The sequence below is a fragment of the Candoia aspera genome, chromosome 3 (assembly GCF_035149785.1).
Source record: "Candoia aspera isolate rCanAsp1 chromosome 3, rCanAsp1.hap2, whole genome shotgun sequence".
In the NCBI taxonomy this organism is placed as follows: domain Eukaryota; kingdom Metazoa; phylum Chordata; class Lepidosauria; order Squamata; family Boidae; genus Candoia; species Candoia aspera.
Window position 1 is genome coordinate 23,737,752 of NC_086155.1, and position 72,089 is coordinate 23,809,840.

A 72,089-nucleotide genomic window follows, 5' to 3' on the forward strand; every position below is an offset into this window, starting at 1 on the left:
TTGTTTTTTTTTAATGTGACAGAAAGGAGGGGGGATTAAATAAATGACAAACAACCCTATTAACAATATTTAATTTTACTTAAAGTCTATATAAAAGAAAATACAATTTAGGTTTTGCCTTGGTTCCAACCATTTCTTTTTGTAGCATGGCCTGGTGTGCTCCTCAAAGACTGTGGTTCTCATACCAGGAGAGTTTTATATTCCTGCTACAGAGGATGGACTGCACAATTATTTTATTATTTGGTTCATAAATACCGTTGAAACGTAGAGTCTATTGGATGATGGCGGAAGCCACATTCATCTTTTGGTTCTTTTGCCCTATTGAAATAGTAAGATCAGGAGAATATGGAAAATTCCACATAATCTCTGTTCTGCCTCCCACTTCAAAAGTCCTTGTTTCCAATCTGGCTACCGTGAATCCTCTCAGCTTGGTTAGTGCTCCCTCTATCTTGGGGGAGACAGACTGGCCAATGGTGGAACATAAAACCGGAGATTCAGCCAGCATTCTGCCCCCCCATCACCACCCTGTGTTGTTTTGTGGTAAGGAAAGAAACCCATAAATGGGCACTTCCAGGGCAATAGCAGAACCATGTCTCAGCTCAGTCATGGAAGAAGGCACCAAGGCATGATAACATGTTGCTTTCTGCAGGGATGCAGAAATCTCAGGAAGCACAATTGGAATTTACAGCTTCAGAGGAAATGCTGTAAAGTGTCTCCTAGAAGTCCGTCTAGAACAGCAGCTGCCTCTCAAAGACCTGTGGAAGCCATGGCCATAGTGCTGGGCAGGAGGCCCACCTTGGAATGGCAGAGCCCTTACAGTGGAAGAGACCCAGTATCTAAATTCTGAGGAGGATGAATAATCAGCTTTTGGAAAAGCAAGGGTGTTGAAAATCAGGAATGTGCATGTCAAGCCAGAAATCTCTGAAGAGAAGTTGTCTTGAATAATTGGTTTATTGTTGGTTCTCTCTAATTTTCCATTGCTGTTTCATCCTGGTTGTACAGCTTACTTCCACCTACTTAAGCACTTCCTTGGGCTCCATTTCTCATCAAAATGGCTCTTCCTTGCAGTGGCTTTAGCTGACCTGTACAATAGATTGGATTGTTAATCCTTATCAAAGGTCAAGCCAATTTTTTGGGGGGGTGGGAACCACTTTAAAATGAGACTCTTCAAATTGTAATTGTGTACCCAGTTTAGGTAAAGTGGGTAGGCAGAAATAACTCTTATCTTTGGTATGACAAGATTAATAAAAGAAAAGAAATGCCTTGAGGGATGAGGGACACTACTAAAAACAGCTTGTGGGGAGAGGGGAAGAAAAGTGCCTATTTGTTCCTTGCCCTGGATCCTGTTGCCCTGGAAATGGCATCTCCCACCAGCTGTTTTTTGGCAATGCCCCACCCCCCTCCACATTCACACAGTCATCAACCCATTGATTGGCAAGGTTGGGGGAGAGAGGAGGATGCAAAATACACTGTACACTCTGTGTGCGTGTTTGGACCCCTATCCTTAGGGCTTTGAAGATATAAAAACAACCAGGATGCAGCATTCCACAACAAATCAAAAGGAAAATGTTCACGGAATAGTGCTAAGTTAAGGGAAAACTAACCAAATCTCAAGGAACATTTTGTAGATTTAGTGGGACAGTATTCATTCTGCAGGTACAATTAGTTCTGCCTGATAAAAGGATATTCTTCTATTTTAAGAAATGATGCTTTTACAATGTTCTTTTGCTCTCTCTCCTGCGTATATTTTCCTCTTATCATGCAGCAAAAAAGGTCAGCCTCCCAGTTGAGATTCAGAGCTGCTTCTTAAAAGGGCTGTTCCTCTCTGGTAGAAGCAGGTTGATTCAAGAATAATCCCAGCCAGGTTGGTCAGCCTGGCAGTTTTTTGCCACCATGTTTCCTGGCTCTAATAGGGAAGCAGGCCCATCCATCAACACAAGTGCTATTTCTTGCCACTGAGCTGGATAATTCTGCCTCCTGGGTGGGTGTGAGAGGTTTCTCTTTCCAAATCTCAGTGCTTCAATGGCTCACAATTTGCTTGTTACTAAGTAATAGTGGGAAGAGAGACAGAAGCTGCCAAGGTCCTTTCTTAGGCTTTGGCTTTATTTTAGGACAAAGCATAGACTCTCTCCTGCTAATGAGATTTTTTTTTTCAGCACCAAAGGCAAGTGCTAGCTGGCTTTCAAACATACTCCCCCTCCTTTTCCAAACTGGTTTTGGTGCCATTCACATTCACATATGCCATTCAGGAAGTCCAACCAAATGTAGCCCTGAAATGGTACTGCCACTTTAATAATGAAGCCATTATTAAGCAAGGCTAGCCAAGCTGATTCGCAGAATTTATACAACGGATTGCATACATTCTGCTAGGGCAGCAGAATTTCTAGTGTTCCAAAGTACTAGGACTTGGGAAGATTCCTGGGCAAGGGGACACATCTCAAAGATGGTCAAGACCTATTCTTTCTTGTTCCAGAGTTCAGGAGACAGGATATGGAATTAAATTACAAAAAGGCAGATTCTGGTTAAATATTAGAAAGAATTTTCTAACATCAATTTAACAGTGAAACTAATCAGAGAGGTGGTGAGTTCCCTTCTTTGGATTGTTCAAATCCATTTTTGTCCTAATAAAAGATAAGGATTAATTTTTACTTAATAGTTACTGTTTGCATGATGAGCATCTAGTAAGGGGGTCTCTTACAGATGGGCTTCATGTAATATGAGTGTCCCCCTCCCTCTCTGAGTATATAGAGCTCTTTAAAGGTTTGGTTATCTTACGAGATTCTGACTATTATTATTGTTTTCCCTAATTTTGCAGTAGCCATCACGTAGGTTCACAGATCCTGTATCCCCAATCCCTGGTTTTGTATTCCTCCCTTAATATGTAACATACTAATAGGGGAAGGCCCTTATAAATGAGAACTCAAACTGATGAGTTTATTATTTTTGTGGCTCCAGCTTATGGGAAGTTGGCACTACTTCTTTGCCTCTGTTTAGATCTCTTTATATCAGAGTGCCATCAGATTTTTTTATTATGTGCCATCAAGTTGTTTTCTACTCCTAGAAGCCACATACATAGATTTTCTCCATGACGATCTCTCCCTAATCTGTTCTTTTAAGTCTCCCAACAGTGCACTCATCACCACTGTAACTGAGTCCATCCACCTTGCTGCTGGTCATCCTCTTCTTCTCTTTCATCAAGTAGCGATCCTGAATTGTTTGGTCTTGGGAATATTTCCAAATGGATGGGTTCATATATTGTATCAAGCCGTTTAATAATGGTGTGCTGAACAAACTGTAGTTAACCGGATCACAAATAATACAAAAGTATAAACTGGTTTACAGATTACAATGGTTGGGCTTTGTTTTCAAAAAAACAAACACCTTCTTTGAACTGTGATGGAACTGTGAATTAGAAATCTATTTTACCCAGGACCCCAGTTTAAAAACAAAGGGTGTAAAAGTTGTGAATGTGTAGGCTCTTCTACCCAAGCCTTGTCCATTCACATGAATGAGGCAGCCCTTGGAAATGAAGCTGCATCTTTGCAATGCAGCCCCCCACAAGTCATTTTCAGAAGTTAGAAGTGATGGTGTTACTTACATTCTATGTCATTTTCAGGGTGGGTCAGGAAACAAGAATTTTCAGAAATTATTTTTTAAAATTCTCTTATTTCTGTCCAGGTGCACTGAGGTCATAGAGGCAAAGAATACTTGAGTTTAGAAGGCTAATATATACAAACTGAGAATGCAGGGAAGGTCTTCAAAGGAGTCGCAGATGTAATAACCATTCCCAGGTGGTGAGAAAAAGCTCCCTTAAAACTATTTTTTAAAAGAAACAGTTATGCTAAATACTGTGCTTGACTTTCTTCCCAACATCAAGCTTTTTAGATCTCAAGAAAATTATGCTTAGCAGAAACCCTTTTTACTTGTTCCCCAGTAGAAAATACTGTATCAGAGATGAAGGCATCAGTTCATGAGTCACAGACTTGCCAGGAGGATGACAAAGAGAAAAATGTCCTTTCATTTTAGTAGTTTACATAGAAGTGTACAGTACAGAGTTTTAAAATTGTAAAAGATGAGTCTTTTAGTAGCCTGAGAGATCAGAGAAGCAGAAAAGCCAAACGGGCTGATGTAAGGTAAGCGGTGAGTACAGATGGAGCAAAGAATGGCCGAATGCTTTTCAAAAATGAGAGCTTGTACAGAAAAATATGTATGAAGGATGAGAGAAATCTTATGACTTCAGTGCACAGGATGAGTAGCTTAATTGCTGTGTATATATCTAATGGAAGGAGGCTGCTCAAGATCCAAACTATTCAATAAATGGATGAAGTTGACTTGAAACCATGAACAAGTTTTGATCCAGTCAATTTCAGGGAACATTGAAACAAAAATATTCTGAATGGCAGGGTCTTAACTAAGATATACAAGACTTCTGAAACAGTAAATTACACATCATGTTGCTTGTGCACCAGTCATCCCACATATCTCATTATAAACGGTTCTAAAATAGCTTTCCCTAATCCAATAGATCATTGGGATTCCAGGGCCAGTTGCCTTGCTGGCAGATTTCTGGGATTAACAGTCATTAACATCTCTGTAGCATCCAATTGAGCTAAGCTGCGATAAATATGCAGCATGTACAGCTCAATGTTGGGACCTTGACTGGATTCTCTAGGCTTCAAAACTAGCCTGAAGCAGGCAATGGTCATTTTCAGAGCTCAGACTAGCTCTTACCTACGTGTAGTAGAACAGGACTCACTGATCTAGACAAGAGTCTGTACTGAATTTCAGTGGCTTGTTGGTTAAGAATGCATTTAGATAAGGCTTTAATAGTATATTTGCCTGTGTATCACATACAGATTTTTTTTCTAGAGGTCTAGATGTTGTTGACTGTCAAGTTACACCATTCTCTTGAGTGCATTTAAGGTTAGGTTTCCAAAAAAGAAAAAGAAATATTCCTGACTTGATGACTTAAATGACCCCTTCCAATTCTACGATTCTATCATTTTACTCATTTTTGGAAGTGTTCATTGTGTTTATTTTCATAACGTAAGAATTGGCACTCACTGAGTCCCCACATCACACTAAGGCAGGAATGTACAACTTTCCTAAATCAGGTGCTGCATTTATTTTAAAAAGTTAGCTGCTGAGGATCCCAGGGATGTGGTTAATGATGCCATGATGGCCCCTGAATGGGTGGAGTCAATTTGTTTTACCTGTATTGGGGAGGATTGGGGTACAGTGAGCGCCTTCAAACTCAGCAAAGCTTAAGGCACCTAGTTTTGTCCTTAACACACACACCCCGCCTTTTACCAAAATGTTTGGCCTTGCTTGCTTTGGAAATCCTCTAAGGCCTGTGGAAGGGATAAAGACAAGCCATATGCAGCCCACCGTTATACACTGCTGATTTGTTGAACCATTACATGGTATTTCCTAAGCCTTGTATTGGTTCGGTTCCTGCAAAAAGCTAAGCCTAAGCCATGGTTTATAAATGCCAGATATTGGGCTCACACCATATTAAGCCACTATAATGCTACACGCTGAGATAGCGAATTGATCCAAACATAGCGGCTGTCTAATTAAAACATGCCTGAGACATCCCTTCCTCCCACAGGGATATGGGATTTCCATACTGTAACAAATCCCATGTGGTCTTTCTGCATATGTAAGCAGTGCCATCTACTTTTATTCAATAAGACTGTGGTTTTATGCCTGTGAAAAAGAAACAGAAGTACACCGCTAAATTAAAAGAGGACTTTCAGCTTCCTACATTTAGGAGTTTTAATATTTCAAAACATTTTATTTTTAAAAAGGAGTTAGATTTCAGACACTAAAAAGGCAAGGGCAGGAGAGAGATCATCACAGTCTCTGCATAGTAACTGAGATTTTACAAAATGTGTGTGTTTTCATAAAAAAATATAATAGCAGAAGAAATCCATATTCGGACTTGTTTAAACTTCATTCACGCAACACCAGAGCCCATTCCAAGATTCCTCCCTGATGGGCATTTTCACAAGCAAAATGAATAAGGAATGACAAAGCCAACACAGGAAGTTTGTTTAATGCTTTCTTCAGTTCATGAATTAATTGCAGAGGTCAGCCAGGCTCTGATCCTTAGATGGGGTCTGGTTTCCTGCCTCTGTGTCAAAGACTACATCATGCATGAGTAAAGGAAAGGATGATTTTACAAAAGGGAACCACCAACTATTTTTTTTCTTCTAAAAATTTGCCCTTAATAAAGAAGAAAAGCAAGATTTAAGCATCGTGTTCATTTAAATTAGTATTCATTATCATTATTGCTACACCAAAATCAGAAAAGAAATCTGCAATTTTAAACTGACCTAAACCTTGATTTTTTAAAATGTACATATTTGGAAAAAATTTTTACACATTAGTATCTATACATGTACACAGTTATACATGCACGTTGGTCTTAGCTCCCACGGTAAAAGTTTTCAGTTGATATATGTTCCATTTTGCATTTGTTAAGAAGCTGTTTTCTCCTTGGTGGCAGACTTTAATCATGTATGGTATATAAAAGGTATTGGCATGAAAGAGCAGTACCCTTGTTCCTTATTGGCAAAACAGGCTCATCTCCAAATTTAATTATACAGCAATAGTAACACAAGTGGGATTTCCTTGGAAAGAAGGATTGTCCCCTTTATAACAATTGCTCCCTCTTTTACCAAATATGCCCCCCGCCCTAGATCCTGAACATACAACATGAAGACACAAATGCAAGTCCTGCTCACAAATGAAATGTTCTACTTTTTTTTTCTAACTGCAGTATTATACATGAAGAAATGGGACAAAGATTATATGAAATTAATTTTGGGGCCAAATCATCTGGCCTCCACTTTCTCAGGCTGTAGGTAGGAGATGAAAGGAGTAACTGTCTTCACAACCAACCCTGAATATAGAGAACTAGATGTCAGAAAATGTTTTAACCTCACCTCTTAATACATATCTAGGGTTCTAGATTGAACAATGTTGTTTTAACAAAGGAAAATGCTAACTGGGATGCATGTCAGCGCACTGGAATTCTGAAAAAAATGGCAAAAGAGAGGTCATTCTGGTCCCAGCTGTGAAAAGAAATACAAAGCAATATGTGTTCTGTTTGGAGGGGGAAGGAAAGAAAGTAGAAAGTTTAGAAACATGGAAAGGCACAGACTCCGTTCCTGATTAAGCCCCTTTCTCATTGGATGAGAGATTGCACAAGAATGCCCCATAGATCAATTGGAGGTTTCAAAAAGGAGCAGGGAAAAGGAATTTAAAAATTGAATTTCACAAGTACAAATAGAAAAAACATGCAAGGCGTATTACAAACAAAGGCAAGAAAGAGTTTTGATCGTTTGACACTGCATCATACCCTGGTCGTATTAAAGAAAGGAAGTTGTACCCTGTTCTCAACACAACGCAAATAGGAGTTTCATTCTGCGGGGGATAGGCATTTTGGCATATAACTAAGCAAGAGAACAGTCACAGGCCCCTCCCATTGTTCTACCCATGTGAAGCCATTGCTAAAGTTTAAAACCTATTGCTGCAATCATTGACTATTTTGAGGTCCTGAAGTACACAGACACACACTTGGCATAAGAAACAAATTTGGCTCAATTATTGAGGAAGGATATTGAAATCCTGTGTCAGAAAAATTTGAATTTGAACTATTTGGGGAAAGAGCTTGTGCAAACCATGGGAACTATACCTTGTCTCGGATCCCTTTTCCTAAAAAGCAGTTTTGAAACTGAGTTAAGAGGAAGCTCTTGAAACCTGGTCACCAAACCATTTTTGGTGCTTTCTCAGCTATGCTCCATAGTTCTTAGCTGAAAATAATCTCCTGTTAAACCAAAGAAGCTTTGGGAATATTAACTGAAGCACTGATGGAGGTTCTATGTTCTAAATACATAATTGCGAGAATGACACACTTCTGTCTCTGCATAAGGCAGAGGTATGAGATCTCAACTTTGGACCTTTCTAAGCAAACACTACCATCAACAAACCCCCCTGCAACACACCATCCCATTCTAACATACAAGATGACACCAACAAGTATGGAAGAAGGAACAAGCCAGGTATCTACTTGACTAGAGCAAACAACATACAAACATTTGGAAGTAATTTCTTTGTTCTGATTTAAATTGGTCATGAAGGATAGTTCATCAACTACATGGAATAAACAGTTTCTGCTATTGGAGGGTTGTTGCTGTTTGTTTTTTTTTGGCACATCAGAGAACATCAAAAACTAAGACATGGAAAAATAAGATCAAGTGATGGCAAGCCAACAATAATTTCCAGCTAAATACAATTGCAACAAACATTCTTCTTACTTTGGAAAACACATGCACTTAAGTTGATATCCAAAGTCACCAAGTAGCACTCACTTGGCTGACTCAAGGATTATATACAAAAGAGGGTTATCTTACAGTTGGTAAGAAATTTTCCCAGTAAGACAAAACTGGTGCACTGCAAAAGAGTTTTTTGTGCCACACTGGCAACAAAATTGTTGCAACTAAAGGCAGATAAGTTTACATATGGCTTGAATTGCTGTTACTCCTTGGATTTTCAGACAGATCTTCACTGGAGTTAGCAAGACCTATCAGTGAAGATGGCTGGACTGGCTTTCTTTGCATTTTTCTCACTCACAATTGTAAGGGTTGCCAGTTATGTTTCCAAAGGCTGCCCCAAAGCCACTTCCAATTTCTATTCTCCATAGGGAAGGACCTGTTTCTTGGACTGTAGGCTTGGGATCTCAGCTGTTAAAACACTCAATATAGAGAATGAGATCAGTAATACAAAGTATATGACTCACAAGTTTCATGAAGGAAAAAACTCTAGCAGTCCAGTCCAGTCTAGTGACATCCAATTTAAATGTTGCTTACACAAAGTTGCTACCCATCTGGTTCTGTCAGTGTGGACAACTAAGTGTGAGTCTTGCTGTGTCTGTTCCAAAAGAGACTAGAGGGACTTTAGGTCTCTTCCAACAATATTTTTCTAGAAATCTAGGATTGTAGCTACAAGATTATTTTTGAGGAAAAAGATGGTCAGGTCCCCATCCCACTGATGAAAATTTACCTGTTTAAGATGCTGTAATCAACTTGTTGTATTTTAAAACACTTCTTTGGCCTCAACTTAAGGCCATAGCCTAACCTCCAGAAAAGCCATAGAATATGACTCTAGAATGCACAGTTCAGTTTGTAGCGTTGCCCTAAAGCTAATGCTCTGGGTCTGAACATTCCTGCCAGCTTCCAGACAGTGTCTCAGGCTAGTCCTACCAGCTATTTTTCTTTCATCTGTCCCAGGATGCAGATTTCTTGGCTAATGTAACAGGCATGGTCTAGCAAGCCAAGTGGAGTTTTGTTCATTTTTCTCCTCTTGGTCAGTGTCATTGAGCAAAATCTCTGACACTTGGAGTTGGTTTCCAAGTAGTGACCCTGTTCAGTTTGCTGCCCATCCTTTTTTGAGAAGGCTGGAATGGGCCTGTAACAAAGATATAAGTCACTTCCTGCTGTGTATGCACAGGTCTGAATGCAAGCTGCATCTTGCTACTCAGATGCAAGCTGCTGTGAAAACATGAGGAAACTTGTTTGAACATGAAAAGTCTTTACGGGATCACAGAAAGCAATGAATTAGCAAAGCAGAGACTAGCAAAGCGTGAGCATCCATACGTAGAGTCTGATGGCCACACTACAAGCACATGCAGTTGTATGTAATCTCTTTTCTAACAAGTAGGGGAACATCCCATTGAGTGTGTGTGCATAGGGATGTGTGTTAATGTTTAACACCTTCCTGGCAATTTTCACAGTCAAAACAAGATCCTTATTTTTCCCAGTGGTTAAAGAATAGCTTGGGATGGTGTGCTGGTCCAGACAACTGGCTTGATGAGTATGATGGACAGGGCCTTCTCTATAGTTTTCCTACATTATCAAATTGTGGAGCTGCCTGCCAAATAACTTCTACCAGGCCCCATCATTATATCTTCAGGCAGAGCCCAAAGATTTGCTGAATCATTTGGTCTTTAATGGCACAATTTAATTGGAATAGGATTTTCTTTACTGTTCTGTCCTATTTTTATGCTTTTTATTGTAGAATGTTGTAGGGTTTATCCTAAAAGACTGGTTAAAAGTGAAATTATTACTTTATTCTTCAGAAGTAAAAGATTAAGCAATTGTTTCTTCACATAGTAAAGTTTTTAATGTTATTAATTTTTATTGAAAATAAAATAAGAGAACAGGGTTTTAGGTTTCTTATAGTAGCCTTCCTCAATGGCAATACTCTGCAAATGTTTTGACCACAGCTATCACCATCCACCTCCTGGCAGATGGGATTTTTAATCCAAGGTAGTTGAAATACATTGGGTTGGGGAAGGCAAACATAAGGATCATTCAGAAAGGAGCCTGCATGAAGTTTGCGGTGTGTATGTGTTTTCTAGATCAGGGGACTGGGTTTAAATCCCTGACATTATATTCCCTAAACTGGGAAGGCAGTTATAATGGCTGAATGGGGAGAGTGGGTAAAGGGTATCAGGTTTTGCAGAATTATATAGACTTTCCTAAATTTTGTTTGAATATTTCTACTTCTGTCCTTCCAGTGTATGTTGCTCTATCATACATCATGGCAAAGAAATTGGATGACCTTCCAACATTGAAGCAGTGATTAGACCATTCATGTAATGTTAGATAGTAAACACAACAGGCCACTTACTGCTGCAGTATTATGCTTCCAAGGCACTGAGGAACCCCAGACTGGGTTAAAATTAAAAGGCAGTGATGTGAGCAGAGTGTGTGCTTAAAGAATTTATAGAATGCTATGTGGAAGACTAATATTTCCTAGGCAGGAGAGTGGTATTAACAACTTAGCAGTTTGGTATGGTTAGAGAAAAGAAGGATTTTTGATCCTACTACTTTACCCCTTTTTGCAGGCTGAAGAAACTGATAATCTTCAGCTCTCTTTATTGAATTAAAGGGCTAGATGGGAAGACGAGCATCCAGCCCAAGATCTAGCTCACCGTCCTGAACAATTCAGGGATTATTATTTGCATTATGACATTACACGTCCTATCTTACACAAATGCAGGGTACACATTCCCTTCACTTCATTTATAGCCAGAGGGCCAAGAACAACAGATTTTCTAAGCAAGCCCAATACATCCGGTTCAACCTATCATATGGCTAAGATCTGCAAGTGCACCTCCACAAACAGGACAAGACTGGATAGACAGTGGCACAGAAGAAAATGGTGTCCATTAAAAATAAAAAGAAGAGGATTACAAACACATGGAAATGTGAAGTGTCCACAATATAAGCGAGCTACATTTTTTTTTCCTGGATTCAGTCAGCCTAGATCCAGGCATTTGAATATGAGTAGGGAAATTTTGCTGGTTTTGTCCATAAAGAACAAAAGCCATGAGAGTCTGAAAGGCAAACTTCTTTAGCATCACCATTCAATCAGAAATTACTCAAGTGCTTTGATGCAGGATTGTCCTGCATCAAATGCAGGATTGTCCTGATTGCAATTCCTTCTAACCATAGTCAAGAGTGGTTTTGATGGAGGACACAGTCCTGAAAGTAGGCGACCCTCAGGAATAGGATTCTTGCTCTTAATTGGCCTCTTCTTTTGTAGAAAGTTGTGGTGTTCCTGAAACTCCTCTGCTGTACTACAACCAACTTCATATTAAAAATGCGAACTATGAGACTTTGTTCACTCATAATCCTCAAGGCTTTTGTTAACCACATTTGTTTGACAGAGTAACTGGTACAATCCTTGAAAAGAAGGCAAATTGCCAGAATGAGGAAAACACCCTGGCTAGTGCTCCAGCAGGGTTCCTAATATGACTCAAAAGTTTCTCTCTAGAGCACACTTGCCATTGGAGCAGCATAAAGTGTTCTGGCAACTGATCCAGTCCTCAGACCTATAGGTTCTCGCCTGGCTGATACTGGGGCTCTGTTGACGTGAAGTAATCCTCCAGGAAAGCTTGAAGGTATTCAAAAGTTGGCCTTTCCTCGGGATCCTTTCTCCAGCACTGGCACATCAGATCATGTAGAGATTCTGGGCATTCTGGTGGACAGGGCATCCGATAGCCTCGTTCCACTTGATCTAGGACTTCCCGATTCACCATGCCTATGACACAAAAACGGGGAGAGAAAGAAAGAGAGAGAGGTAGAAAGAGAGATCCTTAATGTAACTAGTATATAAATGAAAATACATGCAAATTGTTCCTGGTTCACAATTTTATTTCATCTTTGTTCGAATCAAATAGTATACTGTTCAATCAAAATATACAGAGGCACTGCTAAGCACTTAAGCTCTTCCTAACAGTATAAATACTTCAGTAATGATTACAGAGAAGTAGTAGACTCCCCTTTATTGGGTGTGTCCCAGCTGAAACTAGACAGTTGCCAGGGATGCTTTAATTTGTATTAAAGCCCTACACTAAACAGGGCTTTGGTCTTGATTGCCTAAATGCCCCCTTCCAACTCTACATTTCTATGATTCCTCTTAACTCAGTATATAATCACAGAGTTGGAAGGGACAATGAGGCCACTGTGTCTCACTCTCTGCTCTGCACCAATGCACAGATCCAGAACAGATGGCTATCCAGCTCTGCTTGAGCACATCCAATAAAAAGGAGAATACTACCTGTCAGGGTATTTTGTTCCATGTCCCACTGCTGCTCTGCCAGAAAGCTTGTTTTCCTAATAAACAACAGGAATATGTCCCTGTAATTTAAGACCATGATTCTGTTCCTGCACTCTGGGATGGTAGAGAACATGCCTTAACCTTCTTCAGTTTTAGTACTTCTTTAAGTGCTTAAAAAAGTGAGATTATATTTCCCCACAAATTTAAATATTCCTAGTTCTTTCAGTCTCTCTTAGTTCCATTTGACTTACAATTGATAAATTTAAATAGTCCCTCCATCCTCATCCTTGCTGCTACCCTTATTTTTCAGATAATTTTTATAGTGCAAGCAAATACAGAACTGGAAACTTGCTGAAGTTGAAGACTTTAAGAAGAAATTCTCTCTTAGCCCAGTGCCATACTGCATTTGTAACACATGAACACAAGGATAGCCTGAATCCTAACGTTGCTTTCTTTGCATTGTTTTCCTCTTTCAGTTATACTAATGTCAGCATGAGAAACAGTTCTATGATTTCAGCCATCCATATGATCAGGATAGCCACAGAATTATTTACATGTTATAGAAATGATCCATAAGGCAGGAAGAAGAGCTTTCCGCAGAGGTTACCATGACACAATAGTAACTTCTGAAATAGGCTTTGAAGCAAGGCAAAGTTCTTCTCTGTATTCAAAGTCTAGAAAAAAAGTATCTTCTGTGAGTCACTAACTAATGATGCCTTCTAGTTTAACAAACCACACTGGGTATCAAACAGCAGCTGCCGCCATTGTTGTCATCATCATCCCCTTTCGTAAGCTATCCACAGACTATGCTGAATTCCGCTTCTATCTTTCTCAAGTATTTTTCATTGCTAAAAGAACTCTGCAAGGACCCAGACTCTACAGTTTCTTTCATTTGAAAGGCTGAATAATATGTGCAGGGGAATTGCAAAGTCTGTAGGTGGATGACATGGCAAACTTTGAATTGTGAGTTTTATGTTTCTGTAAAAATGAAGGGGAATTTGTCAAATGCCAATAACAACAACACACTGGAAAGTTACCCAAGACAAAATCAAAATCTAATTAAAAAAAGAAGGGAGATATTAAGTGGGACTACATAATATCCTGGCAAATGCTTTAAAAATATATAAAGTCAGCAACATCTTAACATTTTGGTCAATACAGAATAATGTATTATATTTAACCTTTCTAACTGACTCTGCTATATTTCTTTTAGAACAAACCCAGATATTGCACAGTATTTTTTCCCTCAAGCCCTGGATGCATCTTATAAAACAGAGCTGTGGTAAAAGCTTCCAGAAGGATTTTAAAGGTTCCAGAACAATGCCATGATACAGCTTCTGGCTCACGTGGACACCTAAGCCTTAGTATCAAGGAAACTGTGCCGTATCTTAACAAGCTCAGGAAATTGTCCAACCAAACTGAATTAAAGCTTAACCAACCAGAACCCTTTTTTAGATTACATGTCTGTAAGGCAATGGTGGTATCAATATCATAGTCTGGAGGTGCCAAGGGACGGCTTGCAGACAGTGTGTTGTGGAACTTCATCTAAGCTTAAGCTTAGTAAGACTGGAAGCCAAGCTCAGAATTTTCCTGTACTGACTTGCAAGAATGGCTGAGGGGAGGGCATGACCTCATGCCAGAATGAAAGCCCTGAAGGACAACACTGCCCCAAAGCCCATTTGGATTCAGAGACTTCCAGCTTGGTTAGGTATGCCATAGGGAAGGCAGAGTACCTGATGGGTTCACTGACAAGGCTGTTCAGGGCCCTAGCTAGGTCAGACTGGCCTAGTGCTTTGTCCTGATCATAAGTTGAAGCTGAAGACCTGGAGAGATGATGTTTTAGTTGCCGCTGCCTGTTTTCACATGGACTGGAATTCATCACTTATGGTTAGTAGGGCAAGGCCAAGAGGAAACAAAGGTAGTGTGAGCCAATAGCTAAGTATGGCCAACCACACTCTAGTCTCCTCTTTCATGAATTATTTGGTTTTCTTCAGATTGTATTTCTTCATGAGATTTTTATTCCACTTTTTGTACAGGAACTCATGGCAGAATAAAAGAGTTTCCCACAGCTGCTTTTGAAGCTCTTGGCACCTGTATCAAAAGTGAACACACACTTACCAGGATATGGCACTCGACCTTTGGTGGCAAGTTCAGTCAACAGTATTCCAAAGGACCAAACATCTGACTTGATAGTGAACCGACCATACAGAGCAGCTTCTGGGGCAGTCCACTTGATGGGAAATTTAGCACCTGAGCAAGGAAACAGGAATGTAAATAAAATGGCTGAAAACTCTCATTTAGGTTTTCTTTTCTAGAGACCACAAACGACAGGGCAAATGGAGGTGAATTACATTTACATTTGCTGCCATGTCTACCAACTAGTTTTTTTTTAATCATTCATCAGCTATAAGCAATACCACAGTAATTTGAAACACACCTAACTATGTATCTTGTTGGCAAATGAACCTCAGTACCTGCTGAGCAAGAGGATGCCTACTTCTTATGGATACTGTTTTCTCCCTCTCTGAAGCAACAACTCTTTTGCAGGTGGTATTTTTCACTTAAGCAAGTTAAAAGGCAATCCTACCTTGTCTTGCTGTGTATTCATTGTCCTCAATCAGTCGCGCCAGTCCGAAGTCAGCTACTTTGCACACCAGGTTTTCCCCCACAAGGATGTTGGCAGCTCGGAGATCTCTGTGAACGTAGTTCATCCTTTCCACATAGGCCATGCCAGAGGCAATCTAACAACATTTCAAATTCAAATTAAAGTCTGAGGTAGCTTGAACAGTAATTCTGATCTGTCATATTTTACTCATTAAAGCTTCCGTCAAATCAGCAAGCCTTATTAAGGGAGATTCTAAACAATCATTTGTGTAGTGAAGGCTTGCATGATGGTGGTCTTAAAATATCAGCACAGGATACAAACTACATGATTGTTAATGATGAGGCAGGCCACCAAGTGGCTAAGGCCTCTACTGCAAAGCAAATAGCTTACTTGCAATCACTCAGAATCTCATGAGTGTTGGCCCAGGATACTTAACTAGGTCAGTGAAAAATCAGGTAACTCCATTTGCACAACAAACAAAGCTTGAAGAGTGTTAATGCTTCTTTTGATTAGGTCTGATGTGCAAGCCCAGCCTATTTGGTTAGTCTGTAATTCAATGCATTGTGCAAAATTAGAAAATGGATTAATTCAATAAACAGGTTAAGAGTGTTATTTAAATGCAGCCAATATGTATTTTTCCCTGGCCTGACTCACTTCAAATTACAAGTAGAAAAAAGTTCAGATGTGAATGTATTTATTTAAATGGTTATATATCACTTGATATAAATAAATCTCAGATAAGATGCAATTAATTAAAACTAGACAAAACAACAATAACAACAAAACCCCAATATATCCAATGTATTAAAACTCCTATCACTGAGATCCAAAAGCTTGGGTAAATAATAATGTTCCCCTTGATAGACAAGCACATGTTGGTGCCAGACTGACTGGGGGTAGTGGTGGAGGTGTTTGGTCAGAAAAGTCTCTCTCTGCATCTCCACATAATGTATTGTTTGGTGGAAGTCAAAGAAAAACCCTTGCTCCCAGTAGATCTTAATATGCAGGCAGGTGTCCACAGGAAGAAGGAGTGTCTCAGATATGGTGATTCTAAACAGTGTGCTGTATATTTTCATTCACATATTTCTGGATGAGCTCCTCCTTCCCATATCCAGATAGAAAGAACAGGTAAATGTCCAGGATAACATAATAGGAATCTTTCCCAAAACAGTAGAATAATCTGTGTGTAGGCAGGTGCTTTCTATAACTGCTCAGAAGCTACCTCTCAAATGCTGAGTAGTGATATAGATGTAAAAAAAGAGGCACTAGGTCACCTGCAGCATATGCAAAGCCTTTTGCGCTCACCTGTGCAGCCATGTCCACCAGCTGGGGCAGCCTCAGATACCTGCCCATCTCTCCCTTCAAAAAATCCAGGAGGCTCCCTACAGTAGAACAGACAGTTGTCAGGAATTCAAGTAGGGGAAAACCTTAACTATTGCAAATCTTATTCTACAGATGTCATAGAATGAAAAAAGCCTTTTAACTCAATCTCACAGTTGTTTTGAACATCATACAAAGCCATTAAGCCTCCTAAAACCCTTCACTATTATCACCCACCCGCAAATGTAAATTGGGGTATAATTTTCCACTCTTCAAGATTTATTGTGACATGGTAAGCAAGTATTGAGTTGTGAACTGCCTATGTGCCAAGCAATCAGTCTCTTCAGTGTTTGCTGAACATTGTATGAATTCATTCGGCCCAGAGTTACAACACTCCCTGTTTAGTTGTGTAAATGCATACTTAGCAGTCAAGCTCATGTTTCACATGCTATTGTATCCAGTAACACAGAAATTATAAATATAGCCAGGAGAAGGCATCTTTTCCTTCCAGTTTCAGATTTCTCCCTCTTTAATTTTGCCTATGACAGTTTGAAAGAGGAGAAAGCATACACAGAAATATCAAACACAGATAGCAGCACATGTAAGCACCTTTGCACATGTACTCTGTTACGATGTAAATAGGCTCTTCTGAAACCACAGCATACAGCTGCACCAGCTTTTCATGGCGCAGTTTCTTCATGACCTGGGCTTCCTGTAGAAATGCTTCTGGAGACATTGTCCCAGGCTTTAGAGTCTTGATTGCCACCCTGGTGGTGCCATTCCATGTCCCTGGAGAAGAAACAGAATTAGCTTTCTCAACAAGAAGCATGACTTGTATCAAGTCTACTTTATCAGGCACCAATATCTTCAGATATTAAAACATGTAAGCTACCAGATTTGGGGTATGCTGATACTACATTCACCATTATATACAGTTTGTATATTCAAGTACAGATAAAGAATCGGTGCAGAGTACAATTACTGTCAAAAGTAACAACCTTGTGAATTTGATGCACAAATGTTTCCCTTCCAAAACTTCCATACTGTCCTCTTATAAATTCATCATTTCAGAAGGAACTAGAGTCAAAATTTAAGAGTCAGAAATGAATGTCAGGCTAATTTTAAATTTCGTGTCCCTCTCCTAAGGAGTTGGAACTCCACATAGAGTTCTAATTCCATGTGAAGTTCCACGATATACATGGAAATGCAAAAGCAATCTTCCATCCAAGTGTCAAATAGGCTCAACCATCTCTAATTCCGAAATAAAATTATTAAGAGGTCGTCTTGGACCAGATACCTTATACTATGGCTCTCAAAATTCCGAGAATGCCCAACTCATCCACAGTAAACCATCCTGTAACTAGATTTTATATATTCTGTCTGAGAACATTCATAATATTAATACCCTATGCAAATTGAAAGGAATTTAGTATTTAGGAGAAGGCTAATATCTATTTGAGATGTGCAGTTTAGCCCACTATCATTGTTATTATTGTCATTTCCATTGATATCAGTGAGTCTGCTCAAAGGACTAATTTTGGATTCCCACAATCTTTTATACTTGGTAATTATGTTTTTGAATAGTTTTGTTTGTTGATTGATCGATTGATTGTTATATCTGCAAGCCACCTCAATTACTTCAGTAACTCTAAGCACCTTACATGTTAGGATTAAAACAACCATTGAATACTGAAACAGAAGACAATAGTAATGCACAGTTAGTACAATATCCCACATTCTTTTGGTGCAAGTCCACAGGCTGATATCATGCTACTAAAAGAGCTGTTATAACTGATCCTACTCAAGTCATAAAGCAATGCAGCTGATTACTTAGCAAATCAAAGATCACCTCCATAATAATAGGACAGCCAAAAGGGAGAAGCTTGCTGTAGTGCTTTTCCATGCCTTAAAAAAACATTTTCAGAAATGCACTGTTCATTAGCTAAAATGTCCGTGTGTCTTGTTAGAAATTCTTACCCATCCATACTTCTCCAAAGCAGCCTTGTCCAAGTTTGACCTCTAGCCGCAATGATTCCCGGGGGATTTCCCAAGCATCTTTTGCCAAGCCCTGTGTCTGAGGCTTGCTGGTTGGGCAAACATTGGTGAGACGGTGGCACAAACCATCTGCATGTTCTATGAAAGAATAAAATCAGTTGCGGAATGCAAGAACATCCATTTATTTTAGACCAGCCTGAATCTCCATTTCTATTTTAATATAAATTGCTTGTCTGCAACCTATACTATATTTACTCTATTATCATTTATAAGGTGCTCTGAAAACAAATGAGCCCCAGTTCAGAACAGCTTAGGTACCTCCAACTGAATATATCCTACAGGTTTTCCTCGTTCAGCAACCACAATTGGGACTGGCAACTTACCTTAGAAATTAAAAAATAGTAGTTTCTGTAGTGGAATCTCTACCCCAATCTTCTTGAAACTCGCCCCCTGATGTCCATATATGACGGCTAATTCATATACATCCAGTGAAAGGCACAATGACATCAAAATGATGTGGTCATCCTAACATCATCATGAAAATTATGTGAATTACTCACTTGCATCATTTTTGAAAGATGCAAGTACTTAATTCACATCATTTATGCAGTATCATCATTCATGTGTTGTCATTTGTCTTTTCTTGCCCCTACCCTGCACACTCATGGACTGATTGTAGTTATTCATTAAGGAGGAGAAACAACACAAGCTAAGAGATTGAAAACCACTCATTGCAAGTTAGAAATGCATCAAATATCTTACCACACATAGGAATGAAATCAAAACATACATTTAGAAAAAGTGGAAGTCAGGGCCTAGTTTATAACTTTACAACACCTGGAAGTCTGCCTGCCAGCATTTCAACTTTGCTTTTTTAAAAAAAAAAAAAATTTTTTATCCTGCCTTTATTATTTTTATAAATAACTCAAGGCAGCGAACATACCTAATACTCCTTCCTCCTCCTATTTGCCCCACAACAACAACCTTGTGAGGTGGGTTGGGCTGAGAGAGAGTGACTGGCCCAGGGTCACCCAGCCGGCTTTCATGCCTCAGGTGGGACTAGAACTCTCAGTCTCCTGGTTTCTAGCCCAGCACCTTAACCACTAGACCAAACTGGCTTTTGCCCTTCTTACTACATCATCAAGTAGGGGAAGCCACATAGCTGAGAATTTGTAATACACTAATCTCTTGCAGTTTTGAGCATTTGTTTGTTTGTTTGTTTTTATCCCACCTTTATTTTATAAATAACTCAAGGTGGAGAACATACCTAATATTCCTTCCTCCTCCTACTTTCCCCACAACAACAACCCTGTGAGGTGAGTTGGGCTGAGAGAGAGGGACTGGCCCAAGGTCACCCAGCTGGCTTTCATACCTAAGGTGGGACTAGAACTCACAGACTACTGGTTTCTAGCCTAGCATCTTACTTCAAAAATCACCCATGGCTACTTGAGTGAAAGCTAGATCATGAAGCTTAAGGAAAAACTACTATATATTTACTTGAAGCTAATTAAAGTCTTACTGACATGGATGAAAAATCACTAAGAATATGCTTACCTGCACTATGTAGTAACAAGGTACAGCCCCTGCACATCTACCACAATTATGCAATTAAGTTAAAAAAAAAATAACCAACCCTCATGATTTCGGCCTTAACCATCTCAAAACTGTGCTAGAAAGATTATAGAAAACGAACATTTTTTATTTTAACTTTCATCTCCTGTTGCATATGTTACCATCTGGCATCTTTCACTGGCAATCATTTGAATATATCCTACAGCTGAATATATCTTACAGGTTGTCCTCATTTAGCAACCACAATTGGGACCGGCAACTTGGTTGTTAAGTGAAGTGGCTGTGAAACATCACAATTTTATGATCTTATTTCAGCTTTCCTTTGCTTTACAGACCTGCAAAGGTCGTAAAAGCGAGGACTTGTCACAAAGTTACTTTTTCCTCACAGTTATAACTGTAACTTTAACTGTAACTGTAAACAAGGACTAACCGTATATTGACTTTGTGCCTTTTGTGCTCCAAGGTAAATAGTAGAAATACCTTCAATGTATCACTGTATTAATCACAAAATGTGTCTCTTATTATTTTCTTTTGAAGAATGATGAATGGAGATCTCACACTGCTTGCAGTACAGTACAAAGGTAGCTAAGCCATACATTGTCAGACATCAGAACAATTAAATTTGGATCCAACAATGCAACCTTTCATTGTTCATTTCATACTTAAGGCTTGATTACTTGATAGAATGTCCTTCAAATACAGTCCAAACTTGTTCACTCTTATTCTGAGGTAACTTGGACAGAGACCCCTGCAGAGAACCCAGCCATGATCATAAGCTACAATGATGCTTACTGGAGTAATAAGCCACTAGCTGCTGAAGGCTGCTGAACTGTGTACGGGACGTGATATAAAAGCCACCATTGTCCAGTTTGCGAATCTTGTAGTGCTTCACATTGAGGCCCTTGGCATTGTCGAAATCTGAGACAGAGAGGCAGTAGGCACCTGTAAAGGAAAATTGCAGTCAATATTTACCAGGACTGGTTAACCCAAGATGACAGAGCTGTAATTTGTGTCTGGGTATGTATGCAAATCCCTGCCTGCCTGCCTGCCTGCCTGCCTGCCTGCCTTCCAACATTACCAATCCTGGAAAAAAAATCAATCCCCAAATAACTGAATGTTTCACATCAAAGCATACGTGCAATTAGGCACACACACAAAACATACATTACATGACACTATACAGTGCAAGCTGCTCATTCCATTTCACCATTGCATTTTAGAATAAGGAAAGTACTCAACACAAGCATGTTGTTAAGCAAATCTCTCAAAGCAGAATCTCTTGATGCCAGTTACACAAAAGCAAATAGTGATGCTGTGGTCACCAGGATATTAGCTTCACGGCAGGATTAAGATGCGGGGAGGGGGGATGCAGAGGGGACATCTATGAAGAAATCAGCCAAGAAGAACAGGCTGATCTAATTATGGCCTGCAGATAAATCAGCCTTCATTCTGATCCTGTCAAACCTCACCAGCTAATTTCTATGGGGTTAACCCAGAGGGCCTTGATGGAAGGTCTTTGCTACAACTCTTAAGTGGAAGAAATCTATAGGGAAAACCTCTTTCCTCCTTTGCTGTTAGTACAGTGCTCCAATTAAATGGGGAAAGTGCTGCTGTATTAATCTGCCTGAGATGTCTGTTTTAGGGTATTACACAGAATTCAAGATTCCAAAATGTTTTCAAAACGTATACAATTCCATTTCCTAAGTTAGTTCAGTTCCTTGTTTCCTTATGACTTGTATCTTCATCTGAAAATCTGGCCATAGGCATCACACTGACCACAATTAATAATATGATCTAAATGATTAACACCAAATGAATGCTTAGAAACTCTTGTAAAGGACTCAGAGACAATTAGGAAAACAGGTTTACTAATGTTGCTACTTAGCATGTATGAAGAATTTTTTAAAATGGGCACAATGTTTTGAGTCATACCACACTCATCCTCATGGCCTGTGACCTCTTTTGCAATTGGATGTTTAATCTTCTTCATCATTTTGAACAATTTCCATTGGAAATTTGGCTAACAAAATTGGATTAAACCCAGACCATGTTAGACATGTTTTATTTTTATCTATGAGACAAATCACTCATGGATAACTTTAAGTCCTATAGCTTTCACTGAGACTGAAACATGACTAACTTGTCTGGATCCAACTCACTGCAAAGGAGTAACTAGCCATGACATGCAAAAGAATGGTCTGCAGATGCTATGTTGAATGATCTCTTGTGCCAAGTCAGCATCAGTTACAAGCAATACTTGATTTTAAAATATACCCACACCAAAAGCTGAGATTCCCAGCAGTCTGAACTTTGTGCCACTTTATTCTTTTTCTCTGAATATGCATATGTGAGACCATGAAATACATGCAAACTTCACAGTTCCAGGTGTTTCACCATTAGAAAAATGCAACATGTGGATAATGCTCAATCAACTCTGTGCCTGTGCAGATTTTGTGGCTGGTACATGCACATTGTTTGTAGTTCTCACAAACACAAGCTCTATAACCTGTTCCATAAATGTAACAAACAACAGCTCCTTGGCAGGAGAGAGAGAAAAACTTGAGAGTTTCCTGTTGCTATTGGTTACCCAGCTATTTCCCTATCCAGTGACCCAGTTTCCACACCATTTTTTTTTTTACAAAAAGGAGAAGCACAGGACTGGAGTCTCTGTTTACATTTAAATCCCATCCAGTTCTCCACCCTTCACATCAGTATACAAGAGGGAGATAGAGAGAGTGCAGTCCTGTTGACAGAATCGACTGTATGTAGATAGTATGGAGAAGTAGAGAGAATAAGGATGTTATCAGCATAAGAGAAGCATATCTCTTGTGTTAAAATGCCTGCTATTATATATCAAGCAAGAGAAAAGGAGCCTTGGAGAGACCATACATGTTCCAAGACCCTGGGTCTCAAATCTTCCTCTACCCTTTTTTTCCCCCCCATTCAATCATGTCTGATTCTCAGAGACTCCCTGGACAAGTCCCTGCTGTTTTCTTGGCAAGGTTTTTCAGAAGTGGTTTGCCATTGCCTCCTTCCTAGGGCTGAGTGAAAGTGATTGGCCCAAGGTCACCCTGCTGGCTTTGTGCCTAAGGCAGGACTAGAACTCCCAGTCTCCCGATTTCTAGCCTGGGGCCTTAACCACTACACCAGATGGGCTCTCTCTACCCTACTACTGCCTACAATTAAAAGCAAGTTGAACCATTATTTACATGATTGCAATAGTCTATCATTCGTAAACTAAGATAATCCATATTAACTGCTGAAGATAATTGCTTTTAATTGCCTTCAGACAAATGGCATAGAGAGAAACCTAACAGAACACCCATCCATGGGGCTCCTTTGCATCATTCTTCAAGACTAAGAATTCTAGTTATTGCAATTTGAAAATATCTAAAACACCCATTTTGCATGTTCTGCTTTCAAGTGACAGGAAGCTCTGGGGGCTGCAAAATGGGTAATGTAAACATAGCCATTAACACAGCTCTAAAAAAAAGAGATAGAGAATCCAAGTTCTCCCTCATCTCTAGAAAAGCGACAGGAAACTGTGAGCCCACCAATGTGCATGATGTGGACACCTCCACGCTGAGTTCTTACATAGTTAAATGTTTTAAAAATGTTAATTGCAGCCCCTGACCACTGAGAAATTGCCAATATTTAGGGTGAAAGAGAGATTACCTCCTGTATGAAAGCAGTGCAGGGCAGGGGAAGAGTGTGCTTTAGCCATTAGAAGTTTGGGAAACACTCTTTTACAAGCAGAGAAAGAATCATATTGTCTCTGTTGAAGTGGAAGATTGCCTTTCTAAAACATTCTCCCACAATTGTCACTTTCTTTTCCAATGATTATTACCTTTTGTGGTCTCACTCTCTCTTGCCAGGAAAGTCCCTCGCGGATTCTCTGGATTGAGCAGTAACCGTTCAGATTCTCGGCGTGTTATCTTGCCAAAATACCATCTGCAACAGTAGAATACAGATAAATTGGTGCGATCCCATGTTCATTTAAATTATTGCAAACATTTCTACAGACAGAAGAATCAAATATTTTCTCCTATAAATACACAGTCTCCAAATGTTAAAGGTCAGGCCTAAACAATTTTGGTCAATAGGAAAGAACACTAATAATTTTCAGCTGCATTCTAGATAGCAAAAATCTAGATTGGCAATGACTAAAAGCCTCATTAGAGTTCAGCACTTTTGAAATATTGCATCAGTTTGAAAACAAGATTAATAACATACCTGAGACTTTGAGAATTTACACATTTTAAATTACTTTAATTTAATGTAGAAGGATACTAAATGCTATTTTGGAATGGTCTAAGCATCAATGCATTTCTAGGGCCCATATTGCTGCAGTTTGGGCTTCGTTAAGATTCTAGGATCTCAAAATTCACGCAGGAGATAGCATGTAAACACTGAACTGGTCCCTCTCATCAAATGTTCTTATACTTGAAAAGCTGATGTATTAGGAATCCTTTTCTCTGATATGCTGATGTCCCAGGTTCACAGTGAGTTTTTCAAATATGTTTTAATCTGATCTAGCCAATTTATAGTCTGTACTGTATGTTTAAAGTTTACATTAAGTTCTAAACCCTTCTAGTTGGTGCCAGAAGCATTAAATGAGAAAGCAGTAAACACTAAGGCCCTATAAAATATAACAGTTGTAAACTCCAGAGAAATAATTATCCTGCTGCTCTGAAATTAACTGTTCATAAATTCAACCACATGAAAGACAATAATAATGCAAAATCAAGACAGACTACATCACTGATATAAGATGCTGTGATGTGGCCACTGATTTAGATGGCTTTAAAAAGAAACCAGACCAATTTATTATGTCTATTGGCAGGTAGTTTTCTCTTTAGACAGCATGTCACTAAAGGCTGAGGCTACACAATTCCTTTGAAAGAAGTGCTTCACAATGCACCGGAGCACATATGACGACTCTCTTCACATCATTAAAGCAGCTGCATCTTCTTCCAGACTCACATATCTGCTTTGGAAGCTACCCCCAGTTGCCAAGCGTTGTTGGAAAGTCCGGGGTTCCTCCAGCACAGCATTCTAGATTCTCCCTGTCTAAAATACTGCTCTGTAATAAACAACTATTACAAGCCAAGACACAATTTTCCAGAATCTCTCTCATCTTAGACTTGAAGAGAGGCCAGCAAGGTAGATCAGTTCCTTCTACCACCCACAAACTTGTAAAAATTCCCTAAATTAATATGTCCACTAATTTGCAATGATTTCAAACCTGACCTAACTCTCCTCCCACAGATTGCTTTGCTAATCTTATTTCTGGTGGGAAAGTGCTCCATAGGAGGAGAGTTCCAACCGCATTCTTGACATTAAGAAAGTTGTTGAAAACATGGTTTCATAAATTTGTATCAGGTTGGCTTCCAGAACAGTAGATATTTATGCTAAACTCTTGCCTCTGTGCAAAATACCTATCAGCACCTAGTAAAAGCCAACAAAATTCTAAGCTTCTTGATAATTGCTATACTCTTTTATCCTTGAGGTGAATTTGAATGTGGGAACTCATTCTCTTGAAACACAATGTGTTTTCTGTGACTAAAAATTCTACCTACCATCTACCTACCTACCATCTACCTACCTACCATCTACCTACCAACTCTACCATTACAGTATATATGACACATCACCATTTGACATTGAAAGTAATCTAGAGAATATATATATATTTGTGAACTAGCCCAAAGTCACATACTCAGGAACCCTGTTTAAGAGAATTATATAATGATTTGAGGAGTGCCCTCAAAAGGTTATAATAGAAGATCTCAGAAGATCATAACATAATTCTTTTCAAGCTATCTATAATATTTCAATTACTCTTCAGCTTGGATGGAGTCTGAAGGTGCGACATAGTTACTGGGGATGTAGCCTTTCTGGCCAGTTGTGAGGGAGTGAGCGAGCCACCAATCTCCTTCCCTGGAAAACATAAAGCAAAACAATATATCAGTGAGAGTATACTGGTCAAATTACGTTCTCTATCTATCATTATTTTGGTTCAGTTCCTCCTGCCCATTGGCTCAAGCCAAATCTGTATTTGGGGGCTCATTCTGTATTAGTTGCTGGCCAGAAATCCTCATGAAAGATACAACTCTCCAGCAGTGTTTCCAATCCTGGTGTCCCCTAGGTCTGGGGAAATTAATTTCTAGAATTTTCAACCAGTATGGCCTTTGGCTGGGATTCTGGGAATTGCAATCCCAATATATCCCAAAAGCAACATATTTGGAGGAAGGCTGCTCTAATGAAGAGTCTTGTATGACTGGGGAAGGGAATGAGAGATGAAAAGAAAAGCTCCCTAACAATCTTAGTTCTTTTCCTCCAATAGATCAGCAGTGCTCCTTTGAATTTCCAGAAAGTACAAGAAAAAGGGGTATGATAAAATATGGAAGAACTATCTATGGAGGTGACTGAAGCAAAATGATTTTCTAAGTACACCATTATTCAGACTTGCTGGGAGGCAATTCAGGCTTGCAACACGGATACTTGTGGCCAAGCAGATTCCTATACATGAAATAGGAATTTAATTTTTTCAGCTCTTTTTTGGAATAAGGCACAGATTGGGGTTTAGCTATCCACTCAATTTCATACATCTTGACTTCTGGTGGGGTCATGGTGGGCTGAACAGCTTTGCCCGCAAGCTCTGCAGGCAAAACTGGTATCCTGGCAGTTTTTTCAGGCTCAGGCTGGTTTCTCCTGAAGCCCAGGAGTGTTTTTCCAGATAAAGGAAAATGCTTGGAATTGACCCATTTGTCCTCCAGACAGCGAGTTGCAGCCAGGAGATTGTAAACAATGTTCATGATTGACGGGTAAGACTTCGCCGGGAGGCTGGGACGTCACCATTTCCAAGCCACCCTGCAGCCTTAAAGGGACATTAAGTCCAGCCACCCCATTTCTAAAGCTCTCAATTTATATATATATTCAAAGTATTTGTACCCCAAGGGAGGCTTTCTACATTAAAGAGAAACTATCTCTCTTGGTGCTTATCATTATTTCTGTGATTAATTTTTTAAAAAAACTTTTTAAATTTTGGATTTTGCTTTCTATCCAATACTAAGGAGGGTTGAGTGTATGTTATCATCTCCCTGTTACTATTTTTGTGTTAATTTTGAAGATTTTAACTTTTCTTCTACATGTTGAATCTGCCATTCTGAACTTTTACTTTCCTGCCACCACTTTTCCTGGGGTACTGTCTGTTACCTTATCTTTAACTCAGTTCAGAAATTTTCCATTACCTTTCACTTCTTCACTTCTTCCAGTTAAATATCTAGGGGGCGCCATAATCTACTGCCTCAGACATGGAGGATCTTAAGCAGGCTCTTGCTGATTTTCATAGAGACACTAAGGCAGATATTAAGCAGATTCTTTCTGATTCCTGTCAAGCTTTTATGCAAGACATTTGGAGCATTGTGGAATATATGTGGTTTAAAATGTACCATCTGGTTGGGGATGTTGTGGATGAAATGGAAGAATTTAACAGCAATGGAATTCTCTCTCCTTACAATGAGATTGGGGCTTCTGTTGAAATCTTGGATGAAACTGACAATGCTGAATTGAAGAACTTAAACTGAGAAATGGAGCTGCAAGACATGAGTGAATTTGACTTTCTGATGGAATGTTATGGAAAAGAAGGGGTTATTATGTATGGGAGGTTTTTTTGAAGAGAAGTCTGTGTTTGTGAGGGGAGCAGTTGGGCTATTTGATTTCTTTAAGAAAATAGTTCTGTGTTTATTATGGGGATATGTAAATGTTTTGGTCTATTTTGAAGTGGGCTAAGGGACCAAAAATATTTATCTGGATGGTCTTTTGACTTTGGATGATTTTACTTATTGTTAATGATTGGGATTATGCTTATTAAGGTTTTTTTAAAAAAAAATATTAATTCATGTTTCTTGTATTATTAATTATAATGGCAGATAATTTACATGATTTTTTTATTTTTATCATAGTAGACAGGAATGTATAGAATAGTAGTAGGAAGGGAATAATTAAGTAATTGTTATTGTGGGGGGGAAGTTGACTAGGTGATTTATAGTTTTTCTTTTTTTTTTTTAATATAAGGGGAGGGAGCAATGGTATTTAGTGATTTTTATAATGTGCTAAGGGGTTGGCTTGTAGAAATAATGTGATTATATAATGTAGAATAAGGGATTGATTATGGGAAATTGCTGTATATCCTTCATGTTTAAAGTCGGAAGTCACTTCTCTTTGTAACCTACTTAAAATTTTTCTCTTGTATTTTCACTTTTTAGTTCTTTTTTTTGAAGTTTTTTGTTTTTCTGTATCTTTTATCTTTTTCTGAAATTTCATAAAATTCTTTTAAAATTTTTTTCATACATCTTCAAACAATACCATACAGTTCTCCATGCCATAAATGGATTATAGTAACCTTTTTAGTTTATGCTTTGAGATAATATTCATATTTAGATATGCATTGAATACACATGAAAATTAATTTGGATGGAATGATGGGTAAGAATATGCAAAACTGACATGGAATAGAAACAGAAATAAGCACCCACTGCCTATGTTGCAGGATACCCCCATCCAGGTTTAGGAAACAATAGAAAATGAAAATGAAATATAAATCTGCCCACCCAAACACTGTTTTTCAGATAGGGTAAATGGATTGATGCCTGCTCTAAGTAATAAAGCTCATGAAAGAAATGCATTATTATTATTATTATTATTATTATTATTATTATTATTATTATTATTATTAATTTCTTTAGCCCATGACTACAGGTAATGCTAGTAATGCAGAGAATTCAAACATCTGAAGTGGCTCCCACAGCTTTTAAACCATATTATTATCAGAGTTTCCACAGTTGGTACTTGATTAGTCTGGTTAAGTGACAAACCAACACAAGGTCCTTTTAAATAAGGTATTTCCTTACTTAAAAGGGAAGGGTCGATGCCCTGTTGAAAATACCTTTGCAGCCCTTTGAATTTGAACCAGATCTGGTTGCTGAAGGAAGCATTGGAAGTCCGTGAAAGCAGAGGTAGGATCGGGAAGGAAACAGGTACACAAACATAAGAAGAAACATTGTGATAATAAAGAAGGGCAGGCACAGCCAAAGCAAAGTTTAAATGCTCAACAACTTAAAACAGCCTCCGGTGATCTGGCCATGTGCATGGCTTGGGAATTATGAGAACTGTAATCCCACTCGTCTGGAGAGCACCAGGTGGAGAGGGAGGCTGCAATGGAATAGCATTAAGAATTTAATATTAAAACACATACATGCTGTTCAAAAAAGATGAGGGAAGGGTTGGGGAGAAACTGTATGGTGGAGAAAAGGAAGCAAGCATGCTTACTCAGAAATCCCTAAAACAAATGCCTCTAAAACAGTGTTTCTCAACCCTGGCAACTTTAAGATGGGTGGACTTCAACTCCCAGAACTCCCCAGCCAGCCTTGCTGGCTGGGGAGTTCTGGGAGTTGAAGTCCACCCATCTTAAAGTTGCCAAGGTTGAGAAACACTGCAGTAAGGTACAAGAGAGGCTGTGCAAATCTCTTGGCCTTAAGATGAGCACAGCAAGATCCCAATAGAAGAATTCAGTATCTGATGAGTATTCCATGAGAATAAAATTTCAAATATCAGGACAAGCTCCAGCTACAACCCGTGGAAGATGTGATGCTGTGGGTCTAAGCCAGCTACACTTCCAAGAGAAAACTAGGTCAGAGGTGAGGAATGCAGCCAGGACTCCCACCAGGACTGCATTCTGCTCTTTGCTCTGCCTGACCCAGCCAAGAGGCATTTGCAGAATGTCCAGGTGGCTTGGAATGGCCTTATCATGCAGAATCACTCAGAGACTGCCACCAGCAAAAAGACAGCGGGTGGCAAATATCTGGTTTAACTCTCCACAAATGCCTGGGAACCACAAAATTGGCTTCTCAATCCAAATTTATCTGATGTTTCCAAAGGCTTTGGAGGTTTACTGACTATATTAGTGTGAATCCACCCAGTTATTTAAGTATGCCCCAGGAAGAATTGCAAAACTTTTCAGAGGCAGTTTTTTGCATGTTTTCCCCTTAGTTGTTTTTACAGTACAGGCTAAATAACAGCTGGAAAGTGTGTAACATGTAACTTACTCTGAACACACAATTATATGAGGCTGCTGTATAGTTATTGCTGTATTTTAAACCAAGCTTAGCATTAATCATGGTTATTTATGGGTCCTTTTCCTCCACAGCTGGCTATCACTTCTTTTTTTGTTTCATGTTTTATTAATTCTTCCTGGAAGAGGAGGAGGTGGCTGATCGGGGCAAATCCCATTATTTTTTAATATATATATAATAACTTTATTAAGTTTTAAAACAAAGAGATAAAATCTAACAGAAACCAATAAATAATGGGCAAAGCCCATGATTAAGACAGCAAAAATTTTGCTACAATGCATTACATATTAACATACTGGGACTGAAAGCTGGGGGATTAAAAAGGTAACAGACAAATTTGGGGGAAATGTCAGCTACCTCTCGGACTTATTGCTATCTGAGGTGTCAGAACTGAGAAGGATCTCCCTGCAAAAATTAAAAGGGGTTCTGGATGCCAACTAGGATGACTCCTTGATTGATGTAGGAAATGCAAGGTGCAAGCATCCCCAACCAAGAATTACTCAACTCTGCTTAGCCCCATCCTCTATACAATAATCCTTTATTTAAGAGATATTTTATCTGGGAATGCCAGAAACTGACAAGGAAACTCCTGTTATGCACAGTGGAGCTCTATTCCTCCCCCCTCCCCCCTCCATACATTTTAGAGCACTGATTAACTGAACACACATGGGAGAACACCACAGTCATTCAATATGACAACACTGAAAAATATCCCAAGTGGAGAGAAGAGGGGGATAGGGCGCTATTCGTTTTAGGGTCAATTCTGGATAAAACAACAGCTTTGTCTTGGCTAATATAGCTATCATGAGGTGATGGCCACAATAGGAGCAAAGGCTTTCATCATAATCAGTACAGTTACATTGCTTAAAAGACTTTAATTTTCATACTGGGAGAAATAAGTGAGCCTGTCCCTTTCCCCTACAAACAAATGGAAACAACACCCCCCCAGCAATGCCCCATTATCAGAGGTCTAACCATTGTGATGCCGAGATGACAAAATGTGGACTGTGATTCAAATGCAAGTTCTGCCCTTTTGTACTTGCATTGTGATGATGGATGCAAAGATACAAGGGGTAGAATTTGTGTTGCAATGTCACAGCAGATCTGGTCACTTGGTCTCTTGCTCAGACACCTATGCCCATTATGGATAATTAACCATAAGAACTATTTCTCCCTGTAGGGCCAGAGGAAGAAGGATGGTCTTATGTACAATTAAAGAGCAGCACCATACAGAATTATTGATTATGACATATATTCCATTTTGAATTTTCCACTTGAGGCAGCAAAATATTTTAGGCTACTTTTGGGACACAAAATACCCTCCCTTAATCAACTGAAAACACAGTGGTAAAAGCAGGTGTTCAGTCTTCAAAGAATGCTGGGCTTCAATGCAACAGCTGCCAACAGAGACTATCTTGAATGATTCCTGCAGAATAACTGGCCAGCACTTAAATAATGTCCAACTGATGGCAGCACCTAATGGATCTTTAGGTAACATTGACCACCAGGAGGCACCATATTACCAGTTTCATCCTTATTGGGAATCGTCAGACACAGCCAGATGTTTTTCTATGGGGTTCAAACTACTGGAAACTGAACTCACAGGCCTTTGCACTTTGGATGACGATATACAGTGCATTAGCTTTAGGAGGTATCCAGGTCCTGGCATGCAATTGTTGCACGAGGGATATCCAGAAGTCCTCAGAACAGTATATACAGTCCACCTTCCCTTAAACTCCCAGAGGAGCTTAGGATCTTGAAAAAACTAAGCAGTTTTGGTGTCCTGTTCAGACTATGCAGCCAGACAAGGTCTTATTAAAAACACACTTTATTAAATAACTATTTACAGTAATTAAGTCCTTGGATACGAAGACTCAAATCAAAAAGCCCAACTGGGCACAACAGGCAGCAAAGCAGGACTCTCTCACTGGATGGGAAGACTGGATAAGGCTGGAACGCAGTGGTCTGGAAACAAAAGGTCTCGAATTGGAACACAATGTTGAAGCAATTCTGGCTCTGAATCACTGGCAATCTGGAGCTGAATTAGGACTAGACACAGCAACTGGAGCTTGGAAGCAGGACTCGAACTCAGAACAAGGCTAAAGTTGGCTTGGACTAGGTGAAGTTCTCAGGACTGGAAACTTGGAGCAGGATTCAGAACCTGGAGCAAGATTGGAAACTGGACACAAGACTGGACTTGACTGGAAACCCCAGAATAAGCTGAATTCTTTGGACTGGAAACTTGGAGTGAAACCAGGAACTGGGAGCAGGGCTGGACTTGGCTGGAAACCCTGGACTAGGCTAAGTTCTCTGGGCTGGAAGCTTGGAGCAAGGTTGGGAACTGGAAGCAAGGCTGGTCTCAGCTGGAAGCCCCGGACTCTGCTGGATTCTTTGGACTGGAAACTTGGAGCAAGACTGGAGAATGGAAGCAAAACTGGACTCGGCTGGAAGCCCCAGGCTAGGCTGGATTCTCGGAAGTGAAGACTTGGAGCAAGGCTTGGACCCCGGATCAAGGCTAGAATCGGCTGAAAGCCCGGAGTAACCAGGGACCCAGATCCTGAACAAGATAGTTGTGGAAATCCGAAACACGGGTGAGTCTGTGAAGTGCAGTTGCACAGGACTGAGGACAAGTGGCGGCGCAGAACCTTCTCAAATCGACTACGCTGCTGAGGAGATCGTGGAGTTTCAAGGCTGGATGCAGGGTGGAGGCGGCTGGGCACGGTTGACGCTGGTTCCTCGGTCGTAGCAGATGCAAGATTCAATTCCTCTTCGGAGAGGAGCTCAGGCGCTGATTCCTCCTCGGCAACAGACACTGTCTCCGACACCGGTAAGGACTCTTCTTCCAAAGCTGCAGGCTTAGAGGATCGGTTGTCTCCGGCAGCTCGCTTTCTGCGCAGCTGCCTTTTATACCATTCTTTGGCATGCTTGGAGTCTCCTGTAGCCAATCGGGCTGCTTTCTCCTGCTCGTGCTTTTCAGCCCGTCTTTGCCGCGTGCTGATTGGCGTATTCAATTCCTCCTCCAAATCTTGCTCAATCAGTGCTGTGGATTCTTCCCACACTGTTGAATCAGCCGGGAGTTTTGTTTTCCCAATTTCGGGCTGATAAGTTTCCAATTCCTCCTCTGACTCTGAAGAAATTTCATTTTCCGAGTCAGAGGCAGGCTTGGTTCTGACATTTGGGCTGATTTGTTTTGGATTCAGAGACTACTAGGGATTCAGACCACCAGGTCTGTAGTCTAGATTGGGAGGTTGAGCAGCCATCCTGAAAGAAGGCAAAGGCAAACTACCTCTGTACTGTTGCCAAGAAAATAACACATATATGTTCACATAGTCCCTTTTGAGACGTTCCAACTCCTGGTCACAATCTTTTACACAGAGGCATGGTGAACATTCAGCTAGTCATTGAAAGATGCAGTTTCAGATTACAGAAGAGGATGGAAGGTGGGAGTTGCATACGTACAATATCCTCCAGGTGCAAAGTCATGGGGCCATGATGACAAAGTGGGTGAGCTTTTGGTGATAAAGCAGAGAGCTTCAGAGTCTGCAAAATGACACTTAAGCTGCATGTTCAGAATACCAATAGCTAAGGGAATTTACTAGTTGGGCTTTCATCCTCAGTGACATGGTGACTAGACAGTAAATGTTAGCTACATCCTCCCAACCATATGCTGATCAGTTTCCTCCAGCCTAGTGTCCTCCAGATATGCTGGTTGAACATCTATGGGAATTGAAGTCCAACATAGCTAGGAGGCATCAGGTTCAGGAAGGCTGTGCTATGTGAACAATTAAAGAAGGATCTTTGTTTTTAATAATCATATATTGCTGCTTCCTACATTTTCCTACAACAGAAATGTTACCTTAAGGAAAGAGCTACTCAGCTATTATGAAGATTTCAAATATAATTGACTTTCTCCGTCTCTCTAAAAGCAGCTTCTCTAAAGACCTCTAAATTGATGTTGTTTACATCTCTACTTAAAACATTTAATTTACAGTTAAACAGATTGGCTTATTAATCATTGCCAATATTCAATTAATGCCTTCAGCTCCATTGTATAGCACAATGAAATTAGACCTGTTCCTATGGGAAGAAAGACTTTGGTGGGTAGGTATAGTAAAACAGCCTGGTATGTCTAGAGAAACTAATCTATTAAAAGGAGTTGTCCATTTTTTTCTTCTTTCATACACAGGCTCTCAAAGCTCATGCCCAAGAAAATTCTTGAAATTGGGGCAGAAGTGGGAGGAACTGTAACAATAGACTCAGAATGGTATTCACTCCAGGGAAAAAAAACCTGAAGGTTCCCTGCCTATTAGAAAAGAAGGCAGCGTCCTCCCTCTGGTCATGACATATCAATGTCTGTCTGATTTTCCCACAGGGGGAAATAAGTTTTTATGTTTTTTTAATTAAAAAAATAATTTTATTCTAACATAGTCTTTAGGGAGTATATCAAAAGATTAGAAACTTCTAAGAACAAGTGTGCAAGACAACAAATCACTTAGGAGAAGGAGACATGGGAAGGATAAATTTACCTAAATGGACTGGCAAGGCCTAGATTCAAAGCCCTTGTAATAGAGGTTGGATGCCTCTCAGTCAGTTACATCCTTTCTCAGCTTAACCTACTTTGTAGGATTTCCCTGAGGATAAGATGGGTAGAATAAAAACAGAAATATTCACCTTGTCTTAAACTCCTCAAAGGAAGAATGGGGACACAAATGGAGTAAATAAAGTAAGGTTTAGCAGAAGGTATAACCAAATCCATGAACCCTCCCATCTCAGGAAACAGTATAGGAAGCAAAGATTCAGTAATATCCTCAAATACCCAGGAGAAAATCAGGTGATGCCTTCAAAACACAGGGAAAACTAAAGCAAAAATTATAACCTTTGCAAATACTTCAAGTATTCTCACATCAAAGAGGGCAAATGTTTACTTTCTGGTTCTTCACTGAGCCACATTAGGGTTATTGGGTTTCAGGTACAGGAACATAGTTTCAGGAGAAGAATAAGAGAAGCCTCTTGATATTTAGAACAATTTGATCCTGGAAACACTTACCTCTTCAAGATGCTGCCCCTTTGGACTTCTTCAGCCCAGTTTTTCAAACTGATACCCACTAGATATGCTGGAACTGCAATTCCCAGAATTTTCCACCAACATTGGAGTTTGGAGTTGTTGTCCCAACATATACAGAAGGTGTAATATTGGGGAAGCTAGACTAGATACCAATTCTATAATCTTATGGAACTATGGAACTTAATAAAATGTAGGGTTGAACTCAGGCACATATGCAGCTATCATTACACTTACATTTCAGCTTAGAAAGATATTTGTAACAGACAAAGCATAATCACTCAGGCATAGAATGGTATCTATTAAATAGAGCACAGAAAGACTTCCTAGCTACAAAACATTCGCCAGTAACATGGCAATATTTTTACATCAAAGTCTAAATCTTGAGATAGCACTGACAAAAACATCTGAGATGCTGCTGTGTCATGATGTATCAGCTACCACTTATACACTATCAGGTGCTTTTGTAAGTTCCTCTTCTAGTCCCCTTTATTTAAGTAACATGGAAGTAGAAGAAGAAAGGGCTGAGAAATAAATGAGGAAATGGTTGTCATGTTCACTGTTTCAATGTACAGTATACATCGTAACGTTTCACATGCCATGGCACTGACGTGCGTTTGTTTGAGAGGGAGCTGCTGTGAAACCTTGTGCCAAGCTCTGTATCTGTGTTCATTATAATGGAATGTGTTTGGGTTATGTGCTCTGTTCAAGGACTTTTCCCGCAGACCATCAGAAACCGTTAGGAGCACCTGGGATTGTGAGCCTGGGAAGATTCTACGGGGGGAGGGATTTCATTTGCACCGAGGGTTTTTAGTTTGTATTTGGTGTGCTTTTATCATTCTCAGCTTTCTTTGTGATCCTGCATACTATTCTTTAATAAATCAGATATCTTTGAATTCCTGCTCATGAGTCTGATCGTGTTTTAGAATAGGCAACCATTACAATGGTAAGCAAAGGAAAATTCTAAGCAGTAGGAAAGCCCCCAATTCTCAGCCTTGCTCACATGCCAGGAAAGTATTTCTTGGAGGACATTGTGTCAGCAAATAATTGTAAGGTAAATGAGGAAGAGGAGAGGGTGATGGAACTATCATCACCTCATTTTGTGTTCTAGAACCCATAATCCGCTTCTCGTCTGGTAACTGCTTAGAATGCAGAAATTCTCCTGCCAACAACTACTTCCCACCTGTTTTAGTGGAATGACTCAATGAGGTCACATATGAATCTCTATTTTGAAACTAACTGGGAGAATTCATATGGACAACTGGTTACAGTTTGGAACAACCTTTATTCTACTTTTCCAGAATGAGGGAGCTAGGTCAAACCACAGCAAGAGTGCCAATTCTTTTGAAATATGAATGTTCCAATAGAATATATGTAGCTCAGGACTGAACTGTGGAGTCCTTGGTGCTCTCTGAGCTTGGTTGTTTGCTTGCAGACATTTCATTACCTGAGTAGGTAACATCATCAGTGCTAGCGATTGTGGGGTTTGCTCCCTCTTTATATACAGTGGCTTACCCTGCCAGTGTTGGTGGAGATATGGTTTTCTCCTTGGTAGTTCTTTGATTAGGATATTGTTTTCTGCTTGATTGTTTGTCTAGTGTTAATCCCTGCTTATCTGGATGTTGGCTGCTGGGGAGGATGTGTTCTGTTTTTTGTTGTTGATGTTTCCTTCTTAGCTTTTTTATTGTCTCTTTTGAATGGTGTGTAAATATGGTTTATCTCTATGTGTCTGTTGATGGCTGATTTGTCTGAATACCAAGCTTCCAGGAACTCACTAGTGTTTTTGCATGTAGCTTGGTCTAGGATGCTCAGTTTCCCAGCTGAAAGTATGGTTGAGTCTATGGGTCTAAATACGAATGTTTCAAGCTGAAACGCCTTCTAAGTAAAATCAATATGCCAATAAGAATACAAACCGGCTTTCAAATTGAGAAAGATCACCCAAATCAGCCTTCCCAAATTTCTAGAGGTGTCAAATGTCAACTTCTTTAAAATCCAGGATGAATAGTGGAGAATTGCTTTTTTGTTATTGTTGCAACAACTGTATGACAACCATTATTATTTTTTTAAAAGGGAGCAATTGTCCATTATTATCTACTTATCAAATCAGATAGCCACCACTATTCAAGATAGTTAAAAATGCTTTCCACCCCTTTGCCTGTCCCTGATTAAGTCCTAGGGTTAACTATAACACAGTGATGAAATCTTGCCACTGGTTCAGCACAACTTGCCAATGGAATGTGCTTTTTCTTTTGGAAACTTCCTCCCCTGCAATACGTTGCTAGGCAGAAGGCCAAGCACCTTGGCCATCCAAGAAATTGCAGTTCATTACTGCCACAATATCCCTGTGAGAACCCAGCATTTATCCGCAGTTCCAACAGTGAAGTGATATTGGATATTGTAGAATATATAGCTTGAAATTCATTTCCCTCCTACAGGCTTCACAACAATGCAATTTAAAAGAAAACTCATCTTCTTGTGATGACTGTTTTGTTCTCAGCATTATTTATATTAGGGATAGCTGTGAAACCACAGATCTTCACCATATTTTATTACATTTAATCCAAGTGAAAAACCACACAATTGCTTTGCAATTAAAAAGCGTGCAACATTTTTTCAGTGGAATATAAATTTCTGATCTTTTTAAATAAAACAATATGAAGGTTTAGAAATGTAATAGTAATGCTTACATTTGGGGACTGAGAGGATTGCAAAAAGCAAAATTTGCATAATAGCTTGGCAAGGTTGGCTCCATCACTGGCTGGGAAAGTCCAAATGGCTCCCATAGTTCACTTTTCATCAATAGGACAGGCAGCTAAACAGTGAGACTGGCCAGACATTTATTGCAAGAGATCTCATGTAGGAGAACTTCCTCATGGAATCAGTACAGTCTGCAACTCTTATGCCAGCTTTAATGGTGCTTAAACTTAGCTACAGGATTTTGATTCTGATTGCGGGAATGGCATTCATAGTGAAGACTATTGATGACCCACATACCAAAGATTTAATATTACTGCCTTCCAAAAAAAAAAACAACCCCCCCCCCAGAAACTTTAAGCCCCTACAGATACTTTCTATTTGCAAGCTACAAATATTCATGTGTTGTTATTTGGAAGCATTCTAAGCAGAGTTCTCTAAAGTACCCCTGAAACATGGAGAAAGCAATAGTTGCTCATTGGTGTTAAAGACAGAAGTTTTTAAAACTCTGCATGTAGTTTCTGTCATGGTAAGCTATTGTGAACATGCTCATTGGCACTTTCTTTTTGTTTTGACCTCACATGTTCCTGGCCTGAGCTCTCAATGGGTTTGAACATTCCTCTTGGGTTCAAATGAACTTCTCCCCACCAGCATATTAAAAAGCAAGATATTCAGAACTTTATTCTATTTGCAGCATCCATATACATATTGGCAAAATCACAGAATTAAAAAAAAACACTGATAAATCACTATTGCAGAATAGTAATGCTGCAAGAGAAACTTTAGCTTTGAACATGTTTTGGCCTTGACACTGTAGGCTATAGAGAAAATAAGAAAAAATAAACAAGAAGAAGGCCACAGCCACTTAACATACAAGATTTATATTTCTGGTTGGGACAATCAGCATATTTTCTGCTCTGTTTAAAAAAAGCTCGTCAGCCTCCACACTTTAGAGATCCAACAGAACCTTTTCAAGGTGTGTGTGTGTGTGTAGTATTTTTTTCCTTCTGTTGTGTACTACAAGGCTGTACACCACATTTAGAGATAGAGAGCATGCAGCTGGGTCAGTGGAAAGACATTAACAGAGGAGAAAAGCAGGTGCTTCTCAGAGAAAAGATAAGCCACTAATACCTTCATTCCCTGGGGACAAAAAGCAAAAATAGCACTTTTTATTTGGCTTCTTTTAACCAATTACTTGATTAAAGCAACCTAAGCATGTAGATGTTTATAGCACCAAATAAGGAAGTAAAAAATAGGAAAGTGCAAATGAAATTGTACAGTATGTAAAACAGACTTGAAGGTCTTTTCATCCTGGTGACCTTTGCTAGCTAGGTTGGATCACAACTCAGGAAGAATGCTCCCTCCCTCCCTCCTCTCACTGACATCCCTCAAAACCCAACCAATAGGTTCTAGTCCACCCCACCAATATCACTGAACAGTACACACATTCAGATGCAGTTGGGTTAGATCATTTAAAAGGAGAAAAGTGTCCATGTTTAGAGCTAGACAAGTTAGTCATTCAGCTCCAAGTGGACAGCTGTTTGATCTGAGTCACAGTAAAATTTAGAAGCATTTCAGTGCTGCAGATGCACATTAAGTCTGGAGCACTTTGGGTCTCCGTTCCTGCAGCGACCTCCCTGAGGCCCAAGCAAATGCAGTCAGGAAAACCTTACAGTGCTACACTTCTTGAACACCATTCAGACTTCAGAGGCGGGGGAGTGAGCATTGCATTTTTCAGGTGCAACCTATACAGGTCACCTGCAGAGCGAAAAAGGGTATAGTCCAGCTCCCCAAGAACTTATTGATACAGGTAGGGAATTTTTATGCGGCCTCCCCTTTGGCCAGAAAAATGAAATGTTCCACTTTGAAAAAAAAAGTAATGCTGCAGAATCTGTTTCATCTGTAGAGAAACCAAGTAAGAATTACAGAAATGCCAACTCTCCTTTAAAAAGAAGCCCTCTACTTCTTCTGGTGTTTATTGTGCACAACAAAAAAGGGGGGGGGTGTTACAGAAAACCCCAACCCCAGCCTCTTTTCCACAAAAAAAGGGAGCAAATTTCATTACCACATCCATTTCATATCAGGTTTCCATCTCTGATGTAAACTATTGGAATGGATTCAAACCTTGTTGGACTACTTCCATTCATGACTGAAACAAATGTCTGCTTGCAATGTCAGAACTGCGAGCACACACAAACATTCTAGAATATTTTAATACATTCACTTAGAAATGGACAGATACAATTTTATGTATTCCCTTTCATTAAACTACATGAGAAATTATACACAACTATACCAAGCCCTTCAGCTTTGGCAGAGGAATATTTAACACTGTTGTTCATGTGGTATGAAACCAGGTTTTTTCACTCTTAAAATATTAAAACTGATGCTCATGATTTCTCTCAGCTACCACATATTACCCACATTCTTGTTCGAAATCACAAGTGTACCCAAAGGCCAAAACTCATTAGGGACAGTGCTTCAAAAATGCATAATTTGCTGGAATGCAAGAAGAAAGACTTTGTAAAACCAATATTAAAGTAAAAAAAAAAAAGGATTTATGCATAATCTACAAAATCATGCTGCTTAAACAGTCCTAATATTCAATCCTTTTTCCATACTTCAGATATCAAAACATTGGTTAGCACTTTTTCCCCCCAATATCAAAGAGAAGATACACACCTGACATCCACTTTTCGCCTAAATGAAAGCATGAGGAGCAGGATAAAAGAGAATGAAAGAGAAAGAGACAGAACTTAGATTAGAAGAAGTGCAGTTTTGAAACAGTACTGAAAGTGAGAACAGTACACTGGACTTACCATCAGGGTCCTTTTTCTACAGCAGAAACAAGGCATTTCATAGTGGGCATCTCCCTCCCACTCACTCTGAATGCAGGCCTAGAAAGTTCTGAAATTGTATCCTGTAGGAGGAGATAGCCCCATCCCAATTCACAGTGACAAGCCAGAAAGAAACCTCAAAGAAAACACTTCAGAAAAGTAGGAAAACATGACAGGCATGTAAAACTATGTTTATGTGCAGCTGGCTGCCAATATTGATGGGCCTCCTAACACATTCTTCTTTTCTCTCTTCTTTTTTTGCAGGTGTGGACCTAGTTGGGCTAGATGACCTGTCTCCATGGTACAAAGTGGACCTTTGTGGTAAGTCCAATGTATTGTTTTCTTACAGTGGAGTCAGGACATCTCAAAATAGGAGAGAACTGTTCCCTGATGCTTCAACTGAGGTGTAAGAATTCAACTTATCTTTTTAAATAAAGGACAACATGGAAGACCCTTTAGCAACAGATGTCCTGCAGGGAGGAGTGATGCATTATGTCCAAGAGTCTGAAGTGGCTGTACTTCTTGTGGAGTGGGCTACAGTTCTCTGTGGAATAGGCTTATTCTATATTTCTGTTAGCTTGATTCAGGCCTTGATCCCCCTGGAGACTATAATTGGTCAGGCTTTGCAGCCCAAGTTGGGCTGTTTTACAGATAGTATAAGACTATCTGAGACTCTGAACTTCTGTTCTCATACAGATCTTGATGGCACATCTGACAGTTTGTGTCATTTTTTCTCTAGCTGGGTGGCCCTTCTGGAAAACAGGAGTCACTTAGACATAAAATTTGGGTTCAGGTTCAGAGTGATGGTGTAGATGATGTAGAACTCCTTTAAGGCCAAGAGCACTCCTACTTCTGACATCCATCTGGCTGAAGTAATGGAACATTAGGATGGTCTGTATGAATTCAATATTACATCCTAGTTAGTGTATAGCTCAGTCTCCAGGTGTATAGTTGTTACTAGCTGTGATCCACATGGGTGAATTTAGTTAGCAGGTCTGGTACTCCACTGGGAGGCTCTGTGGTTGGGATGTTGACAAGTCTGGAACATGCTCAGGATAGCCATACCATCCACAGTTTAAGGAAATTTATGCTGTCTTTTGTTTCCTTTTCCATCCAGACTTTATGATTTACAAAATTTAGGCAGTAACCCCACCCCACATTCCCTGAGGCTGATATCTGTAGTGAGTTAGATAAAGTGAGAAGCCCATGTCTCTTCCTTTTGAGCTGACTTCTGGTAACCACCACTTGAGGGTATTTCTCACTTTTGCTACTGAAAGGTAAGGCTCCCTTTTAGTCCTTAGTCTCAATTAAGACACTATCCAGGGCCTCTCCAAATATTTTGCCACTACTGAATGGACCTGATAGAAGGACTGACTTTGATTCTGAGTCCATGTAGCAGTGTTTCAGTGACAGTTCTCATCTAATGGCCACATTGGCTGCCATGCCTCTGGCTGAAAAATGGATCCTACCCAGGTTAATATCCATAATGAAAGAGCCAGACCCAGCTAGTTTATTTATGCCCTTTCTATGCCCTATGAGGGGTGAGCAAGAATAAGTGTTTGGTTCATAAAATAGAGGCCATAAACATGACAAGAGAGACCTTTATGACTAGGGCAGTAGCTCATCCACTTTGATGTCCTCCCCACGTTTATTTACTTTGGTTCCTGAGGTCAGAGTTGCCATAGGGGCATCCAATATGGAAGTCTTAGGAAAGTCTATGACTACCTGTGGGATGTTATGGAACTTGGCAGCCACCCCTGCAAAAAGTGCACAGCTCATGGGTGGTGACTCAGCTCCAGGGCTGATGGAGGTCTCCTGGTGGAGTGAAATGGAAAAAGAAGGCATGTTAAACTGCCATTGGACGTCTATCCCCTCCCTCATCCCCAGGTATCAGAGAATTCCTCTGATTAAATCCACAGACAACAAGCTGCTGAACATGAGCTTGTTTGTCATGTAGTTTGTGATACTAATCCTTAAGGAGGATTAGATAAAGAAAAGATGGCAGAGAAAGGAAGGAAAAGGAGAATATGAAGAGACTCCTTAACAGAGTTGAAGCAATGCTGGGCCAGAACCAGGATGGAGCTATTCCCTTTCACAGGAAACAACACCAGAACTTGCAAGCCCTGCCTCCAGAACAAGTGGGAGATATTGACTATGGAATATCCTGGCTTCACAGTAGGTACATAAACACAAAAACAAATAATCCTAAAACTGATTTTAAATTATATTCCTAGGAACTGTAGGGTGCCTTCAAAAGCCTAATACTGTACAAGTCTTTAATAAGGGATGAAAACCAGTCAAAGCTACTGTATGTGTGAACTAAATGGCAGTACAATAAAAGCATAATTTCCATTTGAGAGAAAGGAGTGGCATTAAGATAATTAATATTAATTATCTGGACTGCTTTGAAACAGTGAGCTTTGTCTGCTTAATTTGGGGGGAAGTCCAAACTAAAAGTTTGTCCATTGCATCTGAAAACCAGTCTGGTGAATTGGAGTCCATAAAGTTGATGTTTTACTACAGGTAGTCCTTGACTTACAACCATTCATTCAGCGTCCATTCGAAGTTATGATGGTGCTGAAAAAATGGGACTTAAGACTGGTCCCCAAAGTTATGGCCATTGCAACACCCCTGTGGTCACATGATCAAAATTCAGGCACTTGGCAGCCTGCCCACACTTACAACCACAGGGGCACTTCAATTCCCCCACCCGCCTATCTTCCCCCCATCTCTGCCCGTTTGGGTGCCTTGCACTCCACCACCTACCCTTGCTGCCTCCCCCCCACCACCGCTGTCCCCAGCTGACCTTCGTTGTCTTCTTCTTCCTGCTGATGGCCTGGGATCCAGGCACTGGGTGAGGGTGCTCCTGGAGAACCGGTCTGCAGGCTTCAGCACGATGGAAGCTGCTGGGCCTTCATGGAGCTTTGCAGGAGGAAGGCTGGGCTGAGAGCGAGCAGAGGGCCTGTGGGTAGATTCTGTTGGTGCTGGGCTTTCCTCCACCCCTTGCTGAAGCCTGCAGGCGGTTCTCCAGAAGCACTTCCAACATGAGCTGCAGAGTGCGCACTGCATCCCTGGGAAGTCTGCGTCCCTCCACTTCCTCCAGTTCTGTCACCACCCCAACAGCGCTTCCCACATAGCCTCCACCTTTGCCCAGGGAGCCGCTGCCAGCTCTCCTGCCTTGCCCAGCAACAGAGTGCTGTGCCTTGCCATCCTGCTGCTTCCTCCCTGGCCAGGCCTGGCAAGCTCCCTTTGGCAGATGAGGCTCCGCCACCCTCTCACGCTCACCACACACATCCCAGGGCTGCACCCACACCCAGTGCCTGGATCCCAGGCTAGCAGCAGGAGGAAGAAGATGGTGAAGGTCAGCTGCGGGCAGCAGGGGGTGGCAGGGATAGGCAGCAGAGTGCAGGGCAGCCGAAAGGGCAGAGGTGGGGGGCAGATAGGCAGGTTGGGGGAGTTGAAGCGAAGGTGACTACAGCAGGGCAGGAGAAGCGTGAGGTCCTGGCCTAACAGCGGCACTGTCCTGGCCTAATGACTGTACTGGGACTACTGGAACTGCTGTTGTTAAGGAGTGTGATCATGTGACGTTTTGCTAACAACTACATCACTTAGTGATGGAAATTCCAGTCCCAGCTGCTATCATAAATCAAGGACTACCTGTATGCACAGGACTCCCTTAATGGACCTGAATGGAGGTCCCTAGGGTTGCATCTTTAGGAACTAATGATAATGTAGTATTAGACAGGCTTTTCCAGTGATGAAATAATAGTGAACCTAAAGGCTAAAAGAACTTTGTGAAATTGATTTGGTAGTTATGAAGTGGAGAATACAGAAATTTAATTCTGCTTAGCTCAAGAGAACCTTAGATTAACATAGGATAACAAAACCTGTTTCTAATTTCTAGAGTCACAGAATTGTGAAGTTGGATGGAGGGCATATGGTCATCCCATCCAACACTCTGTTCAGTGTACTAATCCAGATTAAAGCATTCCCACTAAATATCTGGCCAATTTCTGCTTAAAGCTCTTCAGTAAAGGAGAGCTCACTGCCTACTTTAGTTCTCCCTTTCTTTAGCTTCATTCATTCTTTATTCAGTGCTATTAACCATCTTCATACTATAACTGTCATGTTGAAACAAACCAAACAGCCAATCTGGATTAGTCTGGGCTATTAACAAAAATTTGAGGAACTCTCAATCTGGGCATCATGGAAAGACCTGCAACCCAGCACATGAAATAAAGAGATATAATGCTTGGTACAATACTCCCTTTACAAGGGAGAGGGAAAATAACAAATGAATTAACCCACTGCCTTTCACAAAGGTCTCTTGTTGTTCAAAGTAACTTTAAGAAAGAAAGGCAGAAGACTTCAGCAGACTCAAAGCTCAGATAGGTTACAAGGCAGATGAAATGTTTAAATAGAGGAGTAAAAAATGAAAAATATTTGCTGGAAGGAAGCAGAAAGAGGGAGCAACATTTGTCCTGAAGAGTCTGCTTCTATCTGTTCAGTTATATGGCAAATAATACCATTAATTGCTCCCAACATGCTTTTAATGGACTGTGTCCTCTTCAGTTTTTATCTGCCTGTCTTCACAGTGATCCTATAAAACAGGTCAGCCTTCCCCAACAGGGCACTTTCCAGACATTATCAGACTACAAGTCCCAGAAATCTGCTAGTTGAAAAATGCCAAGCCTTACAGTTCCAGCACGCCTGTAGTGTACCAAGTCAGAGAAGCATAGCAGCTGCATGTGGCAATGCCCCATTCTTTTAATTTGACCACACTTGCTATTTTTTAAAAATATATCTTTACTTATAAAGACTGAATGCTCCTTAGAAAGTTTTTTTTCTGTGTTAAAATGTCTGTTGGCATAAATCAGGGGTGAGCAACCTGTCTCTTTCCAAATCATCCAGAGCTACAACTCTCAGAATCTCTCACCATGGACCAAGAAGACTAAAGCTGTAGTTTAGCAACATCTGAAGGGATACAGGTGGTCCATCATTAAAAAAAAAATCTCCAGTTGCTGAATTCCAGATGCATTGAAGCCAGATAGAAAAGAGTTAACGCAGCAAGATCTGTTACAAGAATAACCGATTCCAACCAACTGTATGAATTTGGAAATTGCTCCAGAAACTATCTTAGAGCTGGTTTCCTTTTTCTACCCATGCTGCAGATTACAGTGAGTACTCCCTACGTAATATATTAGGGAGGAGCTTTACATCTGAAACCACTGTGGCATTTTAGCTGAGAAACCTGGCTCAACACTTATACCAAGTGCAAAAGTTCTTATAGTGGCAAAAGGTACTTACGTGTTGTTGAGGATTTGGAGGCGTTCTCCTTTTTTGAAAGAAAGATCCGATTCTGTCCGTGATTCATAATCATAGAGGGCCACAAATGTGGTGACTCCACCTGGAACAATATACATTCGCACAATAAATACCAGTCCACAAGAAATTAATCAGCATTGTTATTGCATTATCAAAGCTTATGTGCTGAATATACTGAATCCTTTTTTAAAGGATCTCTGTGCATAGAGGTCTATGTGTGTAGGAGCCATTTCTGTGTATTTGATAATCCTCCTTTTCTAGATAATAAAATGAATAGATGTTCATGAACAAATGAAGTATTCTGTTTCTCCTTCCAATGTAGTCGTTATTCAATAAGAATCTCTGGAAGTGGTTTAAATATTGTAATTCTGGTATCTTTACAATTTCGTATTATAGAACCATAGGGTTGGAAGAGACCTTCGAAGTCTTCTAGGCCGACCCCTTGACCAGGGCAGGAATCCTCAGACCATCTCAGACAAATGGATGGTTCAACCTTTGCTTGAAAAGCTCTGGTTATAGAACCCATTCAACTCCAGGAGATAGGCTGTTCCACTGCTTAACCACTCTCATGGTCAGGAAATTCTTCCTTATTTTGAGTTTGGATCCTTCCCTGTATCACTGGAGATACAAAAGAATAACTTCTGCAAGCACAAAAGTTAAAAGCATGTGATTGGCTAGTTTGCGGCTCATTGGCTATATTCACACAACACACTGAATGAGAAGGTTGGGCTCATAATGATATTAAACCAATATCTTGGCTAGTTTATACCTCAGTGAACAGTGCTAATACAGCCATTATGTAATACATGCCCAGTCTGTGTGCATAATTTATAATTCACTACGCCATGAAAGCCTAGAAACTGGGTTAATTGAAGAAACCATGGGGAAGCCTTGAAAGTGCACTTCACTTCAACTGAGCCTTTAACAAAGGAACTCTTTGATGCAATTCCACAAAAAAAAAAGCTCTCTTCTTCTAGACACTACAGTGGATCCAGTGCACTATATCACAACATCTGCTTCACTGATTTCAATTGTCCTCTGCATATGTTGGCATCTGCACAGAAGATACTTCCAACAAAACAAAGGAGCTGAGCAAAGAGAAGGAGCTTGCCACGATGCTTCAGTTGGAGGCACTGAGGCAGAACATCTTGCTTTTCCATGATGTAGTCTTGCTTTACGTGATACAGTCTAGCCACAAACTGTGTTGGCTTGCTCAACCCTAATAAGCACATTGTGTGCACTTAACCTTTGATCACTGCATCCTCAGTTTTAGACCCAAAGGGAGTATATTTTAGATGACCAAAATAGTTCTAGATTAATAGTTCCTCCCATGACAGAAAGCATACTGACCAGCTAGAGCCCCACAGCGCTGAGGAGAAGTGACCATATCTGATGTATTTGATCCCCCAAAGAGCTTTGGTTCTGTAGCTGTACTTCCAAATAACCGACTAGGGGTGCGATGGGTTTCTGGGACGGTGGTCTTGCTGGGTGTTTGAGAGGTAGAGCAGCTGCCATGTATATTTTCTGTTGAGTCCAAACTGCGTCTCCGTTGGTTAGGGTCTTTGGGTTTACTCTTACTGCTCCCCATGATCCAAGCTGCAAGAGAAGAAGACAGCAAAGGTGACATTATACTGCCTGCTATGGATGGTAGGCTCTTAGATTCTAGAAGACATAACATGTTCTCTGACTTGTTGTTGGATGGCCAGGTCAAAAGCTGAGCAAAAGTTGAACCATTATGATGAAGCGGTTGCTTTAAAAGAGGCACACGTTGTTCCAGCAATTATTGTTCAGAACAATATGAACAGATCTTGGTCATATGAACAATAGATAAGGGAAGGGTTTTATTTTGGTTACTGTCTATAGCTTTGAACCTATTGTTGAGCCTTGAAACACAGAAGCAGAAAGTACCTTTCTGTTATTCCATGAACAGATATTTACAAATATTAACTGAAGTAACCATATTGTCCTTGATTTTCTAGGCTTTACTTTCAGCTCCAGTAGGTAAGGAAAGGGGTTTCAAGGAAGAGGAAGGAACTTAAATCTTCTTTTGGGTTTTCAAACCTGGCCAGCATAAACATATGGTCTATTTAGCTTCATATCTATATATGCCCGAAAGTTCAGCCACTCTGGATAAAAGCTCAAAGTAGGTTCAGGCATAGGCCTGACTGAGCATTTTATACAAAGCGTTTTTCCCAGAGGGCTGTTGCTGAAGTGCATTTGACTATGGAGTGCTCCGGCAAGGGCTGAGTTTGACCTCTTCCTGACATGTTTTCAGGACTCTGGCTCAAACATACACAATACACAAAAAGGAAAGTGTTGTAGGAGAAATGTCCTTTTGTTTCCACCAAAGAAGAAAACAAGAGAAAAATGATGCCCCCACCCCAACGCAACAGCAAATTAAGTCAAATATATTGTCCAAAGCCACATCATAACATCTAAGGCTACAAATCAATTATGAGCTACAGCTTTTCCAATCATGCTATAATGAACATCACCAAAAAATCATGTCCATTTTTCAGCATATTATGTATTTTTTGGTTTTGAACATTGTGAATAGAGATCTAATTCATAGGCTGAGTTCAAACATCAGCCAAGCCATACTGAGCATTGTTTGTTTCTACTTGGCTTTGCATGACGATTGAACCTAAACATAGTCTTTTGTAAATTGCAGGTTATGTGGTTGGAATGTAATGTGTGAAGCAAGCCAATTGGTTTATTGAACAAACCATAAACAAATAAACAATGACATAAAACAAAGTGTGAATTCAGTCACGCAGTTGTGAGATGAATGATAGATAGAGATGATAAAGCTAACATGCAATCTGTAACCCACTATTTCAACAGATAGTTTTGGTGGAGGAACCTTGGATTCCTGTTTGAAAAGTTACCTCCCAAAGGAAGTCATCGTTTTTTCTTTTCATGTGAAGGAGGCATTGCACACAAGGAAACTTTAAATCCTTTTATTAGAAACTGCTTCCCAATCACACAAAAACTGCCATGCCAACAACTGCCCTAAACATACAGTATGTTGTATATTTCTGGTCCTGGTTCTCCATAGAGCCATAGAGTCATAGAATCATAGGGTTGGAAGGGACCCTGGAGGTCTTCTAGTCCAACCCCCTGCCCAAGGCAGGAACCCTCATATGATCTCGGGCAAATGGTTGTCCAACCTTTTCTTGAAAACCTCCAACAATGGAGCACCCACAACTCTGGGAGGCAAGCTGTTCCACTGCTTAATAGTTTTCACTGTTGGGAAATTCCTGCTTATTTCCAGGTTGCATCTCCCTCTGATGAGCTTTCACCCATGTCTTCTTGTCCTACCCTCAGGTGCTATGGAGAATAAATCAACGCCCTCTTCCCTGTGGCAGCCCTTCAAGTATTGGAAGACTGCCATCATGTCCCCCCTCAGTCTTCTTTTCATTAAACTAAACATACCTAGTTCCTTTAGTCTTTCTTCATAGGATTTAGCCTCCAGACCTCTTATCATCTTTGTTGCTCTTCTCTGCACTCTTTCTAGGGCCTCAGCATTTTTTTTTGTATTGTGGTGACCATAACTGGATGCAGTATTCCAATTGTGGCCTCACCAGTGCAGTATAGAGCAGTGATATCACTTCCCATGATCTTGATACGGGAGGTATCTCTATCTCTTTGTATAGGCTGAGTTTGCACAACACACTTAACTGGGTTACTGAAATTTCTAGATTCACAAAATACATTGACTCATCGTCTAATCAAAGTGCTGGGTTTGCACATCAGGCTAAGCCACACACACAATAAAGGTTCAAGCTAAACAAGCTTAGATTAATATGTTGAAGAATTAAAACACTAGGTCTTTTGCTGATCTGATTAAGCATGTTTCTATGAATGCAGCCATTCTAGCTTTCCCCATATATTCCAAGGTATGTGCTTTTAAAGAAGTTTTCAACATTTATCTTCATTAGTTTAATGACCCTGCAATTGATTTCACACCTGGTTTGCTGGTGATGTGAATCGAACATGAATGTTTGACTGGAGAGCGGGATTCTTTTTCTCTCCTTCTGCTTGCCTGTTTTTAAACAAAGTGAGATGGAGTGCATTTGGAAGTAGTCTGCTGTCTCAAAGTCTGGTTTCTCCCTGATCTGAGATGACATAATAGTGGAGTCTTTCCTGCAAGTGATTTAGTAATGAGGACAAGTCCAAACTGGTAGTCTTCAGAAAAAAGGACTGCAAAGGGACAAGGTAACTGTTGCAAGGGTTAGAAGTTTTGTGTTCTGTCTCCTGACAGTAAAGCCATCAGCACGACCTCTTTATAAAAAACACTGGCAGTGTTATATTATTCTAGCTGCATATAATAGTAAGCCTTAACAGGATTTGTTCAGTAAGCCTACCCACTGTTGAAGGAATCAATAATGTGGCATCACATTTTACCTCCAGTTAAATCAGTATGCTGATGATACTCAATTGTATATCTCCATCCCGGGTGAAGTAAGTGATGCTGTGACTGCCCTCTCCAGGTGCCTGGAGGCTGTGGGGGCCTGAATGGGGAACAACAGGCTTCAGCTGAATCTTGGTAAGACAGAGTGGCTGTGGATTAATGGCCTTTCTGTATCCGGGACTCTGTCATCTTTGGTCCTGGATGGGGTTGCACTGCCCCAGACAGACCCAGTGCATAGCTTGGGGGTCCTCTTGGATTCACGGCTCCTGCTTAAAGAGCAGGTGGCAGCCGTGGCCAGAAGGGCCTTTGCGCAGCTTTGTGTTGTGCACCAGTTACGCCCCTTCCTGGACCATGAGGCCCTTCGAACGGTCACTCAAGCCCTTGTTATCTCCCAGATTGACTACTGCAACGCGCTCTACATGGGGCTACCCTTGAAGAGTATCTGGAAGCTTCAGCTGGTCCAGAATGCAGCTGCGCGGGCTATTTGTGGCGCCCCTAGGAGGGCACATATAACACAGTTGCTTCGTGAGCTGCACTGGGTACCAGTTTGCTTCCAGGTCCAATTCAAGGTGTTGGTTATCACCTTTAAAGCCCTACATGGCATGGGGCCAGGTTACCTGAGGGACCGCCTCTTCCCCATTACATCAACCCGTCCCACCCGATCATGCAGAGAGGGCATGCTGCGGGCCCTGTCGGTAAGAAAATTTCATCTGGCGGTGTCCAGGAAGCGGGCTTTCTCTGCAGTAGCGCCCACCCTGTGGAACATCTTGCCCCTGGAGGCGAGGCTAGCCCCATCACTCCTGGCCTTTTGGAGAAACGTGAAGACCTGGCTCTGTGACCTGGCCTGGGGCGGGGAAGGGAAGAGTCATACTTGGGGTTAGCTAGTGCCTTGAAGTACCCCTCCCACATGAAGACAGAATAAGACTCAGCCATCTGGACTTTATTTCTATTTCTATTATTAATGATATATAATTTTATAAGGGATTTTATATATTTATTATTTTATTGAGTATTTTGTTGTAAACCGCCCAGAGTCCCTCTAGTGAGCGGAGATGGGCGGTGACAAATTTGATAAATAAATAAATAAATAGAAAGAAAGAAAGAAAGAAAAACCTAAATGGTTCCCCCTGCACATTCTGTAATGAATCCCTAGTTTTGGTAAGGCATGAATGCGCCCCCAGAGCACTGGATGAATGCCTGAAAAGATAGAATGTTTTGTAAAAGAGCCTCTTCTGTGTAATCCCATTCATATAAAGGCAGAACTGGCAAAAACCAGGCAGTACCTTTATAATTCCATCTGGGATAATGAGAAACATAGGTTTAACCACTTGATAATTTCCAATTTGCTGGCTAGGCCCAGGTTATCAGACAGTGTTATCTGTAATTAGATAGAGGAACTCTCTTTCCAAAAAAGCTGGCTTCCATTCATCTCCCACATTCTATAAAAATGAGAATTGCTCAGAGCAGGAGCAAACAAATAAATATTAAGTTCTATATTTCTGGGCTTTGGCCAGGAAGATCTAAGATACCTTCCTCTCTATTTTCCTAGACTTGGGCTGAAGGAAGATATCCTGGGAAAAAAAGGCTAAGAACTCCCCAGCTGGACAACCTAGGAGGTGTCTCTGGTGATAGGATATTACCCTATTCTGTGAAGAACCCTTGGAAAAAAAGAGATTTGTGAGAAAGGCTTAAATTTTAACTTGCCCCAATTTATAACACATAGTATAGAAAGGTACGAAATGTATTTCTGTACTTTAAATAGATAATTATTAATCCCAGAATGATTTAATGATGAAGAAGAGCTCGGTGACATTTTGCAGAAAATGCTATACACTTGGCCCTATCACGCTACTTCATTATTCAGAGGTGCATCCAGAGAGACCAGAAGTTCTGTATCATTTCTCCCTCCATGCCTTCACTCTTCATTTGCAGAGTGTGTATTTTACAGAGTAACTTCCGATCTACCATTTCTGGGTAGTCCTCTTCTTCCTCAGGGGGAAGAGGTGAGCATATACAGAAACTTTTCCCAAGCTAGGCTTCCCTACATATGTGTACACTTCGACTTCTAGACTTCCTCAATCAGCACAGCTATTGCAAACAGTGCTGCGAGTTGGTGTCCACACATGTAGAGGAGTACAGAAATAGTTAGGAAGAAGGTATGCAGCAGCTGTTATGAAAACATCAGCTTAGTCTGGAAAGACAGGAGAAAGAAAGTCAAGACCTAGCTGACAAAGGATGACAACACATCTAGAAGATACCTGAGTTTGGGGAGACTGGTATACAGAGTAGGTATTGCTCATTGCTAATGGATATTACAACAGCTCTTTGTCCTACAGAGGTGGGGCTTTCCTTCCCAGGAAGCAACAGGAGAGGAAATAAGGGCTGAAGATGTGCAAATGTGTAAATGGTGCTTTCCAGAGGAAGGCATCTGTATGTCTTGGTGGGGGGAGCAATGTTACGATTTGCTTTGGACTGCAGAGCACGGAAGGCCTGCCCTAACTCGAAGGTATGAACAAGTGAACGGACTTGAATCATGTAGTGTTCTGCATGAATATGAATTGTGAAAGATGGTTGCTGAATTCAATAGCAGAGGTACATAATGGAAATAAAGTGTGCATGGGAATAAATGAAATTCTTAGCAAATGGTCCAACATTCAGCTGGAAGTAAGACAAGGATGTGTGTTGTCTCTGTGGTTTTTAATGTATTTATAGATAACTGTATAAATAATGCTTATGGTGACATTAGAGATGTGTTAGATGAGGATGTGATATGTACATTTTTTATGTAGGTGATGCTGTGTTGTTAGCTGGAAACTTAAATATTTTCAGGGAATGTTTGATATATTGTATGACAAAATAAGGAGTATGAATCAGAAAATGAATGCATCAATAAACCAAGTAGTTGTGTTTGACAGGGAAAATGAACAGTTGCAAGCTATACATAAATGATGAAAAACTAAAGGAAATAGCTGAATATTTTTGTACCTTGGCTGAATGATTAGTAAAAGATGGGAAAATGGGTGGAGAAATTTTAAGACATAGAAATCCAGGCACAAATGTAATGGGTAGCATGTTGCCTGTTGCAATGAACAAACTGAAAGAATGTTGAAAGAAATGAAAATGGCTATGTAAGAGCATACTTCTGCTTACTTTGTTATATAGAAGTGGGTTGTGCATGTCTGGTAAGATCTAAATTTTGAATGTGATGGGTATGATGTACATCGGAAGTACGTGTAGTAAAACAAGAAGATATGGAGCAAGAATGAATGGGTGCCCCATAGAACTGAATCGGACACAAGAATGACTAATATGAAAGGTATGTTGAAGTGGTTTGGTCATATATAGAGAATGAATGAGGATTATAATGCAGAACAAATATATGAAGGAAGAGTGAATGAGTTGAGAGGAAGAAGAGGGAGGTGTGGTGGGATGGAGTTAAAGAAAAAAGTGAGAAATTTAAAAAAAGGCAATGTATGAAGCAACATATGGATATGGTTGGAAGCAAAGAATAGTTTGCAAATGCTGGTTTTCTTGCAGGCCTTAGGTTGAGATAGACAGGGCCGCTTGTTGGATATGCTTTTGTTTATTTTTGTTTATGGCTGTACCAGATCCCATCTTCTGTTTCGTATTTTTTTTAATGGTGTAGTATATTATATTATTATGATGTATTATTCAATTTAAATAGATAAATCATAAAGTACAGAAATGTATGGAGTGGTATAATGTAAACTAGTCTTAACTATGTTTTCTTTTCTTTTTTTCTCCTTTTGTCTTTCTTTGCCACAGTACCTCTCACTTTCTTCCAGGGGTCTGCACAGTATTGCTTACCCTGAAAAGGAATGCTGTAGCTCCACCACTGTTGCTGCCACCACCACATTCAGAATTTGAATTTGCCTGCAGAAATGCTAGAGAGAATATACTCACACAGCTGAGCCAAGTATGCCCCTTTCTATAAACAGGGGGGCTGATGATCAATCCAGCACAGCTTTTTGGAATCTAAGGACGATAAAGAGGTATAGAAGCTTTGCAACCAAAGTCTGTTTCTATGACATCGCTGTGTCTTACCCATGCAAATAGGAAAGTAACTCACAGATTTCTCAGTGGGCTTGAAAACCAAGCAAGCAGGACTATGAGTGCAACAGGCCTTCATTTCTCCCTGTTGCTCTTAGTCCCAAACCTCTCATCATTCACTACTGGGAGTTGCTGTAAAAGGTACTTTGCTTCCAACCCCCCTCAAGGTATCATTAGCCACTTTGTTTGTTTGTTTGCTTGCTTGCTTGCTTTGAAGCATTAGTTGTGCACTTTGCCATTCAAGTGGTACTTGAAATGTGTCGAAAATGTGTAGAGATATTTTAAACATAATGAAAATGAGCAAACTTCTCTTTAAAGTAGTATACAAATTATGCTAAGGAAAAGGACTTGAACAATTCATCCCTAATGCTGTCATAGGCAACATCCAATACTTCCTAAGAGATTATCCTGATGGACCCTCCTTCTCCACAGCATCTATGACAGCAATAGATACTTTTTGTTTGCTATATTTTAACCTGGTGTTTGCTATCTGGAATGTTCCATTTGGTCAAAAAGGTGAGATAGTAATATTTAAATTAATACATGCATATAAAAATATGATAGATCATAACAGAAGAGTTCCCATTTTTAACTATGAGAATAGCAGAATTATAGAGGGATCATATTTCAAGAACCCTCCCTGGAAAAATAATGCAAAATGATTGCTCTTGGGAGAAGAAATGCACAACAAAATAAAATGTAGGAAAGTCATAACAATGCCAACTTTATTCAATGCCTCTTTTATCAGTTTTAAAACAGTTGCCAGTTTGGTCTTAAAAGGCCATGCTAACACTAGAGCTAGAATTAAAGGATAGAGCATAAGCTCCTTACACACACACCATATTTGTAAATCACTGACAGAAGGCGGAGGAGGCTGACTGCTTTTGTGACCTTTCATGCATGAAGAAGGGACAATTCTCTGCTCCACTTCACCAAGTCAGTGGGACAAGGAAAAGAGGTGAAGGTTGTTAGTAGCCCATGGCTATCAACCAAGCTTATGCAGCAAAGTCTTGGATGAAGAAATAACGCCATTTTATCTCAAACCGACAAGGCCATCAGGGCAGGGAGAATTCAAAAACAAAAGGGAATCTAGCAAGGCCAACATTCTTAATGTTGTGGGTAAAAATCCTGAGTTACTTCTTGCACATAATTGCCTTGTACATAGAATCAGGGTTGAAAAGCCCCCATAAGCACACTCATTCTTAATAAGTCTACAGGGAGAAGAATAAGGTAGATCTTCTGCCTTAATGGTTTGGGCTTTTTGGTGAGGTGGGGTAGGTTCTTCCAAAGCGTTTGAATGGTCACTGTTGGAAAAGGTATTCAAAGGACTGGACCCTTGCCTTGCCACGGAAGTCCTCCAAACTGTATGTTTTACCTCACAGCTGTCTCTTTTATAATTCCTCCAAACTCTATGACATTCCTCACAGTTGTGTCTTTTATAAGAGTAGATATACTGCACTAGCTCTTCAAATAGCTATATATTAGAAGAAACTATAGGAACTACAGTATTTTAAGCCTCAATTAATTGTTTATTTAGGTGGGTGGATAGGTAGGTAAGTCCTGCTGTGTTTGAAAGGAATCATTGTATTTAATACAGATTTGTCACTAGGAAGTTAGTCCCTGACAATCATTGTGAGCAGCTAGCTTCTTCTTATTAAAATAACATTTTCCATTCCATACAAGAAATTGTCCTCCTCCCCTCCCTCCCTCCCTCCCTCCCAACACACAAACACACAAACACACACCCACTTTGTAAGAAACAAGAGGACAGAGTCAGAAAAAACAGCATACTCTCTAAAAACTGCAATAAAGAGCAGGGTTATAAATTAGAAAGACCTGATTTGAATCTCTCTTCTGACTGTGTTATTTCATACATAAAACTATGCCCTGATTTGTTTCAGGTCCTCTGCAGTTAAGCAGAGCAATCATGGCTCTCTTAAGTCATCCTTAGTTTGTTTTCACCAGCGCCCAGGAGAAGTGAGAGAAGAATTAAAATGTCCAGAATATCCAGTTTCTCTTTCTCAAACTATGGTTGGAAAAAATAAATGATTTGTTAACCACCAACAATGGTTTCAAACCATAAAATAAATTGGATCCAAATAAGCTCTGCTTTTTTTCTTGGGGACAGGGTACATTATTAAGAGAAGCTAAAAACAACACAGCACATTACGCCTGTGATATATGTGTGGCTTAGCTACTGTATATGTCTGAAGGTGCCTGGGGCACCAGCAACTTCTCTCCCAGCCTCAAGCCCTAGCTGTGAAAGGGTATAATAATACTGATCTACCTTACAGGACTTCTGGAAAAGGACACAGAACTGTAGTTAAAGCAGAATGTTACATCTGAAAATGAATATCCAAATGGGACAGCACCAAATTTTATTCTTTCTAACATTTTCTGAGATATATTCACAGACAGGTGTCTGTGTTCCTTTTATAGATAACCACTAGCCTATATGAAGATATCTGTCCCTAAACCTCTTCTCTGTTGAGTAAGCATACTTTAGTTGCAAGGAAACAAATCTAAAATCTAGAATGGCATAGAGCAACCTATCCCAAAGAGATACCCTTGAGAGTTTTGTTTTGCCATTAACTAGGCTACTTGGGAATAACAGACTTGTAGTCCAAAACATCTGGAGGGCACTGGGTTACTATAGATTTGCATGGAGAGTATAGAACGATTGCCAGGCAACAACCCAAAACAATTTCAGTAACCTTAAAGAAGGATCTTGTCAAGCTTCCTAATGGGTTGGAAGCTATCATAGTCTTTCTCTCATGCACCACCAAAAAAGTGGACAATGATTAATAGACAATGATTAATACAGTAACTGTCTAAGTGTGTTAAGGAACATTTAAAAGGTCAAGGCCTGAGCCTGGAGGTCTTCTAGTCAAGCAGAGAGAGAAGGAAGAGGACACTCTATTTGAGCCTAAAATCTGTGGAGACTTTCACATCCCTCTTGGCAGAATTTCTTTTATTTTAACACAGAATATGTCATGTATGGCACTTTCAGTTATATTGGTCAATATTTTGATCATTATAACTGAAAACATCATACAAGATATACACTGTGTAAAAATAGAGATGCTTGTGTAAGAAACCTAGGACATTGGGTTGTACTTTCTTTATATAAAATACTGTTTCAGGAACTACGTTTCCTTGGTTGTTTCCTACAGTTTCTTCTGAAGCACAGACAGTAGGGGCCAACAAAATATGGCAGATGACACCACAATTAACTGGGAACACTAAAGCCACCTGGACTTTAGGAGCCAAGGCTACTGATGGGATTTACAGGTTCCAGAATGCATGGTAGCAAAAGAATGTGATCTGCAGATTGCAAAGAAGAAACATCAGACAATGATTCTAAGACAACCTTCCCAAAATTGATGCCATCCAGGTGCATTGAACTTCAACTCCTAGAATCCCTCAGCCAGTACAGCCGACAGCCATGCTGACAAGGAGCTAGTCCAACATCTCTAGAAGGCATCAGGTTGAGGAAGGCTGTACTGTAGGCAAGAGATAATGTCTAAAGGACGTCTGTCAGCAAAATATTTGTGTACAGTTAATTGTGTGTACAACTGAACACCAGTTCCAAATAAATAATTTTTAAGTCTTGCAACATCCCTCATTAATTAATTATTCTTTTGCCAGAACCCCACCCCACCCCACATCTTGAAGTCCTAATTCAGTGACAGATGATAACAGGCAAGCACAGATTGTGCTATTATTCCCATGTTGAATCATCAAACAAACAAACAAAACCCACCCTTGTGGAATAAATACATCAACGGGAGCAAATAAGTAGTGTATCCTTCAGGATTATTGCATACAGGGGTGTCAAAGAGAACTGCACTCTCACACATTAAAAAAACCTATGCAATGATCACAATATTAAGCTAGGATTAGGGACATACTGTAATGGTTGCCTATTCTAAAACACTATCAGACTCATGAGCAGGAATTCAAAGATATCTGATTTATTAAAGAATAGTATGCAGGATCACAGAGAAAGCTGAGAATGATGAAAGTGCGCCAAATTCAAACTAAAAACCCTCGGTGCAAATGAAATCCCTCCCCCCGTAGAATCTTCCCAAGTTCACAATCCCAGGTGCTCCTAACGGTTTCTGATGGTCTGCGGGAAAAGTCCTTGAACAGAGAAAATAACCCAAACACATTCCATTGTACTGATCCCATATACAGAGCTTGGTACAAGGTCCCACAGCAGCTCCCTCCCAAACAGAAATGCGTGTCAGCACCATGGCATGTGAAACGTTACGATGTATAAACTACATTGAATCAGTGAACATGACACATGCAGGTTCAAACTGTCATTCAGTTAGGAAGCTCACTGGGTGGCTTTGAGCAAATTATGTCACTCAACTACCTACAAGGGGTTATATGATGCTAAATGGATGCAGGGAGGGGGGGAAGAGAAACTACATACACTAAATACCCTTGAAAACATTGGAGGAAAGATGGGAGATTATATGAGTGAATAGGTTTATCTTTGTTTTCTACCCCATTCTTAATATAATTCTTAATTGTATAATTATCTTATTATGACTTACCTTTTGTTGGTAAGGTAACAGTGCTTTGATGTTTCCACTGGTGGAAGTTTATATTCTACTGTAGGCTGGCAAAAAAGATATTTTGCTTGTATAGAAACTGAAATATGCCTTTCCCTTTTAATTCCACAATTCTTAACATCTTTTTGCTACATGGATCCACAGTAAACTGCAAGTATTGGCAGAGAGAAAGCATATTCTGACACCATTTGACTTATATCTTTGGAATGAATTGCATCCAGGCCATGCCTGAAGATTGTTGGTGCCTAATGACTAAATCCTGGATATCCTCTGAAGCCTAGAGTTTTTGGCCTTCACTAGCAAGTTGTTTCCCTTTTTTCTTGGTTTTTATATGATTTATTTTAGTTATTCATTAATCAGGCAAGGATTCTCCTATGTGACCTAATTATAATGCTATTTCCTTGATAAATGTGGCTCCTAAGTGGCTGTTCAAGTTTACAGCGTGTTCGTTCAACTATTATTCACACAACTCAGGCTTGATTTAGACTGGACCATCAAACTTCTGTCAATATCAGACTGTTAATCAATGTTCTTACTTTATTCAAAATAAATACTGCAAACACCCAGCAGCTCTACTTTTGGAGGTTGCTGAGAAAGCCTCTGATAGTTTTTTTCTTTTTTTAAAGAAGGATTTTTTGTAGGGATGGGGAGGCAGATTTTGACTTAGTTTGGATTTCCCCAAAGTTTTATATTTTGGATTGTGTTTAAATCACAAGAGAGAAAAATAGCCCTGAGGGATCGGGCCAAGGCCCAAATTAGTCCAGTAACTTTTCTCTACCAAACCAAATGCCTCTGGGGTGCTCACAGGGAAGAGATGGAGATGGAGATGGATTTTCTCAACAGCTGATATTTGGAAGCCTGCTGACCCAATTCAGAGATAACATTCAGACTTTAAGACATAATCACTTGATAGACGTGCCATCCATGAATCAATCCAGTCCTCTCTTAACGCCACCCATACCTTGCTGAAGCTCTTTCTTTTGTCTGTTCTAAATCTCCACCCAACTGGCTATAGTGATCATAATGTTTTGACAAAGGGGGAAAAATCCCTGTCTTTTAGCCACCCAAAAATTTTGATCATCTTTTTCAGCATTCAGCTGTTATTATATCCTTCTTCAAATGGGGCAACCAGAACTGCACCCACTATTCCACATGCAGATGCATCATAGATTTGTTTAAGGGCACTGCACCATGGGCAGTTTTATTTTCCATACCTTTTCTAATGACCTCTAGCACACTGAATCAACACCTTCACTGAGTTGTTCACTATCATCCCAATAACTTTTAATTACAGACAGCTCAGATAAATTATAACATTGCAACATTACTTGGATCAACTCAGTTCTAAAGAAGCCATTTTTAAAACTATTGCAGAATTTTCAAAATGAGTGGGATTTACCTCAGAGGGCTTCTTGGCAGCCTCTCTAGCATATTTCTCCAACATCCAGCATTCCTGGTCAGCTTGCCATTTGCTGTGTTGGCTAAGAATTGTCAGGGTCAAACTTTGATGCACCTGAGCACATCAGCTGGAGAAAGGCTTATATAGTCATACAAATATAACTCTATGAATTGAGAATACTACTCCTATTCCTCTCTGATAGCTTGTTGCTGTGTTTTGGAGATGAAAAATATAGCAGCTTCTATTTTCCCCTCCTTCCATCCTTTCCACAAGATGCTGATTGGCATTCTCTTACAAAGGACCCAAGTAACACCCTTTTTGAATTTTAAGAACTAGACTGATTGTCTTCCAGGAAGTGTATGCATTTTTATAATTTTATTTATTTTTATTTATTATCCTGCCTTTATTATTTTTGTAAATAACTCAAGGCAGAGAACATACCTAATATTCCTTCCCCCTCCTATTTTCCCCACAACAACAATCCTTTGAGGTGAGTTGGGCTGAGAGAGAGTGACTGGCCCAAGGTCACCCAGCCAGCTTTCGTGCCTATTTTGAAAGCCAATAATCATGTATTTCTCCTTCCTATGGTAAGTGATTAAGCAGTGGGGGGAATTTTGGATAACTGAGACATGCATTTTCCCCCCCTCAAGAGAGAGCCTCTTAGTGTTTTAAGTCCTCTTAGTGTTTTAAGTGAAGTGAATCAATGGACATGTACCACTGATACCAATACATAAAAAGAAAATAACTGCACTAAGGATTAAAACAAAATCCCTAGAGTATCCTGTAAACTGTAATATTTGCTCACATAATTCAGTGGAAGGGATGAGCAACCTACAGTACCAGACCACATTCCACACTTGATGCAATTATAAAAGCCCTCCTCTGGCAACAGCTTTCTCTTCCACTGGACTAGGAGCAAATGGGAAAGATGAAAAGCTGGGTGGCAGGAAAAAAAAAAAGACTGTTCCCCCACTTTTTTTGGGGGGGGGGGGTTGGTTCTGGACCTGTCTGCCGCCAAGGCAATGCTGTCCTTGAAAAAAGGGCTCCCTATTGCTCTTTTATGGGAACATTCTTATGGAAACAATGGATAAACCAAACTATTCCAGATCAAAATCTCTTTGGAATTAGCAAGATAACAGTATAAATTAGCCTCACCCATTTTGCTGCTTTCCAGATTTGTTGGGTCCCAGCTTTTATTAAGCCAAGCAAGAATGGTTAATGGTAAAAAAAAAAAAGATGCTGCAGTCCAACACAACTATTTCCCACCCCTTTATGTTGGCTGCATATCCAAGGCAAAAGTTGGCCCCAAACACAGATTTTGGCTATGACAAAACATTAAACATTTTAATTAATTTGTGATTCTTAAAAAACATTCTGTACTTGTTATAAAAAATCCCAAAATGGCATACTGAACTTAGGGGTAACATTATTCTAGAATAAAACAAAATAAAAACAGAGTAAACAAGTAAAAATGTCCATTAAAATAGAATGATTAGAGGAAGCAGCAGTTATAGGAAAAAAACATAAAAACTGGGTTTTTAAGAGATGCCTATAACACATCATCCCTTTAACACTCTATGAAAGTGAAAGTTGTACTTTGAAGAAGCAGGATAGAAAGACTGTTGATGCTTTTGTACTTTGGTGTTGGAGAAGATTTTTGAGAATACCATGGATGGCCAAGGAAAGAAACAAATGGATCATCAAACAAATCAACCCAGTGTCCTCACTTGAGGCCCATATGACCAGGCTCAAATTATCATACTTTGGACACATTATGTGAAAACTTAGCTCTCTGGAAAAGCCTATAATGTTGGGAAGGATGGAAGAAAAGAGATGAAGAGAACAAATAGCAGCAAGGTACATGGACTCACTTATGGTAAGAATGGGTATACTTTGGAAGACCTGAAGAACTAGGTTGGAGACAGATCATCCTGGAGAAAATTTATCTATGTGGTTGCTAAGAACTGACACCGACAAGAACTGACACCAACTTGATGGCACATAATCAGCATATAACACATCACACTGGGTTGGAATAAAGCAGAAGGATGGTCATCAACACAGGTGCCATCATGGAGGTCTGCCTGTCTCCTTCCGTCAAGCAGCAGTCCACAATCCTTAGCTCAGACAGCAGGACCTCATGAGATTATATATAAACAGAAACATACTTTGGTGATTGGTGACATCTGTGGTGTGTGTGTGTGAGAGAGAGAGAGAGAGAGAGAGAGAAAAAAAACAGGCAAAATGGCAGTTGTGATCATCATGATTCAAGTCCTGCTCCTTTTGTATGTGCATCAACATCTCAGACATGTACCAAGCAGTGGACCTTCAATCATGATGCGCTAACCACCATCTTGCATGTTTTGACCCTCCCCTCCCATGGACACCATTGAAGGTGATACATGAGGAGTAATCATATTAACTACTAATTTATTCAAAATGATGTTATTTAAATCTACCAAATTTGGTGGGTATTTTATCCTGGCCTTTCTACTTCTTTGTTCTGGCCTAGATTCTTTCTAAAGTGAAGCATCTGACACGCTAATCAAAGGCCAAGTATCACCCTTAATCCCCCTCCCAAATTGTAGCATATCTGTTTTCTTACTGTAAAGAAATACTGAGGTTAGAACAACTTTTTATTTGCAGTGTATATTTGCAGGTGAGTTAGCAAAAAAATGCATTTGGACGGTACCATTTCAAATTGCAAATGAGAATTCCAGTGATCACTAACCTCCTCCCTAATTAAGCCTCAAAGCACATTTAAAAAGATAGTTGATCAAGACAAAGCTAAACTGCCATTTTTATATCTAGCACCTATATTCCATGAGAAGAGAATTTGGGAGAACATGGATAAGGATCCAATTATGGAAGCCACCCCACCTGCAACTGACAATGTACTACCTGGATATAGGTTTACTGGTTTCTGCAACCACATCTGAGCATTTTCAGTGGTCAGTGATGATGTCCAATTCCACCTGAGGAACCCAGATTGGAAAGACAGGTCCTAGCATGTACCATAGCTTCCTGAACTGGTGGGCTCCAGAGCTTTGAGACTTCAGCTCCCATAATCCTCACCCAGCACAGCCAATGTGAAGTTCAACCTATCTGAAAAACACAAGGCTGATGTAAAGAGTGAACTCTTGCCCACTTACTCCCACAGCAATACTTGTTTCCCCTTGGCTAAACCCCCAAGCAAAAACATGGCTCTCAATCTCCCCCCCCCCCCGCACTGTTCTTTTAATCCGTGTGTCTACATCCCCCACCTTTCCCCTCTTACAACTGCAGACAAAGACAGCTGCCAAAGAGAACAACAAAACAAAGCCCGCCAAAGTGGTGCTTTTCTTCTTTCCTTTGGCAAGTGCAGTTTAGCCAGCAGAATGGATAGGAGCAAATGCAGCAGCTCTTAGCTTTTCTGGAATGCAGAGCAAACACAACTTTCTTCCTAGCATTTTTCCCACAAATGCATGATCCACTTTTTTTGGGATCAACCAAATTTGATCCACTAGTTGCAACAGGAATTGACTGACTGGCTTGTTGCCCAAGCCTGACGTCGTGGGCTGAGAGAGAGTGACTGGCCCAAAGTCACCCAGATGGCTTTCATGCCTAAGGTGGGACTAGAAGCCCCCTGGTTTCTAGCTTAGAGCCTTAACCACTAGACCAAACTGGCTCTCAAGGAGAGTAGTAAATAGGCTGCCCAGATGCAACAACCTTGTAGCTGCCTTTACAACTGGAGTCCTTTTTTTTTTAAAGCATTAGAGCATTTGACAAAATATCCTGTGCTATTCTGATCAACAAAGTGACTAAATATGGGCTAGATGGCATGGTAGTTAAGTGGATAAATAGCTCATTCAAAAATTATATTCCACAAGTGCTGTTCAATAGTTTCTTATCAAACTGGAAGGACATAACTGGGATATCACAAAATCAGTATTCTTCAATATTTTTATTAATAACTTGAAAGAAGAGATGGAGGGAATGTTTATCAGAATATCATACTTAATTAGGTGCCGTAGCTGTTACCTCACAAACAGAAATAAAATTGAAATGAATTCTAATGGGTTAAAGAAATGAGTTAAAGATAAAAGGATGACAGCTAACAGAGAAATACAAAATATTGTTCTTCCAGAATAGAAATAAAATGCCTGGTATAGGAAGGGGGATGCTTGACTTGTCAATAATACTTGTGAAAAAGATCTTGGAGTAGTATTTGGGTACAAATTGGGTATGAGTCAGCAATGTGATGAAGTAACAGAAGAAGCAAATACAACTTTAACTGGTACCAACAGAAGTATAGTTTCCCAAAGCATCTCAAAAAATTGCTCAGACCCTACCACAGGGCACTATACTAAACAAATTGGAAGAGATTAAGGAAAGAGCAACTATAATAATCAAGGGAATAGAAACTTTGTTACATGAAGAAAGACTGAAGAAGTTGGGTACGCTAAGCCTTGAGAAAATAACAGTGGGGGTTGTGATTGTGACTCTTCAAATATCTTCATGCTTCGTTACGCTCTCCGTCCAAAATACAGGACTTGGAATAATGGGTTTAGGCTACAGAAGGAAACGTCAGGTTGAATGTTAGGAAAAGCTTCCTAAGAGGAAGAGCAGTTTCACAGTGGAATCAGTTACCCAGAGACCTGGCTGGGGGCGGGGGGGCTCCCCTTTGCTGGTACGTCCAACTAGTGGCTGGATAGTAATCTGTCAGGACTTCCTGGGGGGGGGGGCAGATTCCAGCATGGAGCAGGGAGTTGGACCCCATAGCCTAAATGGATCCTTCTAACTCTATGATTCCATTAAAAACATATATTAAATAATGGTATGGTATGCGTCCCACATTCTGCCTACCTTTTGGAGAATGGCCCCCAACATTTAAGGATGAGCTTTTACCTCCCCAAAGCTGTGTATCCTTGGCTTAACGGGACATACATGAGTAGGAACAAGCTGTAGCAATCTTGGGCTTGCATTTTGTCCATTCCAGTCCCTTAATCTTTTCCTGAACAACTAAGAAGAGGAATGTCAGAGCTTTTGCTTTCTCTTAACTGAGGCTTACGGTATGTATCTGGAGTGACAAACTATGGTCAACATCAACTATAGCTGACACAAGTCAACTTCAGATTTTGTTTCTGAAGTTAGCTTGTTTAAACTAAGCACAACTAATGAGAACCTTGGTTTTGGGTACAGACAAGAAAACAAACTATAGCGAACTAAAAGCTGAAGCATTTTTTTCAGCCATGAAAGAGAAAGAGAGGATGCATGAGATGCGTAAGTTTGCTGCAGTTAAACCCTCACATTTTATCAGTAAACCATAAAGACCCCATCTTTGTCATACTAAAAGCAAGCCAGAGAAACAGCACATTTCCCCCACTTAAAACTTCATAAATCCATTCATGAATTTAAATCTGTATAGGTGTCTGTTACCCAAGAGGTAGAGGACACAGAAACATGCAGACATACCCACTCAAGTTTCTTAGATCATACACCATTTTAAAAACCTATTTAATTAGGGATGAGCCCTTGCAGATCAAATGGTATTCAGAGGAGACAAAGATAATTTAATCAAATATTGGTATGTTCATCCCCCTCTTCAAAAAGAGGAAAGGGGCAAAAACCAGTATGCCTTGCTTTACTTGAACCAACCCAGAAAAAAATGAGATAGTTTTTGAGAAGGACTATCAACTTAGTCTGGCCAAGAATGCCTTGAATAAACAAAATTATTGAAGCTCATCTCTATGATTAGACAACTAGCTGGAATTGGGTCTTTACTGTACAAACCACAAGTAGTCTTCCGATGGGATTAAAGACAATTGGCTGTCACCATCAGTTGTATTTGAGCTTGGCAAAAAAGATAGGAACAACTTGCTAAGGCAAGCAACATTCCACATACATGATCTTTATACACCCAACAACAGATTGCTATCAGATACTCAATGGGGTAAAGGGAAAAAAAAGGAGGGGGTATGTGAGAAATAAAATGGCTTCTGACCACATGGTAAATCAGCCTTTCCCAACCTAGTGCTTTCCAGATATGTTAGGATACACAGCTTCCAGAATTTCCAGCCAAAGATGAGGCTGGCTGAGAATTCTGGAATTTGCAATTTCAACACATCTCAATGGCACCAAGTTGGGGAAAGTTGCTGTAAGAATATGAAAGCTTGCACCAGGCCAGATTTGTGAAAAGAAGAAAGAAGTGCAAGAATTTATTCACCTCCTCCAAGATTATGATAATAATACCAAGATTTCAATATTTTTTTTTGTCCTTCCATCTGGGTTTATCCTTGTCTATTGATCAAAAGGCTGCCACTTCCCACCGCCACCCCCCAAAAAAGAGGCATTTGAGCCAGACTACCTGAATGGAAAAAAAGTAGACAGAGGGAGGGAGGGAGGGAGGGAGGGGAAATAAGTTGGTTGTGGAAAAAGCAGAAAGAGAAAGTCAGAGTTTGTTTGCTAATCATTTTGGCCCAATGACACATCTGGAATTTTCAGAGCTTGCCTATTGGCACTATGCCTGCCAGAGAGGATGAGACTCACACAATCCCATTCACCCTATTTCTAAAATAATGAGACAGCCAGGCTAAAACAAAAACTCAGATGGGGTACAGATAGAGACTACAGGGATAATTAGAGAGCCAGTTTGGTCTAGTGGTTAAGGCAACGGGCTAGAAACCAGGAGTCTGTGAGTTCTAGTCCCGCCTGAGGCATGAAAGCCAGCTGGGTGGCCTTGGGCCAGTCCCTCTCTCTCAGCCCAACTCACCTCACAGGGTTGTTGTTGTGGGGAAAATAGGAGGAGGAAGGAGTATGAGGTATGTTTGCCACCTTGAGTTATTTATAAAATAATAAAGGCAGGATAGAAAATAATAAATAAATAAATAAATAAATAAATAGGGAATCTGCAGATAATGGAATTAGTTGGGGGAATCTGGGTCAGGTAGAGAAGGATGCCTGGGAAGCACTTGAAGGATTATAAAAAACAATAGCCATATCCTGCCTTTGAACACAGTTCTCCTTAACAACTACACAATATCTGTGAAAGATGCCCGAAAGTTGCAACTGGTGCAAAATGTACCAGCTTAGCTGCTAATCATGCCTGTACTGAAGATCTGCATTGGTTGTCAGTTGCTTAAAGGCCACAATTTATGGTTTTGCTCTTAATATGAGTTTGCATGCTATTCACATTTCTAAAGTCACCCCAACTTCTCAATAAATCTGGGTGGTATATGAATTTAATACCAAAGTAATAGAATAGCACCAGACAGCAACAACAAAAAAGAAGATGCTCATCTTGGTGGACAGAAATAAAACTCCACACACAAGGAGCCCACCTTTAAAGTCCCAAATGGCCAAGTATGTGAATGTGGCCTCTCCTGTTCTGCACCTCTTACAATTTTCAGGGGAAGCCTTTTCGATCATGCTTCTCCTAGCCTAGTTTGCTGGAGAAGGCCTTTCCTGTGCAGCTCCTTGACAGTGGAATGCACTCCCTCATGTTCTCAGCATTTAGAAAGTCTAAAGATGTATCTCTTTTACCAGGCTTTTATTTATTGATTTTAGCATGAATGTTATGTTCTTAGCTTTTGCATTTTAAAAAAAAGTGCTAGTGTCTTGAACGGCCATCTGAATAGAAAAGTGGGATAAAATAGCTGTTGAAGATTTAACCCTCTAGGAATTTGCCTAATGCCTTTAAAAGCCATGCTAAGCTCACAGCATGACTACACCTCCTGGCAATTTGTTCCTAGGATAAAATATATTTCATGACAAGTAAAATATGTTCTTTTGTTTCAGGAAGTTTCCTTAATCCCCCCACTTTTCATTCTGCAAAAATTTGCAAAACCAGGAGAGGCAATTTTTGGAAGGGGAAATTATTTTAGGGGGCAGAAATAAAATTTGAAGCTCATATTCTATGTCTTCCTAGCACTCAATTTGTAAGCTTGGGCAAACCTTTCATCTCTATTTAATTAAGCAATGCATTTTTCACAGGACCCAGCTAATGCCTGATCAGCAGAGAAAGAAGCATACTGCTTCTCAACATGGAGGATCTATTTATATGCTTTGACTAACAAAAGAAGCTTCTCTCTTACTTGGGGGTCAGAAAAGGAGCTATTGCATCAGCACAGATGAAGAAGTGGATCTTATGCCTGGAGTCATCAGCTGTCTTAAAAGGTCTCTATGTTCATCCATGAGTCACCTCCACTGTAGAGTTGTCATTTGGAGTGATCAAAGTACCTGAACCTTGTCTTAGACGTCCAACTCATTTGCTTTCTAACAGGCTCTGTCTAGACATGATTGTTTCCTCTTTTAATTCTATCCTGTCATCAACAGAGTCCTTCCAAAAGTGTTCATTAACGGCTTTCACCGCTGGAAGCTGTTTTTCAGTAATTACCTCAAGTACCCACCAACCCATTTTTGACTCTCTGAACATAGCATAGTCGCTTGACATTTGGAGAAGAACCAATTACATGAGACCTAAATCATCTGCCGGTGACAGCAACTCGCAGCTCTATGTTCACCCCCCACCCCAGTGCCCCACTATCTCGGCAAGAAGAGTCCCCTGGCACTTCAAAGCAAAAATCATACAGAATTCACATATGGTTTCTGCCTATAGAACCCATTATTTGCTGGTTTATACCCCAGGGTGCTTCCAACCTGTCCAGATGCAGCAGGAAAACAAAAGAGGAATTGATCAAACCAAACAGAATACAAGGGAGAATCAAAGTTTCCATCCGCTGCATGGAAGTAATGAGTAAGAATTAGTCAGATGGAGCTTACCTCCTCCTATAAACAATGTCTTTCCAGTTAATCATAGGAAGCTGCCTACCACCAGTCTATCCCTACACTGCTTACTTATCGGATCACCCAGTTATGCCTGAAGACAACAATGTCTGTACAGACACCTCTCTTGGTGTACACCATGCTTTCTTCTATATTTGACTTATGTGCATCCCTGCCAAGACTCAGAAACCGGGTCATGGATGCAAAATATTTTCTATTTCCATTTTTGCATACATTTTGCCTCTCAAGCTCTAAAGAAACAGATCCAATAAATGGGGAGCAGCCATCTGCCAAACCCATGCATGGATCTAGCCATGAGAATGGAACATCTCACTTTCCAGTTTGCCTGACTACGGATGTATACTATGCTAGTCTATGACCTTAAAAAAAGATTTGATATGTATATTTCCTTGTGGGACTTTGCTGCAGGTGTGGTCTATTCTCCTCCCTATATTGATCCTGATTGGCTAGGGCTGCTTTCATTGATGCTACTGTGATAGGTTCCTGGGGAGCTACTGATATTTTAACCGGGAAACGCATGTCAAACTTTTTGTGCTGTTCAGTCCCTGTTGAGAAAACAGGAATTTCTCTAAGGGTGTTTTTGGACAGGGCAATCCACCCAAGTAGGGGTCTCCCAGCCAATCTAAATATTAGTCAGCAATAGATATGTTGAAATGAGACTTCCCAGTGGGCAGCATAGCAATCAACAATATGGATCTAGAGAATATCTAATACATAGTAAAGGTAAAGGTTTCCCTTGACATTAAGTCCAGTTGTGTCCAACTCTAGGGGGCAGTACTCATCTCTGTTTCAAAGTCGAAGAGCCGGCGTTTGTCCGTAGACACTTCCATGGTCATGTGGCCGGCATGACTACACGGAACACCGTTACCTGCCCGCCGAAGCGGTACCTATTAATCTACTCACATTTGCATGTTTTCGAGCTGCTAGGTTGGCAGGAGCTGGGACTAGCAACGGGAGCTCACCCCGTCACGCGGATTCGAACCGCTGACCTTCCGATCGGCAAGTTCAGCAGCTCAGCCGTTTAACCCGCAGTGCCACTGCATCCCCTATCTAATACATACCCTTTGACATTTAACAGGTGACACAGGGTCACTTCTCTATAGCAGCATCCCCTAATTTTCAAGTCACTGTCTGAATCACTGCTTTATTAATACACAACTAAAGAAGGCTTTTTCATTTACTCAGCCACAGCCTGACCTGTGTAGATTTACAAACACATAGACTAATTTTTGAATTAAAGAACTTACATCTTTCCTGTAAGCTCTTGTGCGTAGTAACTACATGTTTGGAAAACTATCAAATACAGTACAAAAGCTAGAATCCAAACAGAAGGAGTTGGGAGGAAGATTATTATATTTATTAAGCACATTTATTTCTGGTCTTTCCTTTAAGAGATTAAGGCAACTTACATGAAAAAAAGAACATTATGCATCACAAAGAATAATGTGCAAAAGGAGCAAGCAAAAATCATAGAGCTGGAAGGGGACATTTAGGTCACTGGGTCCAATTTCAAACTCTGAAATCCAGATTAAAGCATTTCTGACAGATGGCTGCCCAGCTTGTTTTAAAACATCCTGCAAGGAGAGAGGCACTGCCTTTCTAGATAATTGGTTCCACTGTCAAACTGCTCATTTAATTAGGATGTTTTCCTAACCTTTCAACTGGAATCTGCTTTCCTGTAATCTAAATCTGTTATTTGTCTCCTGCACAAGACCTCTATAAAAAATACAACTCTTGACTTCTGTGTAACATCCTTTCAGATACTTGAAAAGGGCTATCACGTCACTTTTCTCTTCTCAGGATTAAATTTACCCAGCTACCTCTTCAATCCCTCATTTTAAGACTTAGCATTTAGTCTAATCATCATCGTTGTTGTTCTCCTCTGTATCTTTCTTAGTGTGGTGTCCAGAAATTTATTTCTTGATTTACAGGTATTTCTATACTGCCCAACTCAAATACTTCCTGGTGGTTTAGAGTAATAAAATTTAACCCATTTTCAGACTATTCATTAAAAAAAAAAGTCTAAGTTAAAAAATAAGACATAACAACTCCCCAAAGTCATCCTCTTTACTGATTTCCAAAAGATCAGTAGAGTGGGTGCTGGGCTACCTCTGAGGGAAAGGCATTTTAAAGGGTGAGAGGCATTACAGATTGTCTCCAGTCCACATCCTCTTGATTTCTTGCAGGAATGCAACCCTATGCATCCCTTACCTGCATAAATGCACAGGCTGGGCAGATTCTACTTAGAAAACACAATCCCTAAGGTATTCTGGAGCCAAGCCATATAGGACTTAATACAGCCAAAACAAGCACTTTTAAATTGGACTTGAAACCAATTCAGTGAGTGAAGAATAGATGTTAGTAGCACAGAGCTCTTACTTGCTAATATCCTGGCCACTACCATCAGTAGGTTGTGAATCATTTTCTGAGGTAGCCCCATGCACAGTACATTACAATAATTTATTGTGTAATGATGAGGACATGAGTTACTGTTGCCACATTTTCTTGGTCCAGGTAGAACTGCAATTGGTGCACCAGCCTCAGACAGACAAAGCTTCTTGGCTTCTCCCCCTGGCCACAGCTTCTACTTGCTATTTCAGTAAGAGCCAAGAGTTGAACAGGACCCCCATGTTGTAGACCTACTTCTTCAGGGGGAGGC

General features: G+C 40.2%; 1 protein-coding gene across 1 annotated transcript; it reads right to left on the reverse strand.

Moving 5' to 3' along the window:
• Positions 1-10,165: 10,165 nt before the first annotated feature.
• Positions 10,166-47,769, reverse strand: SRC (SRC proto-oncogene, non-receptor tyrosine kinase). The gene is made up of 11 exons (XM_063297152.1): positions 47,530-47,769; positions 46,162-46,261; positions 25,967-26,065; positions 23,973-24,076; positions 20,918-21,067; positions 18,536-18,691; positions 17,168-17,347; positions 16,544-16,620; positions 15,221-15,374; positions 14,752-14,883; positions 10,166-12,114 (listed from the first exon to the last, which is right to left on the reverse strand). Exons 1-11 carry the CDS (start codon positions 47,765-47,767, stop codon positions 11,906-11,908), a joined length of 1,599 nt encoding a protein of 532 aa, XP_063153222.1. The 5' UTR covers positions 47,768-47,769; the 3' UTR covers positions 10,166-11,905.
• Between the last annotated feature and the right edge of the window lie 24,320 nt (positions 47,770-72,089).

Excerpts from the sequence above, each read along its gene's own strand:
- SRC (XM_063297152.1), bottom strand. The coding sequence starts at position 47,767 with ATGGGGAGCAGTAAGAGTAAACCCAAAGACCCTAACCAACGGAGACGC. Across the intron at positions 16,621-17,167 it reads AACAGAGTACATGTGCAAAG|GGAGCCTCCTGGATTTTTTG; the intron begins GTGCTTACATGT and ends GTTCTACTGTAG. Across the intron at positions 12,115-14,751 it reads AGGTCGAGTGCCATATCCTG|GCATGGTGAATCGGGAAGTC; the intron begins GTAAGTGTGTGT and ends TTTGTGTCATAG.